Here is a 72,089-nt window from a genome sequence, read left to right on the forward strand (position 1 = left end):
TGAATGGGGGACGGATGCAGAGGCGACCTTCCAAAAGTTGAAGAAACACTTGCACTCTTTGCCAAGGCTCATCAGCCCTTTGTTAAAGGAAGTGTTATACATTTACTTGGTCGTCTCTGATCATGCTCTCAATGCGGTTCTCCTTGCTGAAAAAGATGGTTGCCAGCTCCCTGTCTATTTCATCAGCCATGTCCTGAAAAATGCTGAGTTACGGTACCCCATGGTTGAAAATTTTGGCCTGGCCCTCTTCATGGCAGTTAAGAAGCTGAAACCTTACTTCTTGGCACATCCGATCGTGGTCTACACTGATCAACCAATCAAGCGGCCACTGACAACCATGGAATCATCCGGCCGAATGATTAAATGGGAGATTGAAATGCAAAGCCTATAAATTAATTTTGAGCCAAGGAAAGCATTGAAGGGGCAGGCACTTACCGATTTCATTATTGAAATGACTAGGCCGGCTGATCTAGACAATCCTGACAAAGTCTAGAAGGTATATATGGACGGGAGCTCCGCAATGAACGGATGTGGTGCAGGCGTCATATGTCAGTCTCCTAAAGGGGACAAATATGAATATGCACTGCGTTTTAAGTTCCAGGCCTTGAACAATGAGGCAAAATATAAATCCCTACTAGCTAGAATCCACATATGTAAGGCGGCTGGGGCAAAGAAAGTAGACGCCTGTTCTGATTCACAATTGATTATTAGCCAATACCATGGTGACTATGAAGCCACACGTCAGGCTATGATCAAGTATCTACAGGCGGTCAAAGAAAAGGCTGGGACACTTGAAGAATTCCACCTAAGTCAAGTGCCTAGGTCCGAGAATAACCAGGCGGATGCCCTCTCCAAATTGGCATCATCATTTGCTCTTGTGACACACTAAGGTCTGTTTTCTGGGAAGTGATGGAAAAAAGAAGCATCGAGGAGGAACTTATTGGAGTCCTTGATCGAAGCTCAACCTGGATGGATGGAATCCGGGCATACTTAACAGACGGCACCCTGCCGAATACTTAGCCAGAAATGATCATAATGAAAAAGCGTGCGTCCAACTTTGAAATTCATAAAGGGGAACTCTTCAAGAAAGGCTATATGCAACCTCTTTTTAAAGTGTGTTACCTTAGAAAAGGGCTAAGAGGTCCTCGAAGATTTGCATTTAGGGTTCTGTGCTTCTCACATAGGCGGCAAGACCCTAGAAAAGAGAGCCAGGCGGCAAGGCTACTTCTGGCCTACCCTAGAAGCAGGCGCCATGGAGATGGTGAAAAAATGTGACAAGTGTCAAAGGTTTGGCAAGCTCATCCATCGTCCGGCCACTGACCTGACGGCTATCCATAGCCAAGTACCATTCCCCAAATGGGGCATGGACATTCTGGGTCCCTATACACCTGCTACAGGCGGACGGAGATATATTTTGGTAGCAGTCGACTACTTCACCAAGTGGGTAGAAGCGGAGGCAGCCAAGGGCATTAAAATAAAAGATGTCATCTCCTTCGTTTGGAGAAATGTCATCACTCGGTATGGGGTACCCATGTCTATGGTCTTTGACAATGGACCTCAATTTAAGATGCCTGCTCTCAAGAACTGGCTGGGAGACCAAGGGATCTCTCACTGTTTTGCATCAGTCGGCCGCCCCCAAGCAAACAGTCAGGTTAAAGCCTTTAACAAGTTAATCTCTGATGGCATCAAAAAGAAGATTGAAAGAGCTGGTGGCCTATGGGCTGACGAGCTACCGCATGTTCTATGGGCCATCAGGACGACTGAAAAAGGGGCGACTGGTGAAATATCATTTATCATGGTTTATGGGGCAGAGGTTGTTCTGCCTATTGAGCACTATGAGCCGACTCTTCGAGTCATACTTTGAGGTCCCTCGGCTTCCTTGTCCACCTTCTTCAGAGGCGCCATCTCAGCTTTGAGGTCCTTTACGGACTTCTCTAGCTCCAAGATCTTCTTCTTGGCCGCCTCTAAGTCCTTCTTAACCTGCAAAGTGGCGGACGCCTAGTAATACAGTATGTCAGTGGTCAGAATCTCGTTTTCAGCTATCTGGAACATAGCTTTATCAGAATCAGAGGCGGTCGTGGCCTTCATAGCTTTTACCTCTTTGTTCTTTTCGGAGATGGGTTTGCGAAGACCATACACTCGCAGCATAGACTACACTCGGCCAAAAAACAGTCGTCAGTTACAGGCGACCAAGCAAATGTTTAAATAAAAATAGAAAGAACTTTTTACTAAGTATACCTCAGCAAGGAGAGCCAGTATGGCTTCAAGGTTAAGGGTGCCGACTCCCTTAACAGACTCCTTGTCCTCAACAGGGAGGACCTTCAGCATGGACTTGGCCATCTGAACCAGGTCCGGCTCTTAAGGGGCATCTGCAAAGTAGACCCTGATTAATACGCGACATAAAAACAGAAAACAAGCCGCTTGATTTCAGAGGATTCGTTTGCTTGACGAAACTTTGGAGATTTGAACAAATTATACCTCTCGCCGCCTCTTTCTCTCTTGGAGGCCAGCTGCTCCCAGGAGTAGCTGGAGTTCTTCCCCCACTTTGGGGAGTCCTTCCTTGCCTTTCGGCCGCCTGGCTCTTGGCGTTGCCAGGAGTCGACACATCCCCAGTCGTCTGCTTCTTGACCTTGGGGTCCGGGTGGGAAGAGGAGGAAGGTCTGACAACGTCGCCCTACAACACAAGTCATTGAGTCACAAACAGGCGACAGATATAAAAAGAAATTGTGCTAAGTTAAAGTAACTTACCCTGGGCGCCTGTTTGGCAGGCGACTCCTCAGTGGACCGCTTGCCCAGAATGGATGTCCGGATTTGGGCGAATGATTTCTTGGAGGCCGAGATTTTGTCCATAGCTTTATCTGCAAAGTCTATCAAGACACTCTAAACAGGCGGTCCACTACCTCTCGACATCTCCTCGCTAAGGCCGCAGGCGGCCAAATATGTCCCATCGTATAACCAGTTATACTTTGGGATGTAATTTTGAGGATGAACTACCTCACCCCAGTCTCGGGGTTCGCCTGTATGTCAACTTTGAAGAGCCCTCTATCCAGGATCTCTTCTTTCGCTCTTTGAGGAACAGGCGGCAGTTTAGATCCGCCTGTTAGGTAAGGCGGATCCCTGTTCCACAAATTGAACTTCTTGTTCTTGAGCTTATCAGGGTGGGAGACTATGTAGAAGGTGTTCCTCCAATCCTTTCACTTATTCTCCTTCCCCTTGGTCATCATGTAGCCTTTGTGGCTAGACAGCTGGTACCAGTCGGTCCCACTTGTTTTTGGGGTCTGGATGAGATAGTTCATGTGAGCGAATGCTTCGAAATTAGGCTTTACTTCATGCATCTCACAGCCGGACACATAGCCTAAAATGTTGAACCATGAGTTTGGGGCCAGTTTCCAGAGACCCAACTGGTACCCATCCAAAATCCTCTATACAGCCGGATGTAGAGGAAATCTTAAACCAGCTTCATAGCCGCCTCATAGCAGCCAAAACACTTGTCCCTGTAGCTGAACTTCTCTGGCCAGACTACCGTATCCTCGGCATCCGGCACTGTAAGAATATAACCATGACCCATTACATGGTCAGCCCTAAAACTTCCAATTTTTTCAGACATGGCCTTGCGCCTGCCTTTGGGAACATGGCAAAAGTAAGGGGTATACATTTCTCTTTGAGTTGCAGTCGGCTCTGCCCATTTTCTCCCCTTTTTCCGCCTCATAGCTTTCTCTCGCTGTATGTAAACGAAAGTGCTTTTCCTTAGAGTCGTCACAGTACCAACTGGAGGTGCTAGGCTTAGAGTCATCGCTCGAGCTCTCGGGCAAAGCAGTCGCCTGCCCGGATAGATCAATGATAGGAGGGTCATTCTGTACCTCCTCCCCTGATTCTGCCAAAATAGAATCACTTAGGGTGCTTGGGACGCCTGGTGGCACGTCCGAGATCTCGCTAATGGGCGCATAAAATGAGGAGCCGTCTGAATTTGTTATCCTGGTCATTCTCTTTGTTCTGGCCATGGTGTCCTGCACAGACACATAGACATTCGGACTCTAGGCAGTTCGCAAAGGGTGGTCCAGCATGGGGCACTCGGCACTCCTAGTTCTAGATTCAGCCGTCCCCGGTGACCGGCTGATCACTAACCTAGGTCGTGTCGTGTGCTTTTGGGCTACCATTTTTTGAAATAAGAAAATCAAAGAGAAAGTACAAGAGTAGAGAAGTCTGGAACTCTTGGAAAATCGAGCAGCTGAAGAAGCAGGCAGTCTGAGATTAGGCGGTCTGAAAGCAAGCGGCAGTCGTCCAAAATGTCAGTGCAATGTCCAAAGTGTTGTCTGAAAAAATATTCTAGAATGTCCAAATAATTTGGACACCCCCTATATATAAGGGGGGAATTTCAAGGGTAAAAAAAAATAAAATAATAAAATAAAAATAAAATAAAAATAAAATAAAAAAATAAAAAAAAATTGGTAAAAACCGTTAAGGCAATCATAGTGTGACACCTGCCACAGGCGCCACGTGGCAAGCCACGTCACCCCTACGAGAGGCAAATAATTAGAGGATTTTTCCCCGCCAAGTGGACCACTCAATCTCTGCCATGTGTCATCCATGTGGACCAACCAGATTCTACCATGTGTCACCTCGTGAGAGGTCCAAGGTGGACCAATCAGGCCACGACACGTGGCAGACAGATAGCCCATCAGGAAAATGGCCTCCTACGGCCCACATTCCTAGGCAAAGCCCAGTCAGTCCTAGGATTACTAAAACCTAGTACAAGGCACATTTTCCAAAACCCTATAAAAGGGAGATGTTCCCTCAGAGGAACATCATTCAGAAACATTTAATTCACATTAACTCACAATCAGAGAAAGTCAGACACTTGACACCTCGAACTGAGCAATTTCACATTGCAGATATTCTCTTGGAATCCAAGAGAGACCTTTTACTTTCCGCACTTTACTCCTCAAACACGTTCTAACTTGATCATTGGAGGCGGAACTCCCACCACATGAGTCTCCGTTGTTTTGCAAGTACAGGCGTCCAGAGGTCGGTCTTGGAATTGTAACTCTCCCGTAGGACATCAAAAAACCCCAAAACAATATGGATCTGCCTGAAGTTGGTTCCTAATATTAATGCCTTTTGGATAGTGGAACAACACATATTATATATCTTTAATCAATCAATCAAAGCCTTAATCCCATAAGTGGGGCCGGTTACATGATCAAAAGTGATTATTCCGTGTAGTCATCGACAAAAATATTTTTCACAACTAAAGTTGTTTCAAGCAAATGTAAACACCATTTTCGGGTCAGCTAAACTAATTGAAGGATCTAGAAAGGCTTGTATAGTGCTTCCAAATGGAACAAGTTTGATAATCAATAATGTTTTATATTCGAGTAAATTTCGAAGAAATCTCATAAACTTTAAAGATGTACGCCAAAATGGCTATCATTTAGAAACAATGACAACATATCAAACGGAGTATTTAGGCCTCACGACAGAAAAATATGGCAAGAAACATATTTATGAGAAATTGCTAAAACATTCTACACATGGAAATCAATATGATATCTAACTAGAAGTTAGATGACAAACATCTGACTAATTTATGGTATGATCATTCGGGACATCCATCAATTGGGATGATGCAAAGAATTATAGCAATTTCAGTTGGACATTCAATAAAAAATGTCAAAATTCCTCGATAAGGTGAATTAATATGTTTTGCATGTTCACTTAGCAAATTAATAATAAGGTTATCTATGAACAAAATTGGTACTAAATCTCCAAAATTCATGAAAAGAATTCAGGGAGATATTTGTGGGCCATTTAATTCGACATGTAAACCCTTTCGATATTTCATGGTTTTAATTGATACTTCTACACAATGGTCACATGTTAGTTTACTTTCAAGTATAAATGTTGCTCACACACAAAATTGTCTAGTTGTATCACTAATTAAAATACTACAATTGATTACAAGACCATTATTAATGAGGTCAAAATTGACATCACTTGCTTAGGGACATGCCAAAATACATGCAACAACACTAATTAGATTTAGACCTATAACTTATCATAAATTCTCGCCACTGCAACTAGTTTTTGGTTGAGAACCAAGTATCTCACATTTAAAAATCTTTGGTTGTGTTGTATATGTTCTTATTGCTCCACCCCAACGAACAAATATGGGTCCACAAAGAAGGCTGAGAATTTATGTCGGGTTTGAATCTCCCTCTATGATTAAATTTCTTAAACCATTGACTGGTGATTTATTTACAGCTAGATATTCCGATTATCATTTCAATGAGACATTATTCCCATCCTTAGGGGGAGAAAAGGGGACTCACGCAAAAAAGAAATAGAACTCATTTGGAATGCAACACAATTATCAATTTTAGACCCACGAACTAATGCGTGTGAACAAGAAATCAAGAAAATTGTTCATTTATAAAGTGTTCCAAATCAATTGCTTGATGCCTTTGGAGACACAAACAAGGTGACAAAATTACATATACCAACAGAAAATGCCCCTGCATGTATAGAAATTCCGATTGGTAATAAGGCCATTGAAAATTGAATCTCAAGCATGCCGAAAGCGTGGGAGACAACTTGGTTCAAAAGATTCTAAGCCAAGAAAATTGAAAAGATTAGATGGAATAGAAAATGAGACAAATGATGTTCCCTTATCAAAAGGTCAAGAAATACCAAATGTGGATGGAAGTAAAGTTAACGATGATAATCCGAAGGGGAATGAACAAAAAGACAAACCGATGGGGAACGAATAGGTTGACAAAGTCATCGATAATAATGATATTTCAATGAATTATGTTTCTACCAAGATTCATTGGAATAGTAATGATGTGAAATATTTGCATAATCCATCGAGGTTGAAATTGTGTCTAATGAAAATGATGTTGAACCAAGAACAATGGAAGAATATCAACACAGGAGTGATTGGCCAAAATGGAAGGAGGCAATGCTAGCTGAGTTAAAGTTACTTGAAAAACGATAAGTTTTTGGAAAAATTATCCTTACACCAGCAGGTGTAAAACTAGTTAGATTTGTAAGAAAACGTAATGAAAAAATGAAATAATTAGATACAAGGCAAGATTAGTAGCCTAAGGATTTTCTCAAATTCCAGGAATTGATTATAAAGAAACATATTCTCCAGTAGTTGATGCAACTACATAATGATTTCTGGTAAGTTTGACAGTCTCAAAAGGACTACAAATGCGATTACTGGATGTAGTGACTACATATTTGTGTGGATCACTCGATACAGACATTTACATAAAAGTCCCCAAAGGACTTAAACTAAAAAGGTAACTTAATGGACTGAAACAATCTGGGAGGATGTGGTACAACCTTCTCAATGAGTACCTTATGAGAGAAGGGTTCAAGAACAATCAAATTAGTCCTTGCATTTTCATAAAGCAAACACAATAAAGACTTGCTATTATTGCAATTTATGTTGATGATTTGAATATCATCGAAACCTCAAATGAGCTTGAAAGAAGTGCAAAGTACTTGATGGACGAGTTTGAAATGAAAGACCTTTGAAAAACTAAATTTTGCCTTGAATTGCAAATTGATCACTTGAGTAATGGTATTTTTGTCCATCAATCAAACTATACCGAAAGAGTTTTAATAGATTTTTCATGGACAAAGCAACTCCAATCAACTCCCTAATGATTATTCGTTCTTTGAATATGAAAAAGCGACCCACTAGACCTCGAGAGAAAAATGAAGAAATTATGGGTCCATGAGTACTAAGTGCAAGTGGATCATATCCTTAATATACTTAGCTACCAACAATACACCGACATAGTTTTCTCTGTGAACTTGTTAGCAAGGTATAGCAACACACCGACATATAGACATTTGAAGGGAGTTCGATACTTCCATGTGAACTTGTTAGCCAGGTAACACACCAACATATAAACATTGGAAGGGAGTTCAATACTTACGAGGAACACAAGATCTTGGTTAATTTTACCAACCATAAAAAAGATGTTACTCTCTTTGGGTATGCAGACGCTGGATACTTATCAGATCCACGAAAAGCCAATTTACAAACTGGATATCTGTTCACTTATGGCATCACTACAACTACAATATCATGGAAATCAACAAAGTAGACATTGATCGCAATATCCTCGAATCATGCAGAGTTATGATAGCTCTTTATGAAGCAGGACGAGAATGTATATGGCTAAGGTCGATGATCAGTAATTTCCAAGAAGAATGTGGAATAAACGTAATAACAAAAAATCCAACCATCATCTTTGAAGACAATACGGCATGCATCTCTCAAGTAATTGAAGGATATATTAAGGGAGATAGAACAAAACATTTATTCCCAAAACTATTCTTCACACATGATCTGCAAAAGGAAGAGAAAATTTATGTCCAGCAAATTCAATCTTGTGATAAACTTGCCGACCTGTTCTCCAAATCCCTTCCTTCAAAGAAATTTGAGCAATTTGTTCACAAAATCAGAATGCGACATCTTCGTGACCTACGCTAAAATCAAGAAGAGTATTATATGCACTGCACTCTTTTTTCCTTCGATCAGGTTTTTATCGCACTTAATTTTTCCTGACAAGGTTTTTGACGTGGCAATTTATCAAAGCATGTAAATATTATGTCATCATACACTTTTACATCCTGATTATGATTTCCTATAGCTCATATTCTATTTCATGTGAAAAGGGGAAGTGTTGAGAAAACATTAAAAATGATGTTCACATGAACAATGTAACTAATGCAATAATTTGTAATAAAGTACAGTCATGCAAAATATTTTATTGACAAAATTTACCTATAAAGTATAAATAGGCAAGTTCACTATTGTGAACTACGCTAGAAAAAATAATCAGAGTGCTACACTACTTTCACTTCTTTCCTTTATCTCTGTTATTGTCCAATATCATTCAATCGGTAAAAGATTTTTAACAAAGGGTAGTTTTTGGGCATTTAGATTGTGGTTTGGGGTTAACTATTTTGAAAAGGGAGGGCAATTACATGCAGAAATCGGGCTAATGGTTGTTGACATTTTTTATTTTGACAAAGAGTTCATTCAACGAATCAGCATTACAACCTAGGCTAATAGACCGAAACTAACATACAAGACACCCACACTAAAACCTTATTACATGCTTTGGCTATACAACATATTTGAAGGAGGGTACACTCTCGCAAATAGTTGAATGCGAACCTACAAGACAAACATCGTTAGAACTTACCCACGGAGTTGCCACCATAAGATACCCAAGCCAAAACGCAGAAGGGGAGGAAACTGAAAAGGGGAGTAGCATAGAGGCCGAAGATACCACTGGAGCCAGTCTATATCCCTAGAAAAGAAGCCCCCTAAAGGAGCACAGACCACACGAACATAATAAAGTCAAACCGGAGCAGCAACCTAAGGGCTTGAACAAAGTAATTACTTCAATTAATCGACCAACAACCTCTTGCAGCCACGCCGTCAGAGTCCATAAACTACCATCTCCGGAGCCGGTAGTCAATTGCTTTCTTTGGAAGAAACTTGTAAAAACAAGCCCAAACCACTCCAAAACTGACCAAAAACAGAACAAAAAACTAATAAACTTACAAGGCTCGCTGGCGAGAGTAGCCATGAAGGGTAAAGCCACCCTTTGCCGGCAAGCAGAGGACGGAACTATAGGCCGTGGAAGGATAGGTTTTGGGCTTTTAGAGAAGAATTTTCTAGAGAGAGGAGTCCTGGATAGTTTATCTAATGTTGACATGTTTTTTTATTCAACACACTGGATGCAGCTTTGAAAGAGCCAGGGCCATGCCCATGCATAATATGACACAATTTTTAGATGAGAGCGAGACAGGGAGCAGGGCTATGCCATCCCTTTAGCCATAGCCACCAACAAACACTACCAAATATAGTAATGTTGCAAGTAATTAGACAATTTCCTAAAAGAAAAGAGTACTAGTAAAAACAGAGAAACTATAATGAAATAACAAAACAGCTAATTATTATTTCAGAATGTATGAAAACTTGTATATAGAGGCAATAAGATAAGCCATAAAAATTATCAAAATTGCCGGTTTTTTAATATACATATATATACAAACACAGGAAACATATTTCTATGCAAGTAATTTGTTTGACTATATAGCTAATAGAACAGAATTTTTTTAAAATAAAAATCTAACACAAGGTCTATATTCATCTAAGCACATCAAACTCCAATACCTCCTAAATATGTCCTCTTCCCTTGTGCAATATTGAGGTTAACACATGCACTAGTACATCAGTTCTCAAGCAATAGCAAGAGAATCCAGCTTTGCTTCATCCCCATTAGCTGAATTAATGATCAAAATCATGATCATTCATAAACTTCAATTTCGGGAAATTCCAAATCCCTCTATGTTACAATTGTAATTAGTATCAGGACATTGCTCAAACAACTTAACTTAAAGATCCAGCTACAATACTGTTCACATAAGAGATCTCCCTCACATTTGGGTCAAACTGAAAATGCAGATTCTTAATAAAATTTAAACACTGGACAAATCCTCAACATCGCAGGAGATGATCCGAGAAAACAAAAATTACTGACACTTGGTCTCAGTCAGCAACACAATGAGAACAGCATTCTGATTGCTTGAAATCATTTCCTGTGTCTGCGTTTTGCTTCTGCTCTCAGTCTTTTCTCATCATCCCAATCACGTTCGTACGTTCTGTCACATGCCATTAAGGTATAGAACAGTATACAGCTAAAGGATCACATAGATCAATAAAGAATAGAAAGCAATAGTACAGTTAAGACAAGCACCATCTAAAAAAATTTCATTACATTTCTTATTAAATAATGATACCAAATATTATTCGTTTCAAAAAGCAGCACGCTCAGAATTTTACTTTAACCATTCTACTAAATTGCACCACGTAGTATTTACGCTTCCCAACACACAACTTTGACAATTAATAAGTTTAATTCACAATAAGTATATACAAAATTGATATTTTGAAAAGTATAAATTCAGACAAATCTAACAATATACTTTGTACTATGCTTTTCCTTGCATATAAATCACAATAAATGGGCAAACAAGAGCATGTGAATAGTGAAAAAGTCAATATGATGCAATATCTGTAGAATGGAGGAAGTATATGGTAGCCACACCGCATAGAACTATGCTTTCACTGGTACCTACCACATACGGTCCATAATTTGCTAATATATGCATCATTGTGATATAGTCACAATGGCACAGCAGCAAAAACTTCTGACATACTCAAATCACCTACACATTTCATAATTAACTCAAATCTACAATAAATTGCAATAGGTAAACTACCTACATTATATAGTTTATACCAGTGTGAGGTTAATGCCTCATGATTTTATGGTGTAAACAAGAAGCTGCATGATGCTCACTGCCCTCAATTATTTCAGACTGGTCGTCTATCACTGCTATATTGATCTTTGATTTCTATTATTAAGGCAAACAAAATCAATGTGATAAATTTTTTAAATAAATTAAATATTGATTAAAATTACATAAATATTTTTAAATTATGCATTTTTAACATAAATGAAATATTTTTATAATTTTTTAGCAACAGAATGTAAGCATTCTTTTTCTAGTTGACCTAGAGTGGAGTTTCAGCTGAATCTCAGTTGAGTTATCAAATTTGAGACAAGCTTCATAATTTCAAGCTAGTGAGTAGAACTTGAGTTTCAGATCGCTTCATTGAAACCCCTAATCAGAACAAAAAGAATGCAGTAATTATCCATAGAAACGCAGTAATTTTTTTTATAGATTATTAGAACAAACACTAGAGCACAGTAGAACTAGAACTGGCATCCCAAACCTTCAAAGAAAAAACTAAGTTCTTCGGCAGTCAGCAAGCTTTTACAGTTCTTCAATCTTCTGATTGGGCTCTCTAGTAAATTTATAATATAATTGCAGTCATAATAGCTGCAATGAGATTAGGGCATGAAAAGAAAGAAAGATTTTGGCAATAAATTCTACTTATATAAAGGTGTACGGGTTTCTATCTTATTATTTAATTTATTTGTATAATGGCTAAAACATTTCCATCCCTAATATACTCTTTCCCTTAATGTTTTTAAGGGCTTTACTAAAATGAATTTCCAAAAAGTTACTACCTCCATTAATTATTATGTGCAACTTTGGGGTATTATTTGTGAGATATAAAATATTCCAAAGTTGAACATAATAAGTTAATAACTAACAGAGGTTGTATTAAAATTTCCAGTGAGTTCAAAAACAGTTCTATAGTTCTCACTTGACGTATTAAATCTCTCTCCCACCCCCACCCCCACCCCCCCCCCCAAAACTCTCTCTCTCTCTCTCTCTCTCTCTCTCTCTCGTACAATCTACTATTCACTTTTATTAACATTCTTAATTTCCACGTGAAGCCTTAGCATAAATAACATAAAGTGGGGATTATATTCGAAACGACTAACATGAGAGTGCACAAAGAATTACATAAAAAAATCTGGTAACATTTTTAAATCAAAGCGGAAGACTCAAAAAAAAGGATACGGGTCAACATCACGTCGTACCATCTTGCTTGGTGGTTCTTTTACAAGCAACCTCATACCTGGTTCCTCAAAGTATGCTGGACGCTGAACCATTGTACCTTTTCGATCTCCTCTTTCCCTGGCATCATACGCCTGTGGAATGCCAATGGAAATTGGGGGTGGTGGAGCAACAGGGGAATACTCACCAGGTTCCCCACCAGGAATATGCTCCCTTTTAAGTTTCCGTCTTTTTGAGGCTGCAGTTGAATCTATTTCCTCTTTCAAAAGGTTTGCTCTTTCCCTGTCCCGCTCTCTTTCTTTCTCCTTCTCCCTTTCTCTCTCCTCTACCTTCAACAGTGAAGATATTAGGTCATTTCGTAGTAAAATACAATGAGGCACACATAAAAATAACCTTGAAAAGAAAAATTAGCAGCAAAGGGACTCATTTTTCTGTCTTTTCAATGTGTCAAATGCCTTTCTACAAGGCCAGAAAAACTAAATTTGACCTAGTATTCATATGCTAATAGCTAATGGCCAAAAATACCATTATGGAATGACAATTAAACAATTAGTCATTCAACATTACCCAAATCGCCAATATGATATGACACAATAAACAAAACAGTAGATATGAAAATCCAGGAGGTAACAAAACGCAACCATCTCTTAAGTTCCCACATTAATCAATGCGTAACATTGTTATGGACTTATGGTCATTATGATTTCCTAGTAAGCTGATTTCATTTCAACAAATATTTTAGAAATCAGCAAAATCTCATGTTAAGTGAATCCATTATGTTTACCAGACATTGCACAAAAAAGAACAAATGTCATACCAAAAAAACCACAACTTGGTCATTAGCCTATTCAAGTTTGCATGGCAATGTAGAAACTAGTTAATTCAAGTGAGAATGTCAAACACCACCTTACCAGATATAGCACCTACAAAAACCCTAAATAATGAAATTAACAGATGTAGCCGAGAGAAACAGATTGAACAAGTAGGTAGCAAGATGAATTCGATAAAAATATTCCGTTTATTACTATTTTGAAAACTACTAAAGTAGAAACATAAGTCTTGTCCTGAACAACTCATTTCACATTATGTATCCAATAATTATTTCTTTACATTATGCGATAGGCTGTTTAATGACAGTCTTAATGATACACACCAAACCCATGCTATTCAATACACCAAAAGGCTCATTATTTCACACGCAAGAGAAATTGATAGGTCAATTAAAATAATCTCCTTTACTGAATAGGTCAATTAAAATGCATTGGACGGTTCTTTATGACGATTCATATTAGCTGACCCCAAATCATTTTGGGACTAAGGCTTTGTTGTAAGTAATCTAAAAGAATCCTGTGACATGGAAGTATGAAAAGGTTTGTTGATCATACGTATCTTTTATTGTTGAAATTCATTTAACTTTTTTTTTAAAGGAAACAAATTCATTTAACTTGATTTTTCCCAATTTTCTTTTAACTTTCACTCATATTTTCCCTTTTGTCACTTCTCCCTCTTAATGTAGTACTTACTACTACAAAAGATTGAAGGTAAAAAAAAAATTAAAAAAAAAAAGAAAAGAAAAATATACTTCTTTCGTTCCTTATTACTTGACTTGTATTCCTTTTTGGGAAGTTTCTTTTTACTTAACCTGTTTCCTTTTATGGCAAACATAACACTACACTTTTACTTATTTACCCTCAACCCTTTAACCTTTCCCTCTTCCTCTCTCACCTCAGTCATCCCTAATTCCCCATAGTTCATTGATATTTCATTACCACCACTACATCCTCCCTCTTTCCTCCACTTTATCCATGACAGCCACCACAGCCACCACCTCTCTTTTTTTTGGCACATCAATCACCGCCCTTATCTTTCATCTTCACCGACGATGGCCTCCACCCTTCTCCCATCACACTCTCTCTCTTCACCGTTGCACCATTACCACCACCGTGAAGTGCTCAAAGTTTACCAAAGCCCAAAATCAAGGCTACAGTGGTCGAATTTGGCCACCAAATCCAGATCTAAAACAAATACACCAAAATTCAACCATCATCCTCGGTTTTGGGTCTCAATTTCTTGAAAGTTGCTCCGGTGACAATGGTTGGAGTATGGGTATGTACGATCTATAACCACCACAACCAAATTTCGACCCTCAATCTTTCAATTTCTTAAAAAATTGCTCATGTATGTGACAGTGGTGGTTATTTTCTCTCTTCTCTTGTTCCTCTATTTTAGTGGTGGTTTTTCGCGATGGCGAAGGTGTTTTTTTTTTAATTAAAGAAGGGGGTGGTGGTGGCCTGAACAAGAGCGGGGAAGATGAGTGTTTGTGGTGAAGTACGTGGTGGTTGTGGTGCGCCGTACGCAGTTGTGGTGGTGAAGGGCATGGGCGGCTCTGGTGGTGAGTTGTAGTACACTAGTACTTTACTACTGCATGTGTGGCCTGAGTGGAGGGGAAGGGTAGGAGTGGAGGGGTAATTTGGTCTTTCACATTTTTTTCCTATACTACCTTAAAACTTGTGCCTATTTGCAATACGTCAAGCAATAAAAAACAGAGGAAGTATATAGATAAATAAAAGAAATTATGATTAATGAAAGATATAGGCAATTACACATGTGCCTTAAAATGGATTACGATAACAAAAAAAAGGAAATTTTATGGCTGTATTACAGATCAAGTAAAGCATATAATTGTGCTAAGCATGTTTTTGACACATCTCAAGTTCATTGATAGCAAGCAGCCATCCCCACTAAAAAGCAACATCAAACAGCAACACATAAAATTAAACATATAGAAAACATATAGATAGGCCACAATAGTCTAGTTTAGCAGATGATACTTCTTCTGTTCCACAATTATTGCTCCGTGTTGACTTTACACTATACACGAACTCTCTTTGACCGTATATTGTGATTTTATACATAAAGAAAAATATACACGTGGGATCTTTTTGGATTCATCTCAATTTATACTTTAATATCAACATTTTTTTACATTTACATAATGAGATTTACAAATATAAATGGTCAATGTTGAATAAAGGAAGTATTTTTTGCTGATTGTTTTGTAATCATTTTTATTAATTAGCTAAAACTCATTGCAATAATTAGTACCAACAAATGATTGATTGTCATTACATACCTTCATCGAAGAAATCTCCCGTTCTTCACGCTTTCTATCTCTGAATTCATCTTCTCTTCTACGCCTGGAATCATCTTGCACAGTCAACAAGCTTTCCTCTGACCGTCTACGTTCTTTTTCGTCATGTTTAGGGGAAAGCCTTTGGGCATGCCTAGTAGTTGCCAATCTTCTTTCAGCATCATCATCTCTTCGATTTACAGATTGCGGAACAACATGAGGTGGTAAAGGGGGTGGAGGTGGCAAATTCTGACAATGAAACCGATCATCATTATGAGATTTATCACCAGAAACTTCATTGTAACGCAATTTAACTCTATCATCCTTGCTTCTTTCATCCCTAGCTTTGTCATTAAGGCCATCAAAACCCCTTTCAATCCTCCGATCCGGTACTTTGTCGACAGAGCGCTCTCTTCCATACCGTTCCATTGATCTGTCTCTCGCCTTTTCAGAAATATCATCACCCCGGAGTTTATCACTGCGCTCAGATCTATCTCTGTAGTCCCTCTCATATTTTTCACTATTTTTCTCCTTTGTCCTATCAACATGTTTATCAGCAACCCAACCTAAAGCTGATTCCTCAGTCCCTGAGTTATCCAACTCTGATGAGTAAGATTTGTCCATTACTTTTTGCTCAACTGTTTTCTCCCGATCGGTTAACCGAACATCGACATCCGTATCTCTCACATCAGAATCACCTTTCCTCCGTTTATGTAGCCTATCTGGTTCTTCTGCAGGACTAGTTCTTTTTTGTTGTCTTTCTACAGCCCTCCCACCAGTATCATGCTTCGGAGAGTGAGCTGAACGAGCATGTGAAGGCCGAGGAAAATCAGATTGATCTGTGCCATCATCCCTCAAAGAACCCCTTAAATTAGAGGATTTTGTGGATCCAACTTCTCCCCGCAATTCACTAGCTTCTAAGTCAACTCTAGTGGAAGAAGCCAAGCCTTTAGATGAAGGAGCTGAATTACCATTTGTAACAGAGGCAGACAAAACAGCGGCTTGTCCAGTTTGCCTGCCCTCTATAAGATGGCTTCCATGATCTCTCTCACTTGCAGAAGCACCACCTGTTCTGCTAGCAATCTTGGCTGACTTTGCCTCATCTTTAAGCTCTTGTTTAAGTTGCTTTGAACCAGCTCCAGCTGAGGTACGTTTAGCAGCATTTTTTTTCTGTACAAACATAATCCAAATCAGACATTAATTTTTTCTTTTTTGATAAATTAAGGGATGACAGATCAGGATCTGTGCAGAATTTTTGAACTAAGACTTAAAGCAGACAAGAAAATCCAATGTTGAATTCCTTAATTGACCATCCTAGAAGACTTCTTAAACAGATATCTTATTAATGATCCAACCCAAATGCTCCCAAACAAAGCATGATAGTTGCGACAGGTATATATTTCCCGTAACTCAAGAAAAAAATGAATTTGCAGGCTTGCAGCCATAAGAGATTTGTTTAGGTAATAAAAAATAAGTATATGGATAAACTAAAATCTATAACTAGCATTTTTACCAAATGGATGAAAACAGACACACGTTCCAACTGCTAGTGTTCAGGACACGACTCGTAAAGGAATTCTCTGCAACAAGAGAATTTTATTTCCACCATAACAACTGCTAGTGTTCAGGACACAACATACTAACTTGTTGGATCTAGTTTAATTGTATGCCTTGCAAAGTTGTCAGAATCAGGACTATACTTCGAATTGCTAAAGCTATTTAAAATCAGAATGTAATAAGATTATATGTATTTGTTAAAAATATCATTATTCCATTGAATATTAAGTACGCATGTCTTGCCCAAAAACATTCTTTCTGTTAGTCCTATATCTTTCTTATTTCATATTTTTAGCACTGACAACATCAACTCTTTATGTTAAGGTATTAAAGGTATAGAGTAATATACATGGCTTGCTTGTACTTCATAGCTTTAAAATTTGTGACAATTAATTTTAGATCATGTAATCATACGAGAAACTAATTAGTTAATAACATGTAGACTTGATTTTATCACATGTAATAAAATCATAGGATCCTAAGATTCTACAATGTTAAAATTCTACGATACTACTTGAATCAGGATCAGGCAATTGATGCATATTTTGAGAACATAGAATCATAACATTCTAAGTTTCAAATCATGATTCTAAAAACCATGATGCCAACTAAGGCAAGCTCTAGAAACACCTCATGTATGGGAATGCTCTCATAGAAATGAGGTAATAATCTTGGCTTTCTTGGAATAAGAGACCAATTAGAAAGTGCACAACACAAAGGAAGCAAGACAATAATATGAATGGGTTCTTTTACCAAGATGCCAGGTTTTAGATGAATTTTATTTTTGAAAGATTAAGGTAACTAAGGATAAAGAAAGCCACTAAAAAAATGTTTCTGCTTCAAGGAAATACTTCATTTCCAGTTTAAATGAATACCAAGGACTGGTGTAATGATTTAGGGAGAATAAAGGCAATACCTCACTGTCGGTAGATAACTTTAACACTCCTTTTGCATTGTTTTCATCCACAGTCTTGTTTGAAGGCTCATCTACCTGCTTTTGACTATCTAGTGATCGTGATACTCCTACCTGCGCGCCTGTTGGCTGCACATCTGACCCATTCGCAATTGAACCACCTTTCTTAGCATTCCCTGAAACATTTTCAGATCTCTCTGACTTTCCATCTGCAATCTTCACTCGGAATGCTTGATCTTTCAGGGAATTCCCTGAATCCAAAGGCTGAGCTTCAGAGGAAACTCTTCCCCAGTAGGTTCACTTTGAGAAGCACCATTACCTGTGGAAGACTTTGGAGCGACAGACGGTGCAGGTTTCAGTTCAAGATATCCCATCCCAAACTCATCTTCAGTAACCCATGACGGCTGAAACCGAATGTATTTTGTATAAATTACAATTATTTAAGATAATGAGTGACTATGAGCTACTCCATTGCACTGCCCAATTTATTTACCTTTCTAGCAGCTAAAGCAGCTGCAACACCAGTGGCTAGAACCTTCAAATCCTCTCTCTCTTCACCTTTAATTTTTGCCACCTATAGAAATGGCAAGAAAAATACACTTTAAAATGTATTTGTACAAACATCAGCTTCACAAATTTAGAAATGTCCAAAGATCTTATTACTCACTCGTTTCTCAATGTTGATTCCACTTTTCCTAGTAACTGGAAATACACTTGTTATTTTTGTCAACACTATGAGTGCATTTCGAATTTCCATATATTCTGCAGATTCCAAGCACTGTATCAACAGTCGGGTGATTCTTTGACTCCATTTCCAATGCACCTTCACATAAAGAAAATGCAAGTTAGTATCCTGTCCCATTATAAAGCAAGGAAATAGTTACCATACACAACAGTTAGTGTTTTTTCATGGAAACATTAGTCAATGCCAATCGCCAAATAGAAGATGTCATAATAAAAGAATATGCTATGGATCGACATAGCTTAAACACAAATAAAAGGTGAAATGTGAAATGTGAGGATTAGAAGATGAAGCTTGATTGTTTTATATACATGGAATAAGCAATAAAAAAAATTTACAGCTCTTACATGCATTACTTACTAAATTTATTACTCTCCACAATATTCAAAATTAGAAAAATAATAAATAAATAAAACGATTTTTTCATCATATACCCTTGAGTTTTCAGTTTATTCATCATATACCTCTGAATTTTTTGAAATGCACCATATACCCCCGAATTTTCAAAAAATTGCATTATATACCCTTAATGACTATTAAGTTTCAAAAAAATCCATTATATACCCTTAATGACTATCTCGGCAAAGAGGTAATTTTTCTCGTCAATTCTAGCAATCGTTTTATTATCAATTGTTCATCGATGGTAGTTGTTAAATAAATTTTGTTTGATAGTTAGTTATCAATTATGCCACACAACCACCTCACATCCATTCCCTTACCCCCGAAACCACCCTCTCTCCCTACCTTTCCCTACCCCCGAAACTACCCTCTCCCCCTCCTTTCCCGCACCCCCGAAACCACCCAGATCTCCTTCCCCCACCTCGAAACCAATCATATTATTAAGGGAGGGGGTGCGGGAAGGAGATATACAGATGAGAGAAGGGATCTGGGGTGATTTCAAGGCATAATCAAAAAAACTCCACTCATCTTGAAGTCATTATAATTATTTCATGCATTTTTGTAAAAACTGACTACACGAAATAATCACTTTTAGTTCATGTAGCCGACCCCACTTATGGAATTAAGGCTTTGACTGATTTTTGTAAAAACTCGGGGGTATAGGGTGAATTTTAAAAAGTCCAGGGGTATAAAGAGAATAAGCTAAAAACTCGAGGGTTTGGTGAAAAAATTGTAAATAAATTTTTTTTAAAAAAAATCACTAATTCAAAACTCTCCACACTATTCAACATGATCTCTCTCTCTCTCTCTCTCCCACCCCACCCTATTTCTCCTCTATTTAAACAACTACTCAATTGTTAAGGGTGTTTTTACTTCTACTTGATTGACTCATCTAACCTTATCTAAACTTATTTTTATGCATTTGTGAGCCTTTCAGAACTTATTAAAATTATTATGTTTGACTATATCATATATACATATATTTTATCTAGGCTAAGTCACACCATATAGCCTTGTGTTTTAGGTATTTTTCTTATGTAACCCTCACACTTTCACACACACAAAACAGGTGCGGGTGAGGGAGGGGTGTTGAGGAAGACATATCCACAACTATTTCAACTAAGAAACTCAAGTGTCCTTGGCTCGTGAATACAAGTGCCTCAACATAAGCAAATTCTCTGAAGCCAAAAGCTAAGGATACTGAAATAAACAAGAACGCATCATAGCCCCAGATTGAAATTCACCTTAATGAACTGGCCATATGTAACTCGTTGACTATTGGGGTATCTATAATAAACTGCAAACCCAGGCATGTTACCACATTCACGTTCATAGACTGATTCATCACTCTGAAACCAAACAGCCAACATATTAAAATCCAAATCAGGAGCAAACAACAAAATTTTATAATTATAATAAAATAGCTACCTTCCAATGGTACGCAATTTTTAGTGTTTCAAACAAAAATCTGCCAAGTCTACCAGCCTCATAGTCAGTACAGCAGCATATCATTGGATGTAATGTTTTGCATATTAAAACATCAAGATGGTTGACTGTGTTGAAAAAAGGTGTGCCCAAGGAGTGAAGAGTATGGACAAACTTTGCGCAATAAACAGCATCTGGCATGCTGAAAATACAGCGTGGAAAAATACATCGTTGTAAAAACTCCATGTTTATCTTCAATGTATCAGGACAAGAACTTAACCAGTTATCTTTTTCATTTGCAAGCCTCCTTTGAACAGAAGCGACATTCTCTTCATGTTTTTGGAGCTCACTTGTGAGACGATCCAATGACTCTTGAATCCTTTCTTTATCTTTCTTCCTTTTGGCGATAGCAGAGCCTGAATTATCAGAGAGCTCTTCCAGAGCCTTTAGAGAAGCATGCTGTTTCGCAATCTCAGACTCATAGCGACTCCGAGGAACATAAAGGTCATACAATGTCAGACCCCAAAAAGTTGCATACAAATCTGGGGAGAGGCTGTTCCATGCTTTAGCCGGCAACATAGTTCTAACTGTATCAAGAAGAAAAGACCACCTGCAGAATTTACAATCAATTGAAGCACTGGATTTTCCAAATATACAAAACATAAGGAAAAAAAATGGCATTCTGGCGTGAGGGATCAAAGGTGTTGATCAGAACTCATAGCACTAGAGAGAGGCACAATTGTCAACAATGAGAAAAAAGACATCACACATTTAAAATGCACACCACAACTGGAAACCAAATGATACAGACAATGAGAAAGTAATACCTCACTGGATTGCATGGAGGTCCAAGATCCAAAACCAGTTCACCAGCATCACTTGGCTCATCACGATCACATAAGGGCCAAGAGACAGAGCTAATTTTACACTTGAAAAGCCTCATAACTGGTCGATAGATCAAGAAGATAACCTACAACATGTAAACACATTGTATTAATAATATATAAAACTATACATGTATAAAACAGTAATTATTGACCAATTATTGAAATTCCCGGCCCTCATCATCTTGAAGAGTGGACATACCTCTGGATCAAGATGGTATAGATGAACAAGATCATCAAGAGTAGGTACTAGTTGTGCATATGCAGTTACTGGACTGACAGCATTACATAGAAAATCCACATACTGAAGGAGTACCCCATGGCACCTGTCAAATTGCTCACTAAGCATTTTTATATAAGGTGCATCTGCATTGGTAACAACCCTGCAAAAGTAAAACATATACACCCATGTAAATCAATCATCACAAGCTTTCACATTAAAAAAATATAATTATAAAATATTAAAACAAACAAAAAAAAGATAACAATTTAGCAAGAACGTGTAAACCTTGTGCAAGATATTAATAACTAGCAGAAGGTCAAAATCCATTGAGTGCCCAACTAAAGATACATTTGGTACAGTATCGTTGCTAAAGAAATCACCAACCCAGGTACTAAAAGTAAACACTCAGCCTAACAAAGGAAAGTAAGGAAAATACTTCACTGCAGAGAAAAATGGCTTACAGAGAACGGTGTTGTGCAATTAGCACCAAAAGAGGAATAGCCAGCTTTGGTTCTTCCTTTGGAACCAAGGAATCCCTCAGTCGGTTTGTAGATTTGGCTAGTGCCTGCAAGATATGTGACCGTCACCATGAAAACACGTTAGCATCTCCAATAAGCCCCCAAGTGGCTAAAATTACCCTTTGCTAGAATAACCAGATTGATTGGTGGCACAAATAATGAGAATTACAAAGTAAAAACCATCCAAGTTAGCTCAAAAGTAAGCAATAACAAAACAACAAAACAGAATGGGAATAAAAGGGGAGACTGTCAATAGAACAGAAAGAGACTCCTAACAAATAATATCAGATGAAAAAGCACCAAATTTGCAAGACAAGTGAGTAGATCATTGATAAAGAAATTCTACAGACTGACCGCTAGAATTAAGAATATACATCCAAAGATAGGATAACATTGTAACACAAAGCCCTCTTTGGTGGAAACGAATTAAAGTTTGTCATACCATCCCCCTCCCGTGCCTGATATGAGAAACAACATAAAGTAATCATACCCATGCTTCATAGCTCTACATTTCACCACAAATATTTGTGTCTAACAATCGAACATGTATACATGTCTGACAATTCTGAATAACATGGCCAAAAACCCTTCCCCCCTATCAAAACCTATCAGGTAAACAGACAACTCTTTTCAGTACATAAATTTATTGAAAAACCACAAAGGATAAGCTGACTAGGACAAAAACCAATAAAACAATAGTTAAAAGTCAAAGAGTCAATCAGTGCACTTGGTAGTAACTTCAACAGGTCAAAATTAACATGACGGCATTAGCTTTGCAAAGAGCTTCAAGTTGAGAAAAAAAAAAAAAAAAAAAAAAAAAAAAAAAAAAAAAAAAAAAACAGAGAGAGAGAAACAAGACCCACCCAAAGATACATAAGAACATCCTATATAAATGCAAGTTATTGGTTTGTTGATCCATTACAAATTTACTGTAGGACTACAAAACATCCAGGAATTGAATTTTCTTCAAAATTCATAATTACTTTAGTTTATAACATTCTTATAAAGCAAACAGTCACTGTCTGGAATAAACAGCTCTCAAATGAACCATATCCCAAATTAAACCGTAACCAAGGTCCAGATATGGGATGCAAATGAGAATTAAACTACCTGAATAATTTGCAAAATAATGGCTCCTGAACCACCAGCTCTATGCATTATCATGGGGCAAAATTACAAAAGCACCCCCTTTCAAGTTTAGAACTATTCTTTTTTGTTCAACTACTAATTTATACGAAGTATAATAATAACATAAAATTAATCACTGCCTCAAACAAGAATTCTTAAAAACCCTTAGTATATTAAAAGTTCACATGCGTTCAGTTTTTTTCTACCAGGACAGCTTACCCTCTTAGTAATACTTTAACAGATTCTACTTCTTTTGTCTCAAATAGAAAAACCATCTCTAGAATCATCACCTTATTGTTTCGGCTAATGCCATAAGAAGTGGCCAGATATCGCAAAGTCTCTCCACCTGCCATGGAATCCAGCTGCTCCTCAGTCATGTTTTCCGTGTATTGAACATTTGCCATTTGTTGTATCAACTCCTAGAAGAGCATTATTAGATGCATGAAAAAAAGTCTCTTTCATTTGATTCATGTCCAGAGACATTCTTGTAACATTATAAAGTATACCTGCAGTAGAAGTAGTTCAATTCCTTTACCCCTTTTCAATTGATTGACAAGGTATTGAAAAAGACCTCTCAGCTCCATTGAAGGGTACTTCTTGCATCTGTAACAATCAACAAATCAGGAACAAAATTTAGGCATGAAAAAAAAAAAAAAAAAAAAAAAAAAAAAAAAAAAAAAAAACACGCTTGGTAATAACAAAGAATCAGGTCCTATAACTACAATTTGGTAGGTGTTAATGAAGTAAAAGTAAGAAAAACAAAGCAGTCTGTTAGAGAGTGCATCAAAAAAGTCCCAACAGATAGATGAGGCTGATATGACATACATATGCAGAAAACCCCAGCTATACTGTTATTAGGAAAAGTCTTTTGTTATGATAGCTTAACTTTGGTCAGTCAACAATTTAATCAAATGTTTTTCCAGTTGAATAATATACTGCATTAACAAACTCAGAAGTTTGTTCAATGACAAAAAAAAAATACTTCATTCATTCGCATAATATTACAACGAGAATCAAGCTTTCCAAAGCACATCTAACCTTAAATATATTTAATTACATAATGATAAAAATTTTAAAAAGTTGATACTCGAGAGTAATTCGACAAGACCTCGCATGACTTTGATTTTCCTTGAATGTAAATCACAATATGTAGTTAAAAGAGGACTGTAAAATATTGTCAAAAGTACAACCTTTGCAATATTTGTGTAATAGAGGATGTATTAAAAAAAAAGGGTTTCACCAAATATAGCCCAAAATAGTGTAATGGAACATGATTCAAAGAATACATCATAAGGTGTACTTTGATGCTAAATATTACCTCAGCTACATTAGTTCTTTACAGAGTTTACACTATATTTTTACACTTGCCAATGTCGAAAATAATTCTAGTAACGCATTTTAAGAATTATAAAAAGTAGATATTACAAATCTAGCGACAACTCAACAAGACCCCACATATTATCCAGTTATTTATGTCAAAAAGACACAATGTTAAGAAAGTTTCACCAGGATTTCCAAATGAAACATGGACTCCAACGTGGAAAGGGTTGTTCTCTTGCAGTCAGTGTTGAATGAACAATATATATCAACACACTTCAACAATCTAAATTTTGTTCGGTTGACAGATCCAAAAATCCCAATCCTTCCAAAAGTCAATAATAATTGCTTCCTCAAAAACACTTCGGCTACTACTTTGATGGAGTTAATCTACATGCCATGGTAAAGGAGAACAGAAGAAGAATAGTAATAATAACACAAACCAACTGGTATAGCACCTCTGTATTTCTTCTCAACCAAGAGCAACACATGCACCACACAGCCAGAACATACAACAATAGACCAACTAAGCGAAACAGACCTTAAATCTTTGACAACCAAAACCATTGGCTCTTATCACTCATTACAGATTTAGGATTTTATGCATAGCTCGTCAAACCAGCAAGTAACGGAGGATTTAATATAGAATTAGTAAAAAGATAAATTAAAGGGTCCTTTAATTACTGAACTATTTCCATTTCACTCCTTTATTCGCTTCAGAAGGACTACATGTCTATTGCAAAAGTAGGCAGATCATCTACCCCATGATTTCACTAGTCAAGCTCAAGAAGAATGTTAGGACTCATTCCTATGAGCTTCCTTCAAATGATCTAGAAACTCCGAATATGGTCAGAGGACTTTGTTGATACACCAATACATAGAAGCCTCCTGTGAAAAGCCACCCACTTTTAGAGGAAAGTTAAAAAAAGCACACCATTTCCCAAAAAGATACAAAGACAGCCAGCCAAATAAGGTGCCTTTAAATTGAAGAAATGAATACTGAACCCTTAAGAAGTAATGAATCCAAAACATACTTTCCATTCCTAGGCTGGCACACTTACAGCTGGAATACCTTAATACTTTCAGAAATGATGCAGTGAAGAACGATTATTGGAAATTACCACCATATGTAAGACATAGGATTTTAGACTTGAACAGACCAACCACTTCTCCGCATATCTAGTCTGAGTGCCACTTTTTATAGAGGAATGCCCTTAAACAAAAGCAAGTTCTCTCTTGGGACCTAACCATGAGATTTTTTTGGGGGGAAAAAGAGGCCAAAACTACAAACCACAGAAACGTGATGGAGAGAAGATGTTGGCTTTATATTGCGAGTCCACACCAAAATTGGCAAAATAAATTTACCAGCACAACTGCACCCACTTACTAAAAAAACAGCTCCATCAAGTATTTATTTCCAGCAGTGACAAATCTCAAAGTATCTACATCAACTGTATGAGGATCAACAGCCCTTTCCATATAGGCTTCATTTTTGACAAGTCAGATAAATTGCAGCAGTTCTAATCTCATTCAGCAGAAACATTACAGCTCATAAAGTCCAGAAATACTGCAATATTCCAATTCCTCAAATAGATCTGACATCTTGAAACCTGATCATAACATGGACTTAATTTTAAAAGTAGAACATTAAGAAAGTGAAGCCCAGAAATTCCATGGACCCCACCTCAGACACATAGCAGCAAGCCAAAAACACCTAGTGGGAAGTTTGAGAAGCCATAACAAGTAATAAAGAAGCTCTCTTGCCAAGCCACCAATTATCACCCTGATACCCTCTGCAAGGAAATTATTTATCAAAATTGCTATGTGCCCTTACACTTCAGATATGCCTAGAAGCAAGCATTGAAAGGATATCATCCAGGGCATTTACACGAGATTCAGGATTCTGAAACATGTTTCCAGTATAATAAAACTAAGATACCCAAAGTAACTTCCAGCTGTGTCAGTCATAGTCATGTATAAAGTCTTATGATTCATAGCGGATTAACAGGGGACAAGCTTTCATCGATAAATTATACAAATATTTCCAGCAAAAAGTATATTTGAAAAGAACTTCTATCCAACACTACTAAAAAATCTAGAATTCAGAATTTTCAGAAATACACACATATACAATATTATACTCCCTCCATTTGATATTTGACTCACGTAATAAAGACTCTTGTTTCTAGGAAATTTTTTAAAAGTGAATGGGTGTAAGAAAAAGGGAAAAAAAACTAAGAGAATTGAGGAAAAAGCAGGTGAATGTAACAAAAAAGTTGGATAAAGTGACAGTGAGTAGAAAGGGGTAAATAGTGCAGGGAAGAGAGGTAAGGTAGTAAAAGGGGTTTGAAAAAAAAAAATAAAGAAAAAGTGAGTCAAATTTACTTCAACACCCCAAAACCAAAAGCGAGTGGAATCGGAAACAGAATATATACACACACACACACACACGAAACAGAAAAGGCAAAAAGCACACATACAGATGTCCCCAAAATGAAGCCAAAGATTGAAGCCAATCTGACAAGTTAAGCCCATCGTCTTTTAGCTTTTCACGACCACTTTGTGCCAGTCTCTCTATCACAACATATTCCAGGACATCATACTCCAACTGCAAGAAAATAATTTTGAAAAGATATGAAACCAGCAGAGCAGCAGTAAATGTACAGAAATACAATTGTATCACATCAACAGGAAGAGAACCAAATATCTAACCCAACCTAAATTGTAATATATAATCCCCATGTTTTACAGACAGCAACTGCCAAGTGTCGAATCAAGAATGTCACAAAAAAAATTGAATTGGAAAGAGCATTATTCTCGTAACGGACACCCAAGTACAGATCAATCTACAGGATTTTACTTGTAAACTAGTGTTAACTATCAGCCAGGGCATTACTCGTTTTTTTAATATGCAACACTTCCCTAAGGCGGCCCTTTTTTTAATGCAAAACTGTACATTGTTCCAGTGTATCACTACTACTATGATTCCCACGAATACTTTTAAATCAACTATTAACCCACTGTCTCTTTTTTATATACTACCTCCGTTTCATATTATTTGCAACACTTGCCAAAAATTGATGTCTCATATTTATTTGCAAGATTGCAACAAATGTTTTCTTTCCCTTTTAGTTGTCATTTCTCTCTCCATTAACAATCACAAACAAATTCTGCCTACGAGTCTGTGCAACCCTCCAACGTCGCAAATAATAACATACAGAGGTAGTAATGTTTTCCCCAACAAACCCCACATATAATTAAGACAACAAATTCAACTCAACCACCCAAAACTCGCGGGGGGTGGGGAGGGGGGGGGGGGTGGGCGGTGGTTGAACTATTGCATTAAATAAAAATAAAAAGAGGAGTCCAACTTAAATTTATTCAAATCAAAAGGCCAAAGAATTGCTAAAAAGCCAGTCCAATTCACCAAAATACCCAATGCTTTTTATGAGCCTGATTAGGGCTGTAATAGATTAAATTTTAATTACAAAAAACAATTAAGAAAACAAATTAAAAAAATAAAAACCTATGCCCAGTGTTTTGCAAAGCTGATGTCACAGACCTATATTCGCAAGAGTTTGTGCTGAACAACGATCCTGTGGGCAGGTCTAGACTCCATGTCTGAGTGGAGACACCCCCTGCGCAAACTAGCGGAAAGAGGGGATATACACTGCGTGAGTGAGGACTCTGAGCAAAGCCTTCATGCACAGACCTTGGCAAGCAGCAATTTTCCAGAGTACATTTAAACTAGTTTTCCTATATCCCTATAGGGATCAACCCCCAAGTCAATTTCAAAATAATCTATCAGTTAACAGAGTTCAACACATTTTCAATCAGATAAACCCTGATTTCACAATACCTTATGTTCCTCCAAGAAAAAATTTCAAGGCTCATTCGAATGACGATTTCTAGACTAAAAACCTATGATCCATACCAAACACCACACCCCAAAACACTACAACCCTAAACACAAGCCCGAACCACAAAAAAACATCACCACCTCTACCAACCACAAAACCACAGGCGAAATAAGGCGGTTGTCGGAGAAAGAGCTTCAGCAAAAACGGGAACAGGGCCTATGATTCCAATGTGACGAGAAGTAGAACCTCAATCATCGCTGCCGACGCCGGGAATTGAGTGTTCTTCTCACTGTAGATGACGAGGAAGATTGGGACAGCTCCGGCGAATTTTCGGCAGTTGAAACTCAGATTCAAACCCTTAAACCACCCGAAGTAGAACCCACACCTACTCCCGAAGTCTCCCTGGGCTCGGTCATGGGTCTTATCTCCCCTAAGACGATGAGACTTGTTGGTATGATTGAGGGCAAGGAGGTAGTGATGATGATTGACCCAGGCGCGACGCATAATTTTATCTCCACCATAGCAGCCCACAGTTGCAGATTCCGGTAACGGAGGCAAAAAGTTTTGGAGTAACGCTGGAACAGGGGGAAGCAGTGCAAGGAGAAGGCGTCTGTCGTGGTGTTGTGCCGGATATTCGAGGGGTCACCATCGTTGAGGACTTCCTAATTCTTCCATTAGGGATACAGTGGCTTGAGAAATTGGGTGGTGAAATGGTAATGCCGAAAGGTGATCCTCACTTTGGCAGGACTTGCATTTCTTTGAAGGCCATGTTTAAATCCTTACAAAAGGAAGGCCAGCGATTCTTATTGGAATTTAACCAGGTGGAGAAAGTGGTGGGTGAAAAACCTGAGGTTCCTAAAGCACTCCAAGCTTTAATCCAGGAATTTCAGCAAGTGTTCCACATGCCAGAAGGGTTACCTCCTAGGAGGCAAATTGAACACACCATTGTTCTGAAAAACGGAGCAAATCCCATCAACGTGCGACCCTATCGTTACCCACAGTCCCAAAAATATGAGATCGAGAAACCGGTGACTGATTTGCTTCGAGCAAGTATCATACAATCCTCCACTAGTGCCTATTCTAGCCCTGTTTTACTAGTTAAAAAGGATGGTAGTTGGCGTTTTTGTGTTGATTATAGGGCATTGAATACAATACCTGATAAGTTTCCTATACCCATAATTGATGAATTGTTGGATGAACTATGTGGGTCTACAATTTTCACGAAATTGGACCTAAATTCAGGGTACCACCAGATTAGGGTGTGAGCAGAGGACGTGCCTAAAACAGCTTTCCGTACCCAAACAAGTGCTAGAAACACTGGCTACTTATCAACTCTATGCGAATTTCAAGAAGCGTGAGGTGGCAAGACAAGGGTGGCATATTTGGGGCATGTCATATCTGCAGTTGGTGTGGAAGTTGATGACTCAAAGGTACAGGCCATGGTGGATTGGCCTATGCCGAACAACATCAAGGAGCTGAGAGGATTTCTAGGTCTTATTGGTTACTACCGGAAGTTTGTTCAAGGGTATGCTATGATTGCTCTCATCAGTTGCGCAATGATTGTTTTGGGTGGTCTGATGAGGCTACAACTTCTTTTGAAACACTCAAGGCAACCATGGTTAAGGCGCCCATTTTGGCAACTCCCAACTTCACACTACCCTTCATAGTGGAAACCGATGCTTCGGGCATGGTTTAAGGGCGATTCTGCTACAAGAGAATCATTCGTTTACGTATTTCAGCAAGGTCTTAGGCTTGAGAGCTCGATCTAAGCCTATATATGAGAAAGAACTCATGGCCATTGTCTTTGCCATTGAGAAATGGAGGCACTACCTGCTATCTAGGCATTTCATTGTGCGGACTGATGAACGCAGCCTCAAATATCTCCTGGAACAGAAGGAAGTGGGTCAAGCTACTTTGGCATATCTTTGACATCCACTACAAGCCAAGCCCTACTAACAGGGTGGCTGATGCTTTGGCCGATGCTTTGTCCAGGAAGCATAGACCAGCAATCGAGTGTGCTATCTAGGTCACTTCTTGTGGGGTTCAGTGGAAGTTTGTCCTTCCTTTCATAGAGAAAGACACCACCATACAGATGCTCATTTCACAACTGAAATCTGGTGAATCAGTCCCTAAAGGGTTCATTCTTGAAAATGGGGTGCTGAAGTACAAGAATAGGGTGTTGATTCCCAAGCAAGGCGACCTCACGACGAAGTTGCTTAAGGAATACCATGATTCTCCTATTGGTGGCCATGCGGGGGACTTCAAAACATACCAAAGGCTCGCAAGTGAATGGTTTTGGGTAGGCATGCGCAAGGACGTGACAAAGTAAGTTCAGAATTGTCATGTTTGTCAGCAAAACAAGGCATCAACCTTGTCTCCCTTAGGGTTTCTCCAGCCCCTTCTGATTCCCAAAAGAGTTTGGGAAGACATTTCCATGGATTTCGTGGAAGGTCTACCTAATCACTAGGGTGAGACACCATACTTGTAGTCGTGGATAGGTTGACTAAGTATGGTCATTTCATTCTTCTCCAGGCAGCGCCCCTACACAGCTCAGAGTGTTGCTCAGACATTTGTATAGGAGGTGGTCAGGTTGCATGGTGTGCCATCATCAATTGTGTCTGATCGGGACAAAAATTTTCTCAGCATTTTTTGGAAAGAAGTGTTCAGGTTGCAAGGTACTCAACTGATGCGAAGTACAGCATACACCATCAAACGGAAGGTCAGACCGAGGTGGTGAACAAGGGGGTGGAATCGTATCTGCGTTGCTTTGTGAATGGGAAGCCTTCTAGTTGGGCAAACTGGTTGCACTGGCAGAATATTGGTACAACACGGCCTTCCATACCGCCACTCATTGTACACCTTTCAAAGCTCTCTATGGCAGGGACCCACCTCACTTGGTCAGGTTCTCTTCGGGGAGCACAGCTCTCTCTTCCTTGGAGGAACAGATGCAGGAACGGGATGCTATATTGGATGATCTGAAATACCATCTAGTGCAGGCTCAGGTTTACATGCAGCAATATGAGAATAAGTCTCGCAGGGATGGATTTTTCAGGTGGGGGATTTGGTCTACCTCAAGTTGCAGCCATATAGTCAACAATCTGTTGCGGTCTGAGAAGTTGTCACCTCGTTTCTATGGACCTTACCCTATACTTGAACGTGTTGGTAAGGCGGCCTACAAGCTGCAGCTACCTCCCTCTGCTAAAATTCACCCTGTTTTCCACATTTCTCAGTTGAAGAAGGCTGTAGGTCCAGGGCATCTACCTACCCAACTACCTGCCCAGCTCACGGCTGACTTAGTGATGGAAGAGGAGCCGGAGTCAATGGTTGGAGTGCGAAGTTCACAGGCAGCCACTGAGGTTCTGATTAAGTGGAAAAGGTTACAGGATTTTGAAGCCACCTGGGAGATCTATGATGAGATTGCTGCTCGGTTTCCTCACTTCCACCTTGAGGACAAGTTGCTTTTTTGGGTGGGAGGTATTGCAAGAGACCAGCCCAGACCATTGGTGCGCTTCACATATGCTCGGAGAAGGCCCAAACAGAAGCCTGATGATGGAATATGAGCTGGACAGATTGGCTGGAAGTTAGTTACAGGGAGGGGTAAATCAGTAATTCAGGAGAATAAGTTTGTTAGTCCTTGTTTTGAGTGCTGAGTTTGTTATCAACAGCTAGCTAGTTTGTTTTGGGTATTTAAGAAGGGAATTGTAATGGGGAGAGGTATCTAGAAAATCTTTGTGGAAGTTATTCCTTGGAGAGCATTCTTTCCTCTCGAAAGAAGGGAGTTGTATTGTGGTTTCACTGACTTGCAATACAATCTATCTTTGGTGTAGCTATTTTCTTATTTTCTGCTTGGTTTACTCTGTTTTTCTGATCCAATCTCTAACAGAATAGAGGAAGCAAAAACACAAACAATAGGCAATATTATACAAACAAATTAATGTGTGTAATATAAAAGATGATGGAAAATTACATTTTGTGTGAAAATCCCCTCAAAAGTAGTAGGCGAAAAAGCACAAACTAATAGGGGATAAAACCATCAACGATCACATATCAATTAAAATTATCAGCAACAAGCATTACAACCCATGCCACAGAAGACCACTAAGGGAGCGTTTGGTTAACCCAAGGGAAAGAGAATGAGTTAACAAAAAGATATGGAGGAGAATAGAATGTAACTCCCTTTGATATAGGATGTTGTTTGGTAATTTATTATATCTTCCTTCTCTCATCCTTGGAACACCATGTAAACATTCACTTTCACGACCACCACCCACCACCACCACACCAACCCTATTAGTCGCCACCCCTTCTTTATTGCCGCCACTCTCACCCATCCTACCATGTCGCCGCCCCCTTCTCTCTATTCAACTTACCAACACCATTGTTATATTTGGGATTATAATGGTCAAGTTTTAACCATCTAAAATCATAATTGATGATACTAAAAGGTACGCTTTCATTTTTTTATTTTGGAATTTTTAGGATTTTGCTTTTTTTAGGATGGGTGAGGGTTGCTTTCGAGTGGGTGGGTATGTTTTTCGGGGAAGGGGGTGGTTTAAGGGATGGATGAGGGTAGTTTACGGGTGAGGGAAAGTATTTGGGACGATGGGGGTGGTTTTGGGTGGGTTGGAGGGCTTGTTTCGAGATGGGTTTGGGTAGATTAGAGGCAATAGCTCTAAGGTGGGTGGTGCAGGTGGGTGATGGTGGTGGACGTGCAATCGGTGAGTAGTGGTGGTGAACGTCAGTCCAACTGTTGGTGAACAGTGGTGGTGATGATGTGAGGTGGTGTATTGATGGTGTGTAGTGGTTTAAGGGAATGGAAATACCATGGGGAGTGTAGTGAATCAAAGTAGAGGACTTTGAAGGAATGAAGTGGGTAAAGGGGAATGATTAGAATGTAAATTACAAGCAACAATAAAGGGAATTAGCCTTGTTCATTCCCTTTCCTTTTCTAATTACCCCTAACCAAACGGCCCCTAATTTAGAAGCCTAAGAGGGTTTTTAATCTCCCTTTGTTGATGTACATTAAAAAGAAAAGACCCATGATCCCTTTTTGTAGAGCATAAAGTCATATCCCTTCAACAAGTCTTATGCATTCTAAAGTCTATGGTAGATCTAGAATTCAAAGGATGTTGAGAAACTAAAAATTATCTTCCTAAATTAATTACAATTTAATACAATATAATTACATTAGTCCTAAATAAACAAACCTATGGAAACTAAATAACAAGCAAGCAAGAAATTCATCCATAAGAAAACTCATCTCCATGCCAAAGCCACATCCACACAAATGTTGGCCTCAAGTAGGTCGTGGATGGCCATGGGTAGGTCACAGAACCACTTCTTGCTCGACTACATTGCCCCTTCACAACCAAACTAAAAACATTTCCTGTTTTCGTGCTATACTAACCATGTTGCTCTTTTGATATTGCTAACTCAAACCGTTTAATGATTAATCAAAGTAGTAACTTCAAATTTAGTTTTAGTGCTAATTCTAACAAACCTAAGCAATCATGTGTTATTGCTTAAGGACTCAAAAAGAAAAATTGTATGATGTCACCACCCCTTCTCTTAGAATATTAAAACTAACTTGTTAAATTGATCTTAACTTCCAACTGTTTCAGTGTTATGTATTGGTCTTACGGTTAGGAATATAGTCATCCAAAATCAAAAGTTTAGTAGCCCCTCCACATAACCCACACAGCACAAAGCTCCAAATTCTGCTCTCAGAAAGACAATAAGAACCTTCAAGAGGGTATGCAAAAAAAAATATAAAATGGCCTTAGCTGATCAACCACACCTGTGTCAAATATTTGAATGCGTCCACAACTGGCATGATCATATCTCGGTAGGCCTCAATCTGCAAGAGCAATATGAGTGAAACTTTATATACTGTATGTAATTTAAATGAGTACATATGCTGCTAGAAAAAGATAATGAGGTACCTGTTGAACAATTGTTCGGAGAACAGTCATGGGATTGGCATGAGCAAGCTTAGCAACCATACGACCAAGCTGTTTTAAATTTTCCTTTGCAAGCCGTTTCAAGATCCTCCTTGTGTCCAGCTAGAAATACAAATAAAAACTTAAATTAGACATACATAATTGTTTTGGGTTGATATTTTCAAACATATAATTGGGCACACCTTAGCTGTTTGTCTTGCTGCCAAAATCATAGGTATCCGTTCATCATCCTTTTCCCACTCACCATAGAGACGATATCTTGCCTAATCAAAACAAAGGCATCACTTGTCTAGATAATTAAACCTTATCCATTATAAGTCAAAAAGAACGCTAAATAACCAAAAATAGCTTAGGCTACTTATATAATCCACACCTCATAAGGAAGAAGACTCATCACTTCCCAAATTGCATGCCCAATGGCAGGATTTGCAGGTACCAACTGCAACGAAGGAAGCAGACAAGATCCCAGAGCTTCCTCAATTCTTGACCTTGCTTCTCTTAGATGCAAGCGAGGATTAATATTAACATCAATAACAGATCCAGGAGCTCCATCTCCCTTGCTAATGAGTTCAAGAGCTGATAGGTAATAGCTCTTTAAAATTCTACAGATCTTCACAGAACACATATACAGCATATTGTTAGTAAGCTTTAACAACAAAGGACCTTGAAGAACAGAAGCAAACAAAACAATCACCTTCTGCAGCAATAAAGTATCACGATACAGATAAGGTCCAGCACAGGTAAGCATCTCAAAAAGCTCTTTAGGTAGCAGAATAAGAGAGCTTTTTGAAGAATCTGCATCCTCCAACAATCTCGGACCATTCATGAAGCTCTCAAGATGCATTTTGCGTACAATATCATATGCTGAGGAAATTGATTTTCCAATCAACCTAAAATACATTAAACATACAAAGTCAGTAAAAGTGACAAAAGGATTAAGACCTAAACAAATTAGCACTTTAGCAGGTTGAGTACTTAACCTTTATAAGTTACTTTCAAAAATATAAAAGATGCCTCCAAAAAACTCTTGAAACATGAACTACTCACTTATTACTACTATTACACGAAGTCCACGACTACTACTGTCATATGAGTAATATTATAATGGTGGTGCTAATGACAATGATGAGTTTAATAATTATGTAAAACATACTAAAAATACTAGCCTACCAATAACACAACTTATAGCATCATACTATCATTAAAATCTACAGATAAAAAGCCTTTTCCTTTTTGAGATGACTTAGATATCTAATGCTTCATAGACACTGCTAGGAAAAGAATAAGACTACATATAAGTGATGTATGATATTAACCTACACTAAGGCAGATTGAGAACACACTTATGAAAGTACACCAACTCATATTTTAATAATTATGTTCCATTAGCCTACATGAAGAAAATACATGGTCTTGAGATCACACCTTTATCAGTTAAAGAGCCACTAACATACAAATGATTTCTGATAAAAGTCAAAGCCTGTGATACAATATAAAACCAAAGGTCAGACTGTAGAGGGCTGACGTCAACGATAAAAGTACTCCACATTAACAGGTATGTCCAGCCCCTAGGGATCATCTTATTAAATCTCGGCCACATCACCACATCACAACCGTATTGTAATGGATTTTAAGCTCTCCGTGACCGAAATATTAGGCCGCAAAAGCCACATTCCATCAACATTGCCCGCGGAAGTGGTTATGTGACCGATACAATGATTGTGGCATGTGACCGCATCCAAGATTTAAAATCATGTTAAAGATAGACACAAGTAAAAGGAAAACAACTGGAGCAGCAAAATTAGGCTACCAAGAAGGGATATGGAAATATCCGCCACAGATCCTAACACCCAATTTCAACTAACTAGCAAATTAGAATTCAAAGAAAAAAAATTTACAGCTTTTAATTTTGGGGACAGGTTTACCAAATTTTTTAAAAAATAAATAAATAAATAATCCTAATTATACTCATACTAATACTAATACTACAAATAATAATTTAGGGGTCAGATTAACATTTAAATCCTGGTAAGATTTAACTAAAAGAAATCTTGGTGAACTATTTGTTTATAACTCCAGTCTTCTCCTCAATTGCCTGTTCACAAACAGCTTTGTGGCGCTGCGCCTTTCTCCTTGCCTGAGGTGGCTGGCTGCATTTACCAGCGCTTGTTGTAGATCAACACAACGCCCTTGCCAGGACACATTTCATTTGCGCGTGTTGACACTAAGGTGTTATTGCAAGGATCTAAGCCGTGTACTCTGAACCAGGATCTAAGTCAGCTCATGTCAAAACTGATATTTCAGCTCATGTCAAAACTGGTATGCCGGAAAATTTGCCATGTGTGCATTATGTTCGGCAATCAGTAGACTTTATGTATTCATGTCTTCTTTAGTACTAATTGCATACGACGTTATATTAAGCACAGCAACAGCAGATGGAGACAGGATATGACATTATTAAAAGTGTCCAATCTCAAACAACAGAAACAAGATACATGTCTTGTGTACCTGAACAGCTCATCACAAATCTGAGCATATGCCACTGGATTAAGAGGTGAGAGACGCTCAAACAAGATATTAGCATGATACCTGTAAAACAATAATAAAGGAACCGATGCAGTTAAGGAAGCCAGAAGTGGGTTATCTGATATGGGCTCATTCAAGCAACAAATTAAAAAAAGTTGAGAAAATTATCAGTAAGTGCTTCAATACTCATATTTTATTTGGATAGAGTTTAACTAAATAATTGGTGACATAAGAACACACTAAGAGGGTATCACCAACATAAAGAAAAGAAAATATATATGATACCCTCAAGCTACATCGTAATATATATACAATCAAGAAAACCGAAGTTCCATTCAGAAGATGATTCTTGACACACTGAAGCTAATTCTTGATACCAGATATGCAACAACCTCAAGCAAGCTCTACCAAAATATGATGGTATCTTTCCATCTCGACCCGACCCGCTTTGTGTGGGTTTTGAACAAACATTTTCGACCCAAAACCCGACTTTGCTTGAACACTTTTAACTTGTAATTTGTTGGGCAAACCCAACCTGACCTGCTGACCCGTTTTTGTGGGGTTTTTTAAAATTTATTTAAGATATACATTTATTGGAAAATGAATATCTTGTTCTTTGATTGATTTTGATCATCCATCCATCTTCCATTCTACATTCATTTCTCTCTTATCTCTCTCTTAGATCAATACCAACCGCCATCCACACGGCCACACTAACCTACCGACCTGCACAACCTGCATCCGCATAATACACGCCACGCCACCAACCACATAGCCCACACCAACCTCCACTGACCGCTATCAGATGGTATTAAGTATGAATCATGTATAGCCAACATCCTTTACATTATATCATTATTTTATATATTTAAGCTCTACATAATATGTACTACAAAGATAGTTAGTGAAGATAACATAATGCTTTAAGTTAGGTAAGAGAGATAATAACCAACTATATATGGAAATTATTTATACAATCACAAAGATTATATATACCCATATTAACAATGTCAAATATATAATTGAAGAGATAATTAAATGATATAAAGACATTATATCAAGAGATTATTCTCCACATATTTAATGTTGGCTTCTTCCTTTGGTGACGAATGACGAATCTGATGGTTTAAATTATGTAGTAGAAATGTAATAGATAAAAATGATAATGGTGAGAATGTTTGATTAACAAAATTGAAAAATATACTGCAAACATAGCTTGAAAAATCAAATATTTCTAATAATAAGCAAAAAATGAATTAAATAAAAAATTGCTCTTAAACCCATTGGGTTGACCCGAACCCGAAAACATGGTTAGGGGTAGAGCATTTCTTGAAAGAACCCAAAGTGACCCAACCAGAAATAACCCCTAACCCGATTGACAAGTCTATACCCGATTGAGCACTATTTAGCCATCCTCCACAATTCATTAATTAATAACCTCTAAGTCTGCATCCATGTCACGCGCAACATCAACCCTAAGAGATTTAAACTAATTCCTAAAAAACAAGGTGATGTACCATCTATTATTCTATACTAAATCGGAGTTATTTAAGGAGGGAATTTTCCCTCCTAAACACTACTTTCTTTTTTTTTATTATTGTAGAAGCAATAATTTGCCTAGGAAATTCATTATATTTATTATTAGGATTTTTACTTTTTTTTTTGAAGACTATTATTATAATTGACTATTATGTTATATTTCTCTAGAAATTTCTATATTTCAAATATAGATAATTTAAAAAACCGAGCATGTTCGGGAATTATCTAGTAGGGATAAAATCTGAAGACGAAAGATAAAATAAAAAAAAATAAAAAATAAAAGATCAGTACACTTCTCTCCTCTTTAAATATTATAATGGCTTGCAAGCAATCTAATACCATATATAATGTACACTGTCCAGTAGGATATTGTTAATGATACTGCTTATCAACATAAATAAATAATAGAAGCTTGAGGAGCCTTCCTATCTCTAATACCCAAGTAAATTTTCAAAAGAGAGAACATCACTTTAAACTACAGTATAATCATCTCACTATATCTATCGAGATCAAACTCCTAAAGAAAAAGTCACTCCATGCCTCGACCGACCTATATAGTAGATACAAAACCCCTTTCCATATTATTATCTAGCATATCAAGTCTTTGTTTTACATAAGCCACCTTTTATCCTTTTTCCGTGAAATCTAGTGTGTTTGCACATGCTACAATATATGTACAATGTGCCACTAGTTTCCTCACTTGACACAGTCTACAAAAGGAGAAGAAATATGACAGCCATATTGATTTGGCCCTCCATGAGAAGAGGAACAATAACAAAATGCATTATGCATAGTAAATCTCTCCTCCCAAATGCAATAGAAATAATACTTCATTAAACAATAAATCTCACCCAAATAAAGATCTTGCCGTGAGATAGGGAATATGTAACCACTATGCTATGAAGACTCGGATATGGATCCAAGTGTCTAATATAGCTTATGGCATGGGGACTATCTTATATTTGACCACGGGTACTAGGACATGGCAATTATGGTTTATAAATATAGTTATTTTTTATGCAAACCATTAATTTAATTTTTTTATATTTTCATTACCCTATTTTTAAAAGGGAGATTTGTGTAATTTTGCTAAGGGGAGAATTGATCTAATAGCAACCTGGAATAAAAAAATTACAAAAGCAAAAGGCCAATGTTTTTGGGGCTCATATGGTTAGCAAAAAGACAAATCCTAACTACCACATTAAGCTAAAACTCTAAATTGAACCATAACAATAGAGCAAACAACAAACGTAAGTTCAAGGAATAATGAAAAAAATGTCGAAGTAGGAAAACCACAAGCATGTTTCCCTCTTTCCACTGCAGAGGTAATGATAAGTCGCATACCAATCATCGACAAGAAGGAAACCAGTAAGCAAGCCTAGTGTTTGGCAGTCCTCGAGCTCTGAAACAGATTCATTGACAGCTTGATTTTCCATTTCTAAAGCGACATAAAGATCTACAGTCACATCTCCTTGCTTTTCATCATCCATAAGATCCTTTCCCGTTGCAGCTAGGTTTATTTTTCCAATCTTGTTAGCCTGTTACAATGAGCCAACACAATGAAACGCATCCTAGATAACACAGCGAAGTCTAAAAGGAAAAAATCGAAACACCTCAATTTGGAGATCATAACCAACATCTCCATTTTAAGAGTGTAAATCATCAGTGACGATAAATAAAATTTAATCCTTCCATCCCCAAGTAGAAGTCCCATTTTGACTTTTGCACAAGATTTAGGAAGGTGAATAAAAAACAAGATAGCGGGGTTTAATATAAATAACAAGATAGTGGATTTGGTTGATTAATACCTTATTCTCTTCACCTTATTCTTGCTAAGCTGAAATTATTTTTACTGAAATTACTGATTAAAACTTATTCTCTATTATATTTGTACTTTGAAATTACTGGATTTTACAGATTAAAAATTATTTTTACATACTAAAATTACTTTTATTGAACTAGACTTATTTTTACTGAACTAAAATTATCTTCAGTAAACTATAACTATTTTTACTGAATATTATTTTTTTAAGGTTAACAGATAATGGCCTAAAAGTGAACAAACTAATATTTAAGCACTCACAAAAACATTCCTTCTATAGTGTTCGCTGCAGATCATTATATGATCATTTATTTAATATCCCTTAACATATAATACAAACTATTCAGTATCATCTCACCTTTTTCCAAGATATTACTTAAACATATCAAAAATAATTTTTTAACGGCAAACAACTACAAAGGATGTTTCACAAACCATATGTGCAGCAAGTTGCTTACTTTTAAGTGGTGACTACACCAACTTCAACTAACTAATTGTGTAAGATAAGAATAACGGGTATGCCAAGGTTCATCCTATATGTCACTGTGAGACCTAGCTATACTGAAGGAAAAAACAGCAAATCAAAATCCTTTTTTTAATTCTTTCTACATTTGCTAAAATTCAAATGCTAGAGGCTTCAAAGATACATTCACATGCAATAGTGTTCATATGGACAAAGGCATCTAACACCTTACAATTTCTTTCAAGCCAAATCATTCAGGCAAGGTTTGATGCAAAAACTTAACCATAGGTAAAATTCCCTCTAAACCAATGCCTACAGATTTTGTCCTGCTTGTCCAAAAAGTATATAGTACAAAACTTATTATGTGTTTATAAAAAGGCTATTAAGAGAAAAGGCATTGCCTCTTGTTCCTATTAGATTTGTATTACCTTCATTCTTTTATGTTCAGTTAGAAAAATATTGAAATAGGTGAATGGGTGTAAGATGAAGTAGAATAAAGTAAGAGAAAAAGAATGTAAATGGTGGATGGGCGTAAGAAAAAGGTGACTAAAGTAAGAAAGAATGTGGAAAGGTAATTATTGTGGGGTAAGAGATGTGAGATAGTAAATGAAGTATGAAAAATTAAATTAAAGCAAAGTGAGTAGAACAAAAATAAAAAAAAAGGGACTATATGTCTAAGGATGAAACATACTAGAGCAATATATCCAATCTGTCAAAAACTAAAGGACAAAGGAAACCTTTCATTTGATTCGCTTCTATAATTTCCAGGAAAGTAATGTCCCTATCACATTTACAGACTTTCCTCCTTTGTTGATAACTAATAGGCAATAGACCATTACAAATTGCAGATTTAATTTCTTTTGTTGTTGTTTGGGGGGGGGGGGGGGGGGGAAGTGTTCCACTCATGATAATTATCTAAAACAAACCTCATGAAGGCGCTTGGTTGTAATGGCATTGAAAGTTTCAAATGCTTCCTCATCCTTGGGAATTAAATGTGCATATCTGCATATATTAAATTGTTGATTATACATCATCCAGCTGAACTAATTACATTATATCCAGAGTGAGAGACCTCAAAGCAGCGAACAGGGACTTGAAATAAAACAAATCTCAAAAAACCGAAAAGCAGAACATAATTACCAAAATTTATCAAAGTGATTATCCTGAGTCCCCTGGCTATCTAACAGTACCATTTTTTTAGTGATTATTGACAAAAGAGAAAGGGAGATGAGAATACAAGATACATCCATCCTAAATTAAAATCACATATTCACAATGCAGAAGAGAGAAGGACTACTACATGACTATAATTTGTCATCCCAATAATTACATACCACAGACAACCTCAACAGAAAGTAGTAGAGGAACCTAAGAGTAAGATGGATAGAGTTAATCATAAAATGTGCACATACCAACATAACAGTCTCATTACAGACAAAACTGTAAAGCAAAATTGAAATTCAATATAGGCACTAAAAAATTGTTACAAATAATTCCACACCAATCATGCTCCCAAGTCTATATTTGTTTGAGTGCAGTCTTTATAAAGTCTACAAGAGTTTGTATACTGCTGTATGCAAACTACATCATATTACTTTAATTATATCCTTAAATTTAGCTATTATTACGAAGTATAGTCAAAGTAAGCATATGCTTAGTGCAAAAGTCAAATTGTTGCAATTACTACAAAACGGGGGTAGTTTAAATAGAAATTTTGCAAGGAAAGTTTCATCCTCACCTGCTTCAAGAAAAAGTCAACAATCCATGTACAATGCATTTAGTTGGGCAACAATTGCAATCAGACATTAAAAATAACAAGAAGTTACACAATATGTTCTTTTCCTGAATAAAAGTAAGAGACACTTCTAAGTCAATTATTTTCTCCTCGTCTATACTAATAATGCCTTTTTCCCTTCTTTTTTAATCCCTATTATGCATAAAGGCCAAAAGGGCATTAGTTGCAAAAAGTACAACAGTGATCTTTTAAAACAGGAGACAAAGAAGAAAAGACTACAAGCAAACATACAAGTACCATTAGAACACTCAGCTTAGGACACAAATACTCACATGCTATCAAGATCAACAAGGTCTTCTTTGACAAGCAAAGCAGCAAGCCGATACAGTCCAAAAGGTACAGGATTTTGAACTTCCATACGCTGGTAATATTGAAATTTGAAACCTAGAATTTGAGAAGCATGTGACTGCACAAAGTTGGCAACATGATAATTCATAATTGGTAAGCCTTGACCACAAACAGCAAACCAACACTATACAACTAAAATATAATTGTCTTATTAGACACCTTAGGGAAAATTGGAATGAGATCCAAGAAAAGCTTATTGTCAGGTTGCATTTCAAAACACTCCATGACCTAAAAAGATGAACAATAAAATTAATCAAAAAATGCAAAGAATAGAAAACCATATGCATAGGCCTATTTCAGGTGATAATCAGCACCAACTTACAATATCAAAAACACGATTTGGATCCAAATCAAAGTGACCAATCAAGGACTGCAAAATTTACACAGTCAGTTCAAGCAGAAATATAATAAGACTGCCAATATCACAAAAAGGGAAAGAATTAAACCTTAATAGTGCCGATCTTTGAGGACGATGAGTTAGGATCCCCTGAACCCTCACAAAGAAGGGTTACCTACAGCATATAGCATAAGCAGCTTTGATAAACACAAATGATGAACATGCAAACTGTCATGCAACAACTTTGATAATTCAAACAACCTCACTAGGGGAAGATCATTCAGCAAATAATTGCTTCAATGCAAAACTAGAAATCACATGAAACAAACATTCAAGTATAAGGTCTTTCACACGTCTTCTCTTTCCTTCCAAATCGATGAGAATTGCAATCAATAAGGACAATGAGATAGAGGGTCCTTAATTTAAAAAAATAAAATAAAATAAAATAAAAAATCCAAGTAAAATAGTGACAAGAAGATTATGTAAATGTCTGAAGGCATGAATAAAACAAAAAGTACATTGAATCAAAAAATCAAACTCATTCACAGAACATTGCTTGGACTAATTATTATCAGAAACTCTGACCAATGAAGCCCATAATCCACATCATCACAGTTAATGTTTTTTTTCTCAAGATACATACCAGCTTGGCATAGCCCTCACTCTCTTCTCGAAGGAGGTTGAACTTTGTCTGCTGATATAACAGACGAGTATTTACTCTAACCTGAAACAACAAAAACACATTAAATAAGAGATGTTGCTGACTAAAAAAACAAAGCCTTTAATTCCAACAAGAGATATTGCTAAACAAAAAAGAGGAGAAAAAGAGAGAGGATTGAGTAATTTTTGCCAAAATCAACCTTAATGGTATAGAGTACTATAAATGAGTAACTGCCTCACCAAATACGTACTTTTGTTTTTAACATTTGAAGTATAAGCACTTTTACTGGTTGCTAATTTGAAAACTTAGTCATTTAGTCAAAAAAGAGAAACTTTGAAAACAATCACATTAGACTTCCCATAAAATTGAATTAATAATCCAATCAGCTACCCAGTGAGAAGCAAGTAAATAATGGTGGGTGGAAATTAAATTTATTGCATCTAACAAAGAGAATTGTTAAAAGAAGAGAGAGAGACGGACTTATCAAAACTAATGAACCCTAATAAGCTAAAACACTAAATAGAATAAAGGAAGGAAATTGATTTAGCAAAGCCAGTACAGATGGTTAACAACACTTCTAAAACTTTTGTTCACCAAATGCTAATTTAGTAGTCACATATGTCTAACCAGTGGAGTAACCTAGTAGTATAAGTAGATCATTTTTTCAACGGGTACTTGTACTTTGTAAAAATATTGATTTCTTAAATAATTCAAGACAAAGGTATTATTAATAAATACAAATAGTATCTCTGTTATTGAATTCTACTCACATTGTAGACTTGCAAACCAAGGTTAAATTCAAAACGATGGAGTAAGAAAAAGTAAATAAAGTAAGAGAGATGGAGAAAAAAAAAAGTAGGTGGGTGTATGAAAAAAATAGAGAGTGAAAAGGTGGAAATGGGATAAAAGGGGTAACAAACCCAACCACAACTTATCCCTTACAGCTCTTTGAGGTGATAAGTGTTCGAACTAAAGTGGAAAGAGGGAGTAACATTGTTTTAAGTTTCCTTTGGATTGCTTGGAAAACAATCAAATTTTATAATTGAGAGTTCTATGACCACAGGGCCCTAAACTGAGTAGATTTCATTGTAAATTTCATAATTACAATAATTCTCACTTTCAAATTTCATCCCCTGCTAAACCTTCATCTCTCCGTCCTCTTTTTCCCTATAGCTACATCACTTTTCTATTTCACATAATTACTGACCACCAGAGAGCAGATGTTATCCATAGTTCATATAAGTGTATGTACATTAGATAATATTATACATTGTTTGAGTTTGGGGAAAACTAAAGGATGAAGTTAAGAGAACCTGCAGATTACAAAAATCCATTCCAATATTGGGAAGTCAAGTACGATAGGTACGATAGCTTTCACACAGCCTAAAACTCTTAAAAAAAAACAGATATGTACAAAGGTATGTACAAAAATATACATGACAAGAACACAGATAGATGGCATGACAAAACTTAAAAGAATAACTCCAACTGCATACCTCTTTAGATTTTAGTTCTTGAGCCTTTATCTTGACCATTTCACACTCCCAGAGGAATTCTTCCTGAAGCGTAGGCAATATAATAGTCAAAAATTATAGCATAAAATTATTCTTCAACAAAATCAAAACAAGAAATGCAATAACAAACCTCACACCGCTCCTGAAAAAACCTCACTGGAACTAGTGAGCACTCCACGAGCCACCTTGCCTAAGCCAGAGCAAACGGACAATTACATTCAAAGTCAGATGTGTAATAAGATGAGGCCAACGATTATGCCAAAGGACTTCTCAACTTAGATAAAAATTTCATGTAACCCATCTATGTGCACCAATACAACAGAAGTTGTAACTAACAAAACATTTTAGAGGGTATTCAGGAATGTTTTGGTGTTTAGACTTTAGACTTCCATGTTTTTTTAACATTTTGGAAACAAAACATGTTCGGGAAAAGGTTGAAAGCAACAAATTCCAAGCAATTATGAAGAAACCGAAGCAAAATTCAAAAAATCACATTAAGTGGTTTGATTAGGTTTGGGTTTTTTTTTCTTTTTTTTGTTAAACCCAGCTATCGTTGCCCCTTCCTGTACTGCTACAAGTGGCCAGAAATGGTGTTTATGGTGAGGGCAATTTTGTACATGTTCTCTCCCCCTTGCAATTCTAATCTTGATGACTAAAAATGTAATACTAAAACAAAGAGAAAGATGATCTATTACAATTACATAAACCCCATAAAAATTTGCCTGTGATGTTTTGCTTCAAAACTACCTCGGACTTTCTCAACTGTAACGAATTAGTGATCCGTTGATTGAACAGAGTCATCCTTTTTCTTTAAGGATCGAATTGAAGAAACACTAAACACAGGTGAATAAGACAAAGTGCGCAGATGACGACAATCACATTCTGTCTGTAATATAACAAGCTTATGTAATTTAATTTTTGAAGGTAGCCTAAAATATACTTAATTTATATAACTGTAGTTTAGTTTTATTTTTTATTACAACTAAAATGGTTTTTACTTTTAGGAAACCAAAAGCTGGAAAATGAAAATGCTACCAAACAAGCCCTTAGTAATGCAAAATTAATAATGCAAGAATAGAACATAGTGATACAATACAGAGGGATCATGAATCTACAAAACTCCAACCAACTGGGATGTTTTATATAAGCATAGCTACACAGTACATGAGGTTACACTTGATGCAATTAGCTTAAGCATTACATAGACAACCCAAAAGCAGACGCATCAGATAGCCAACAGCAAGTTTGTAAAATAACTACAACCTCACCCCATATTATAGTGCCTGATTCTATTTTTTTTATACTGGAATTAAGGCCATAAGGGTAGTTGAGGGAGAGTATAAAATGACATTTAATAGCATAAAAATCTGGTCAAGTGCACAAATTTTGGTATAAGGGTATAGTATATGGGAAAGGTAGATAAAAGTTTATTACAGCACGAAAAATTGGGGATGCATAGTATAACCATATTGTTACCTTCTTCCATCAAGGACTAACACTTCCACTTTCAGCTATTGAACTGCATAATCCATATGAAGATCTAGCCACTCTAATAATTAGCAGATATGTTGATGTTACTTTCAAGTAAAGTCGCCCACAAACTATTTTTCCAAGTCCCTAAAAAGTCAACTCAAAATTCTTTCAACTTTTCTTTCTCTAATAAAAAACAAATGAGTTTAACAAGATGCATCATGAACTTAGGTAACCCCATAGAAAGCATAAAAGGCTTAAATGAGGAGCTATATCAAATGCCAAACTGCATGATGTTCAATGGACATGTTTAGAAGGCTTAGCAGAGGGAGCATATCATCACTAGCCCAATATTAATAAAGCAAAAACAACAAATGCACAACTAACCAATTTGATTAGGCGAGCACGAATTTCTCCGGACATGGTAAGCTGCATGAAATTACATTTGTGAATATCAGTTAAAGAAATAAAATCAAAATGATAAGAAAAAACATGAGCAATGGTACATAATGGTGCATTAACATAATCAAAAGAATATAGGAAGCTATATGAAAGTGGAAAAATTGACAACATCACCCCAAATTATAGTCATTTGACATTAGACTATCCCATCTTTCGATCAAAATATGAACAATCTCAAGTAAAAGAGTATCTTCCCAACATGGTCTCATGTGAGTTGTAAATGGCTTAATGGGGTTTTTTTTAATTTTTGAAATGACGACAGGTTAAAAAAATTTCTTCTATCTCCACTTTGTATCTTCCACATAACCATCACACACCCTTACATTCCCATGTCAATGGTGCCAAAACAATTATCAATTGTCCCTTCCGCCTTCAGCCCCTTCCTACTGCCAGTCTGCCACAACTTTTTTACGACAAGAAGAGTCTCTACCCAGATTCATGAAGCCGCCAACCTGCCCTTGTAGAAGGGCAACCAACATCAGTTCCTCCTCTCATTCTTCTCTCCTCCCCTGTCCCCTCCACGATTTATGATTTTCCTCCAACATCCCCATCAATGTTTATTTAAGACAACACTCTATTTTTCAAAATTAAAGAGCAGGTACGTCTTTCATGCTAATTCACTCCTGGTTATTTGATATTAAGAATGCGATCCGATTGCTACATCTATTCTACTACCTCCGTTAAACGTTATGTGCAACATTTACTAAAAATGGACGCTTAACATTATGTGCAATAAAAAAAAATTATTTCCTCTTTTAGTAAAAAAAAAATAAAAATAAATAAATAAACTTAACAGCTTGAACAAAATACCCTTATTTAAAAAATTAAAACACAATTTACTAAGTACAATTAGATTTTGTTCATCACTAATTCTCACCCAATTTAATTCACCCCAACCAACCAATGAACCAACCTAATCTACTTTATTTAATCTTAATCTTCAATTCAACTAACCAAAATCCATCTTCATTTGTATTCACCTTCATTCATCTTTATCTTAATCTTCCCCCATATTTTCTCTCTCCTCTTTCAATCACCTTATCTCTCTTTATCTGTTTTAGATCTTCTTTCTCTCTCTTCAAAACTTTCAAGAAATTTGTGGGTTTTGTTGGAATTGAAATCTTCTCTCTCTCTTCAACTTTCAAGAAATTAAATTTGTGGTGGGTTTTGTCAGATTTGCAAGGTCTAAGCTACGCAAGGCAAAGGTAAGGTTGAAAGTGGGTGTACGGAGATTGGCTGGAAGCGAAAGTAAGGGTGGTGGTTCAAGTGAGTTAGAAATTGAGATAGTTTGGGTTCCCGGAGGGTGGGCAGAGAGAGAGAAATGTGGATTGATAAAGAGACTTGAGAAAGAATGTACACAAAGGGGTTGAAAAATGTTTTTTAATTAGAACTGTTGAAAACATAAAATGTGGCAATTTAAACTAGTTAAAGTTAAGGATTGGTTAGTGAAATTACCATATAAGTTGGGATAATCTCTAATTAATACTTCCTCCATTCTTTTTAGTTTTAATGTTTGGAGTTTCATGCTTGTCGAACCCATATCTTACATTATTACTCCCCACATGACTACGTTTTTCGGATTTTTCTAAGGTCTGAATCATCAAAGATTATCATAGGAGTGTGTGAATAGTGTAAAATTTCAAACATTGTGATTAAAAAACATTTAGGAACATTTAAATAGTAATGACCCTAGTTATAACTGGTGTTATAAATTTCACCTGAGAAAATATATTTACTGTTCTAGGTATAACAACCAATCATGAGAGCAGGTAAAACTAAGAGATAAAATGCATACAATGAGTATTCAATATTAAAGACTTAACTTATAAACCATTTCATATGGCATGGTCAATCAATATAGAAGGGATCTTACCACCTTACAATCCCCCTCTTCTCTCTAAAAAATCAAAAGGATGGTAAACAAAAGGAGATATGGATAGTAAGTGGATACAATTTCTGGAATTCCACAAGTGGATTTGGTTGCGACTTTAAAGGGTAGTAGCCTAGTAGGCGAATACAAAACACACCCAGTATAGATAATCATTAGGTTAGTAAACATGAAATCGCACCTACCACAAATCTAGCTCAATCCGCCTCTCATTCGCCCCGCCCACTTGGCCCATAACCGCTTGCCAACCCAACAAAACCTTGTACCCACAAAAATTAGGTAAACTAATCCAAGCTTAAATATGGAAGTCAACACTCTTGACAGCTCATGAGCCCTAACCTAAAGCCTATATGATGTCAACCTCATTAATACGTAGTATTACTCATCACTCTTTAAGCCACAAAACTCAAATCTAATGTGGTTTATACTTGTAAATACTTTACACAGGTAAAGATTAATAGTAATAGGCAAGTATTTAAGGGTTTTAGATATCCAATTAGATGATGAGCAAAGGTGAGTACATGTTTATAGTTTATACTAATGGGTATGGATATTGTACATGTAATCACACATGACTAGGAGGGGGTATGCACACGTGCTCTTCACTGAGTTAGACATGGTAGTAACATAGCAGTGGTACACTTTCATGTGACAATGGTATCAACCAAATGTCCGCAAAATTATCCAGACTCTTAAAATTAAATTCTGATAGGCCATAAGCACAGGCAGACATAGTTCTAAACCAGAAGCAGGTCATAATGGAAAGTTTATACGAGCTCATACATATAATGTTTCCTCATTAAAGTATAGTCTTCCATAATCTATAAGACTTTACGATGTGAAAATACGAGTAATGGAAATCGACTACTCACATCAAGAGCCATTTGTGTAACAATATCCGCAAAATAAGAACCTAACTCTTCCTCTGAAATAACATCAGAAAACTCAACCGCATCCAACGCCGCATTACATTTCTGAAACGGCAAAGTACCATATACCTGAAAAATCAAAAAACCCACAAATTAAACTTAGAAAATAATTCAAATTTTCAAAAAATAACTCAACTCAATTCAATTGACAGAAAAGGATAGAAATAAACCATAGACGACACGAGCTCGAAAAGGAAGCGAAGAACAGGAACGGGATTTGGCAATTTCAAATTAGGGTCTCCATCTTTCAATTGACGAAGAAAATCGCCCGTCAAATACGCAAACTCAATCGAAGGAAGAGACATAATTTATCAAATCTATGATCAATTGAATAAGGTTTATCTCTCAATAGCTTCACTAATTTCCTGATTTCTGCAAAACGATTTTTGGGGTTTATCAAGAATACAGTTGTTTGGTAATAATTGGAAAATTTTGGGATTGAAAAGAATTGTTATTTCAGGGTTTGAATTGAAATTGAAGACGCCCTAATCCACCATAGCCAAACTAGTTCGTCAAGTTAAGACGGGGAAGATGGGCATAATATTTATGCCGGTTTTGCGGCAGGAATGAACATAGAGTTCGTACTTAAAAGAGGAGTCTTGATTTTACGCTTTCAGGTATCTATTCGGTTCCGTTTTTTTTTTTTTTTTTTTTTTGTTTTTTTTTTTACAAAGATCACAACAAATTAACAAAATACACATGATTTGTCACTCTAACGAGCACGCACAACCAACCAGTGAACGGGTATAACCTAATTACAAGAAACCTTATAAATCATGCAAACGAAAAATTGTGGAAGAATCTCCCTAATATCTTGAAGCAGTCAAACACAAGAAATATAATTCAAGCTACACTGATAGACTGAGAAACTAGAGTAGCATAATCCATATAAATGAGAAGGCGAAGATAACCCTTTCGGATAGCAGGCCTAAGAGCGCATAAGCAAGCCTATAGTTCCGCCTGAAGAGTAGGCGAGATTCTACCTGCCCTAGCACATCCACCGAGAACCTTATCCGAATGAGCCTACCTCAAAAAATCCAACCTACGCCTGCACTGTTGTCCTTAGAATTCCAAGCACCATCGAAAAGTAGACAACAATGAAGGGGATCAGTGCGACTTCCACGTAGACAACCAGACCAAGAAGTTCAATTCCGAGGAGGGGAAAACGATGCCTACGGGAGGAGGAAAGCTGACACTGGAAAACCAAGCCTAGGTATTTTGAGAAACCCAATCAGCTAATAAGTGAAAGATCGTGGTAGGGGACCAAACTGCTAACTTGAAAATACATTAGTTACGCGTAAGCCAAATAGCCCAGAAGAAGGAGTGATAGGTGTATTTTATATGCAATTTTATTCCCCATCCCAAGGTCATTTTTATGCGTATTTGAGCTTTACAGGGCTACTTTTGTTACTAATATGTGTTTCTAGTATTTTATAGAGTTGGTACTTACTTTGTAGGAATTTCCAGATTTTCGATGATGTCCAAGTTTTTCGAGCCACTACGAGATGTTGGAGTCAAGATCACATCAATGATCATTCTTAGTTGTAACACCCCAGGTCAACATGAGCCCACTAGTAGATATTGTCCTCTTTGGGCCCTATGTATAGACACCTAATTTTGATCCTACTACTACTACTACTACTACTACTACTACTACTACTACTACTACTACTACTACTACTACTACTACTACTACTACTACTACTACTACTACTACTACTACTACTACTACTACTACTACTACTACTACTACTACTATTATAAATATCATTATTTTTATTTTTATTTTTATTTTTATTATTATAATTGTTAGTTTTGCAACAATTATTATTTTGCTATCGTTTTATTTTATTATTATTATGAGTAATAATAATAATTTTTATTCATAATTTCCAAAATACATGTATCAATTTGTACTTCTAAACTACTAAATTACAAAATATTGAAGTACAGCTAACACCACATGCATTTTTACCCTGCTCCACCAAAGTAATGTCGGACTTCACTTGTTAATTAATAAGTAAATTAACACTACCATCAGGAGGACCACTAACCCCACAATGTACATGAAGTACACCCTTATCATTCTCATGTCTTCTTTGAAGGTTAAGATAGGTTTATCTTCTTGGTTATTTTGGAACATAGTGGCCGAATTAATGGAGATTTTTGCTTGGTTTTTTCGAGTAAGAAGGAAGATAGAAGGAGATAAGAAATGAGTGGTGAGTGGAGATTTGGATAAGGGTAATCTCCTTTTTATAGTAAAAAAATGTGTATATTTTACCGTATTATTATACGTATATGTATGACAATCGTATAGTATAAAGTACGACATCTTGTCTCGCCACGAAAATGTGTCATTTTTTTTATGGAGCTATAAGCAAGCATTGTTTGACCTTCCAAAGTGTGATAAGTGTATTAGTATTTTCTTTTAGAGTATTAGAGAATATTTTTTTTGTCTATTAATTTTTACGACCCGTGCACAATAGTCAAATTTGGTCAGTTTACTTATAAAAGTTAACTACTCCAAAGATTAATGCCCAACAAAAGTAGGGAAATAACAAACATTCCTTTTTTCCTACAATAAAGATTGTCACCCCTAAAAAAGTATTACACATCATAGTACTAAAAGGACCTCCTTTGATGTGCACCTTTTACCACTACGAGCCGCAAACTAAAATAATACTGCCTTTTCATCCCGTAGTTGATATTGGATCTGATAAATTTCAGTTCATGATCGGCTATCTCAACTAATATTTAAGAGCATTTATTGAAGCATGGATGTGAGTGATTCATGGATGGCCATGGAATGTTATGTTGTATGAATATAGTGGCAATAGTGTTCTTGTTCTCAATGGATAGCCATGGAAGGTACTTTGGCTTTTATTCTCACATAAGGATGTAGCGTGAATTAGGGATCTTGCCTCTTTATCCTTGTGAGAAATAATTTATATTCTGTTTCAAGCGATAACTAACTAGTGTAACTGTATTTCTAATAGTGAAATAATACGATCGTGATAAATATAAATTTATGCTTTATTAAAATAAGACAGGATAAAGGTTTACACTTTTTAAGGTTGTCCGATTAAGGGAATAATTTTTACCCTTGACCACGTCAACTTTATGTTGTGTGACTTTACATAGTATACTTTACCCTTGACCACGTCAACATTACGTTTTATGATCTTAAATAGTATATATAAGGTAATTCACAATACTTTATACTTCACCTTTGTCAGAAAGGGTCATTATTTTTCATTGTTTGTAATACTTTTGCTTTATAAGATTTTGTCGTATGATTGGATTTTCTTTTGTAAATTTATATGAACTATCTAATAAGGGTAAAAGTTAAGGTATAAGCCTTGAACATAATCTATCCGCTCTATTAGTATTATAACCTTATATCCTTGAGTAAATTTCAGAGCTGATATCTTAGGGAGATGTTTATTTTATAAGTATTGTTTCAGTACCTTATGAGTGTAATAAATTAAGAGGTTCATGAATAATCACTTAAGTGGTTTAGGTACTCTATCATATGTATGTCACGTGAGTATTTTTGAGTTTTGACATGACAATGTTATATATTTTTCTTTTTGTAATACCATGGCATTTTAGCACTTTTTTATTATATAATTATTAGAGTCTAATTTAGTTACGGTTTACTTTATTTTATCACTTTAAGTTTCTTAAAATAGATTAATTAGTTTGTTACATATAAAACAGAAGAATTTAATAAAAAGATTTTCATTATTACCAAAATCTAGATATTTACAATCTAAACCCTTTAATTATCCTTTATTTTTTTATTTTACAAATTAACCCATTTCTTTTCCTATAAATACCCCCCCCTAATTTTCTCATTTTAACACACCAAAAAGCCTAAAAAACCTCTCTCTAAAAATTCTCTCTAAAAAATTCTTCTCTAATCTTTTGCTTTAGTTAAATTCCCTCTAATTTAGATTTATTTTTAAGTTATTAGCTTATAAAAAAGCATCATCTAGTTAAACTACCATTTCTATTTTTATTTAAGTATTGTTATTGTCTCTAATTCCTACAAACCACAAAAAATATTTTTCTTTACGTTCAAGTATTATTGTTATTTTTTTTATCTTTGTTTAAACAAAAAAAACTAGTTTAATTGCTTAAGAATTTCTAGCCCATATTAAAAAAACCAAAAAAAAAAGTCAATTTCTTAAGATCTAGCTTTAATTTTCAAGATTTAATTCAAGTTTGTTTTCTTTAATCAAAAATCCAAAAAAGTTCATTAGCTTTATTTTCACTTGTTTCTCTTAATATCTCAAAAGTTTCAAAAATATCATTTAGCCTTCTCCTAATTCACTTTAATTAAGAAAATCTCATCTTTTTTATCTTGGTAAGCTAAAGGTGTTATCTAAAAAATAGCTAGATCTAGCTCAAAGTATTATTCTTCTTCCTTTCTCAATTTTCTTAATTATTATTGTTATTATACTAACTAACGTGTTTTTTTCCATGTGATGTTACCAATAGGAGTAATGGGGATATTAGGTGCTAAATTAGCCCTAAATATTTCATTACTCCATATTAAAAAACCAAGCCTACTGGTGAGGTGATAGGATATGGAAAAAAAGGGGGTTTAGTTGCATTTGCATATATTTTGTCTAATGTATATCTGTCTAAAATATATACTAATAATAATTTCCTTCTTATGGTGAGTTTAAAGACCTACACTATGTTATGTAATTTTAACTTATAAATTTTTATTGTTAAGTGATTTTATTTTAATTTTAACTTTATCTAAAGATGACTTTAGAAATAAGAGAAATCTTAGGGAGCTTTAATTTTATCTAAAGATGACTTTAGAAATAAAAGAGTTCTTTTTAGTACTTTAACTTTATCTTAAGATGATTTTAAAAGAGTTTTAAGAAAAATTAATTTTATTTTAAGACAACTTCAGAAATAAAAGTCTTTTATAAATTTGGTGAACACTTTATTTCAAATCCTCTTGTAACACAAGAATTAATCATAACTTTGCATGCTTGTTTAAATGATTAATGATAATTAATATAAGGTTATAGCCTCATTTCCAAACATGAGGTTAAGATTAATTATTTAGTTTTATAAGGTTGTATCAATTATCCATTTTCATAAAAATAAGCCTATATACCACTATAATTCCTCGATGGATTAATTGACAATCGGATATGATTAAATAGTTTATTGTTCCCTTTTATTTGGAAGTAAGGCCTTGACAGGTGTCGTGTTTTATTTCGCCAATTCAATCAGCCTAAACACACAACCCTTAAAACATTACAAAAGTTACCCTCGAGTGATTTTAGACCTAAAGTGAGATTATATAGTGAACCCTTATCGTTTCACTCCAAAAAATACCTTGACCCACTAAAAAAGTCGTCAATTGGGACAAATTTTTTGAATTGTCTTGTTCAAAAGGACACTTTTGGTAATCACTAATCGGGATGATTTGCATCAACCAAGGTGGTTCATTTTACTTTTATGAGTGAATCCGTCAAAGATCACTAAAATCCCACGTACCAAAAAATTAAGCTTATGTCTATCACCGAAATTAAAATCCCAATGGAATTGGTTATTTATAACAGGGCATTTGTCTGAACTACGATGGTTTTGATCCGCAAGTGGATTCAAATCCCACTATGATCGTTACGTAGTGCAACTTCAGTGCTCAAACCTACCTTATACTAATTATTATATCATTTTGTATGACTGACATGCATTAAAATTTGATTTTATTTATTATACCTATGATAAACTTTTTTGAAACAACGCAATAGTAAGAGCCCGTTCTTTATAGCGGAGAAGACGAGTTCCAGACGTTCGATTCTAAGTACTTAAATCCCGAACCCAAGATTGTGCCTTATCATTTTTTTATGGAGGTAGCAGTTAATTTTAAGTTTTATTTCTTGAAATTAACTGTTTTAAAATCCGTCCTTATTCGGGTAAAAGTAAGGTGGCGACTCTAAGTATTTTATTAAAAGTCTTATCAGACATCTAAGTGGAACCACTATAGACTAATCTATTGTCCACTAAAAAATTGGTACCACACTAAACTCCCAAGGATTTGCTTTGGTGTAGGACAAGGAGTTCTACTCAAAAGGCATCTACTACGTTGAAGTATCAACCCCCATATAAGGAAGGCTTCGTTCTCCTCAACTTCTAATGTGGGAGAACCATAGGCACTACCTTCTCCTCTCCTTTAAGGAGCCTGCATCCCGAAGGCACAACAAGACACCGAAATGGGCCCTCGGCTTTGATACTATATGTAGCCCCCCAAGTCACACATGAGCCCACTAGTAAATATTGTTTGGGCCCTATCTCGCAAGGGTTTGCTTTGGTACAGGACATAAGTCCTACCCAAAAGGCCTCTTCTAGATTGAGGTATCAATCCTCATATAAGGAAGGCTTCGTTCTCCTCAACTTGGCATAGGCACCTTCTCCCCTCCTTAAAGGAGAACGAAGCCTTCCTTATATGGGGGTTAATACCTCAATTTAGTAGAGGCCTTTTAATTAGGATTTCTGTCCTACACTAAAGCAAATCCTTGTACGCTTAGGGCCCAAAAAGGACAATATCTACTAGTGGGCTCATGTTGACTTGGGGTGTTACATTAGTAACCTAAGATCGAAGATTTCGATGATTAAGGGCTTGGTTCGTGAAAGACTGTCCAAGCTTATGGACCAAGGAAGTTAAAAGAGTTGAGCCAATTAGATATTCAAGCCTAAAGGAGGGATTTGGCCTTGAAGAAGACCGGGCCCGATCGAGCAATCATCCACCCAATCAGACGAATTCCCACCAGGCGCGGCTTTTTCCGAAGACTTCTAATTTTAGTTATTTTCTTTCTTTTTGGGATTAGTATATAAACCCTCGTTTTGGTTGTGCCAATTATGTTTTTACTTAGATTTAGTTTACATATTAAAGACTTTTAGAGAGCTTTTGGTTGAGGATTATTGTTGAACTCAAGATTTCATTAATCGCAATTTCAGTATTTTCCCTTCATTCGGTATTATTTTTAGGCTTAATTAGAAAATAACACCTGCAAAAAGACCCGATTTTGTTTATAACACCTTAACATTTCGAAATTTTATTATAACACCTACAAAAATCCCAAAATTTTGGTTTCACCACCCACTAACGGACTTTTGGATGGAAACCGTTAGTGGGGCCCGCCATGTACACGTGTCAATAAGGTATTGGTTTTAAAAAATGATAAATAAAAATAAAAAGTAAATTTCAAAGAAAAACCCCTAAACCCTAACCCAGCCACCAGAGCCACCACCGGCGGCCGTCACTCCACCGCCGGAGACCCCCACTACCGCCGAAAACCCTTTCTTCACCGGCGGAATCACCGGCCATCACCCCCACCGACATTAGTCCCCCCACAAATCCCCTTCCCCCTTCCCTCTCCCCGAAAAAATCACCCCCACCCACCACAACCCCCCCGCGAAAACCACCTAGCCCCTTCGCCCCCTCGCCGAAAACCACCCCTGGAATTACCCCTCACCTTCAAACCGGCCGAAATCGACCTTAGAAGCCCCAGATCTGTCAATTTTGCGGTGGAGGCGAACGAAATTGGCTGTTTAGGGGAATGCCGGTATTAGGGGAGGAGGTTTGGGGGTTGTCGGTGCTAGGGGAGGGGGTTTAGGGCGGTGCTGGTGTTAGGGGAGGGGATATCGGGCGGTGCCGGCGTTAAGGAAGGGGTTGTCGGTGTTAGGGGAGGAGGTTTCTGGGGCTGGCTGGGTGTTAGGAGGGTTCCGGCGGCTGGCTTGGCTGGGGCAGGTGGTGCCGGTGGTGGGGCGGGTTGGGTTAGGGGGTTAGGTTTTTTTGTTTTTTTTAATTTTTTTTTATACCAATACACAGCTGACACGTGTACATAGCGGGCCCCACTAACGGTTTCCATCCAAAAGTCCGTTAGTGGGTGGTGAAACCAAAATTTTGGGATTTTTGTAGGTGTTATAATAAAATTTCGAAATGTTAAGGTGTTATAAACAAAATCGGGTCTTTTTGCAGGTGTTATTTTCTAATTAAGCCTTATTTTTATTCTCCTTTATTGCTTTTTTTAATTAGTTATTAAATTTAATCATGTTGAATTTAATTGCTTTGATTAGTTTAGTTTTAATTATGTGAGTAGTTTAATTTTAGGTTTTTTGGGAGTCCCTGATTAACATGGGGAAATTTTGTCAACTACTACCATTTAAATGACCACTTTTGAAAACTACTACCTTTTAATTTTTTTTTAAAAGACTTATTAACACAAAACCACATAAACTTTGAGTAGAACTTCCACATTTAGTTTTTTCGGCAATAATTTTTGTTTTGGGGGCCTACTTTGTGAAATTTCCCTATAAAAAACTCATATTAAATGACCACAATGCTCTATATTAACCCCTAAATTAGGTAATAAACTTTTTTTTTTTTTACGAAAGGGAATACAATTTAATTGCCCCAAATCCCCTAATTTCGTAAAACCCCGAATTCATATTTTGACCAAGATCCCTAATAATGAGATTCAATTGAGAAATAAAAGCGACTACAATGCGAAAGTAAAGACTATTTATCTGTAATTGTGTTCAGTTATTGAATTTCCTTAATTTCTCTATCGCAATTGATTGAAATTTTATAAAGTAGGCTCCCTGAATCGGATATTCTTATTGGAAAATTGAATGTGGTAGTGCTACTCAAAGTTTTTATGTTTTTGTGGTAGTTTTTTCAAAAAAAAAAAAAAAGTTTTAAAAGGTAGTTGTTTTCAAAAGTGGTCATTTAAATAGTAGTTGTTGACAAAATTTCCTTAATATGAAATTATTATTGTTGGTTGTTGATATTGCATATTAATTTACTATTGAATTGTTTTAATTCTTTACAATTGGATTATGAATCGAGCAGATATAATTCGATTGTAATAGTTTAGCAATATTGATTTGATGAATCGAGCAGATATTATTTTAAAAATTAAAGGTTTTTTTCAATAGTAGTTTAGATCTTGTAAATGCAAGATCCTGCTAGATCTGATTATTTGATTGATAAATACGAGAGCCTGTTAATCTGATTAATTGCAATGTTAATTTATTGTTATGTATGTTTTAACATGGATTATTAATTATTGGTGAACCTATGATCCTAGGTTTTTTATTATTGATTATTTCCATAGTTTAATTTGTTCACACATCCATACTCGTTGCTTGGTAATTTAGATTTAATATTAATTAGAAATAGAAGAACATTGTTAGATTCAACCATACTTCCCTATCTATTTTAGTTAGTGGTTTTTGGAATTACTTTTGATTAGGTGATACGGCTTTAAAATGTCAAGGAGACAAACGACACAAGACCCCCTAAAATCTTAGATCGCTGGAAATCCGAGATCAAGTCCATAAACCACTAATCAAATGGTTTGGCATGCAGAAGGTTGCCATCGAGTCCTAAAGTTCCATCAACCCAAAGTAGACAAATAAAAGGACAGTCACGGAAAAGATGAGAAACTGTCTCGGAATCATTGTGACAAAAAAGGCAAACTAGATTGACTGAAAGTCCTCTTCAAACATAAAACCGCCGATAGAGGCAGTGCACCATGCAGTATTTTCCAGCAAAATATCTTCAATTAAGGAAGATGAGGCAAACCCCAAAAGTGTTTCCACCATAAGGTAGGAATTGGTTCACTAACAACTGAGTTCATAGATTGTCGAACCAGCAAGGCATATACCGACTTAGTGGAAAATCGGACATTCGCTGTAAACTTCTTGTAAACAAAATCGTCCATCGAACGCTAAGGCTGCTTAGCAGACATAATACACTAAGCTGTAGGATTATTGAAAAAACGATGGATCAGAGAAGAGTCCCATGCGCCAGAATGCGGAATGACAATAGAAGAAACGTGAGTCGGAGCCTCCGACTCAAACACATAAGACTTAAATTGCACAAGCCCTCCTAGGGCCCAAACATCTTCCGTGATACGAACCATTGAACCAGAACTAACTTTTCAGGCTATCCCTTAGCCAAAGTCGACTGACCCTCCAACAAACCTCGACAACCTTGATGTATGAGTTTTATACCATGATTTATCCCGGTTTTACAACGTATATTTGCATGGTTTTAGGCTCTTTGGATCCATTTCACGCTAACAATCTCTTCTCTAGTGTGTTCGATGTATTTTTGTGAGTTTCATAGGAATGTGGAGTTTCTTGGATGAATCGAACACGTTTTGGATGTTTATAGAAGAAGTTAGTGCATGAAGAAGAAGGTTTTCCCTATGCTTTGTTGACCCTAGCTTGCCCGGTCAAACAAGGCAAAGAAGGATGAGTAAAACACGAAGTATTTGCATAAGACCCCATGTGCCCGGTTGGGCATGTCTTGCCCAGTTGGACCGGGCACAGAGGAATTAGATGATAATTGAGATTTTCGAAGGCAGCAAGCAATATATGTAAACCGCCTCATGCGCCCGATCGGGCAGGGTACTCCCGGTTGGACCGGGCACGTGGTGGAAGATGTGCTACGAAGGAAAGCAAGTGTCGTATCCCAGCCGCCCGATCGGGTACCCCTTGCCCGGTGGGACCGGGCACTGCTTTGCGGAAGCCGATTTGCTTATTTTCACAATTCTATCTTTTTGGGTGTATAAATACCCTTTGTAATCACAATTAGAAGATACTTATTATTTTCCTTAAGTATTATTTTCTCTCTAGAACCCTAGTTTACTCTCTTTTATGCAATTTAATTCTTCCATTAGATTTGATTATTGTGATCAACAATTTGAGTTATTTCAATTGAAGCATCATTGGTATTCATTTATTTCTTTTCTCTTTCAATTATTTATGCTTTTCAATCATGTTTTCTATAATTATGAATGTTATTGCTTTCTTCAATATGTGTAAGTAGATTTCTTATCCCAAGATCTAGGGTAGCCCAATTATGATTGATGCATGATTTATTTCTATAAATTCTCTAATAACCATTGTAATTGTCTATGCTAAGTTGATTGTGATTATGCCAATGCTATATTAGAGATAATTAGTATTGTTATTATTCCATTGTTTCTATCACAACAAGAGTTGGATTTAAGGTTTAGGATTTGAATTTCAACATGAGAATAGTTGAACGGATAGTTGGGAATTGAAGTAAAGTGTTTTTTGTCTCTAATTTGCATGATACCATGAGAATAGGTTTGATTGTGGGTTAGGGAAGCCATTGATACTCGAGAGAGGTCCTTGGTATTTGCTAGGGTTTGCTTTTCCCCGTGTTAATTGGAATTGTATGTTAGGGGTAGATATATAATTGCATCGATCGTAATTGTGGTGATACTTGATCTTGGATGTTTTAGCTTATTGATTCATTATATTCTTTTGATTTATTCTAATTTTCCGTACTTTAGCTCTTAATTATTCTACCATTGATTGATTCTTGCTTGGTAATTACTTGAGTCTAGATAAATTGGGTGAACCATAGTCTCTGTGGGATCGACCCTGACTTACCCTGCTACATAATTAGGAGGAATAGTTAGGTTTTTTTTGCTAGGTGTGTGACCGCCTACCAAACCCCAAGAAGATTATCCTCTCCAAACTAAGAGAACGAAGAAAGGGATATTTTGCAAACAAGACTTTGGAGACCAAAGCTGAGGGTGGTGATGTATACGTCAACATTGTCTAGCGAGCAAGGCCGAATTAAAACTCTGCAATATGTGAAGACCTAAGCCACCCAATCTTTTAGGGAGATGTAACAAAGAGGCGGAACTAAAAGCAAAATCACGAGATGAGGAAGAGAGCGCCACCAGAAGCGGGTAAGTATATTATCAATGCAGTGACAAATCGAAAACGTGATTTTAAAAACTAACAAGGCATGATAAAAAGAAGCCACTTGAACCGAGTTGATAATGACCAATTTAGCCGCTAAAGACAACCTGAGAAAGGCAAACTGTGAAAGACGATGAGAAACCGTATCAATTAAGTGACGAAACTCCAAAACTTTGCTCTGATCAAGGTCAATAGGTAAACCCAATTAAGAACCAAGAGACGAATTGCACTTAAACACTTCATAGAAATTCTGAATAGCCGGTAGAAGGTGGTCACAAGCTGCAACCTGCATGAGAGACCTGAAAGAACAGCAGTGAGTCATTGACAAAAAACAAATGGGAAATAGAAGAAGCCCCCTTGAAATGAGAATTCCCTGGATCAGAGATTTTTCTTCGGCCACCCAACGCAACAAGGTTAAAAGAACTTCCATGGAGAGAACAAATAAATGTGAATAAAGAGGATCCTTTGACAAAGGCCATAAAGTGGCTGAAATGCTAGTGAGGGATTATCGTTTACTAAAAATTGATACGAGACAGTGGAGATACACTAGCGAATAATATGAATCCAGTATGAAGGAAACCCAAAAGCCCAAAGGATGTGCAACTAGAAATCCCATCTAATGCGATCGTATGCCTTATTCATGTCCAATTTTAGAGTTGCATAGAAATGCTTCCTGGCCATAGAAGCATTCATAAAAGATAATAACTCATGAGCAATCAACCCATTATCCGACAGTAGCGCCCATGAACAAAAGAATTCTGATAATCTAACACCAAGGATGGTAAAACTAGCCGAAGGCGACCCATAAGACACTTAGCAATGCATTTGTAAAGAACGTTGCATCAACCTAAGGCCTAAAGTGAGTAACCAATTTAGGACAATCCACCTTAGGAAGTAGAATTAGAAAAGTAAGATTCCAATCCTTAAGCATGTAACCATTAGCAAAAAAGTATTGAACCGCAGAAACGACAAACAAACCTACTTCATGCTAATGAATCTTGAAATAAGCTGAAGGAAAACCATCCGGACCAGGAGTCTTATTATTGTCAATGGCGAACATTGCATCCTATATCTCCCTTTGAGAAAAAGGGACCATTAACTATTGATTTTTAAAGGGAAGCCAACTACAATTGATCCCCACCAGGAACCGTCGAGAATAGAACAAGAACTAACAGTCTCGGTTCGATTTTAGTTAGAACAATGAGTTAAGCTAAATTTAGGTGAGGAGGAGGCACGCACCTTATATTATTCACCCGGGAGCACCATTGATTTGTAATACCCCGTAATTTTATACATATTTTAATTTAAATAAGTATTTCTTAAAGTATTTAAATGATTCGAAATGAATTATTTATGGTGTTTCATTAATTTAAAAAGAAATATTTTAATTAAAAGTTTATTTTTAATAATCTTGAAAATATTTTATTTCATGATTTGGAAACTTTGGGGCATATTATTTTATAAAAGGAAATTTTAAAGTCAATGAGGTTTTAAAGAAAATCAAAATACTAGTTTGACTAGGAAAATGATCATTAAGGGTAAAAAGGGAATTTAAGTCTAGGAGGGTTTTAGAAAGAGAGTATAAATACCCATCACATGGGAAAATTAAACTTTGCCCAAGGCGTAGAATACCCAAAGGTAACTCTCTTTCTCTCTCCTCTTATTTTCTCTTCCCCTTAATTTTTCCCCTTCCCCTTTATTTTATTTTTGTTTCAATCACCACCATACACGCCAGCCACCACCACATGCCGCCGGCCACCGTCACAGCCACCAGCAGACGCCGACGACAGCAGCAGCACCACTAGCAGGCGCGCGGCAGCAGCCCTGCTGTGGTGTCGGGCTGTGGGTGTTCCGAAAAAAAACTATTCTTTTTTATTTTAAATTAAATCTACCCTTAATCTAATTATTGTTTTTGGATTTTGTGATGATTTTATGATGTTTGATGATAAGTATTTTGTATATAAATTTTCAGATTTGGTTTTGAATTAAAAAACCCCAAATTATAAACCCTAGGTTTTTAAGTTTATGTATATTGATGGAAATTATTTATGGGTGATTTAAATTATTGAAATAAGTGTTTTAAAACACAATTACAACAATTTTAGATGATTTAATAAAGCTGATTATATATAAGCCATAATTATGTTTTTGAAAGGATTTTTTATTACCCATTAATTGGGAATAAAATTAAGGGTTTTAAATAAAATTTTAGCTTGTTTTAGAGGGTTTATGAGTGATTTTAAAGAGTGTATATATTGCTGAAAATTTGTGTGGAATAGGTATTAATGCCTCTTTGTAATTTTGGTTTGTAGGAGACTTCCAAGTGAGTGATTTTATTTAGTCGTAGCGGTTTAGAGATCATATTCAAGGTACGTTCACATACTTGGTAATTATTTGGATATGTAGATGCATGCTAGGCTTTGTTTAATTAATTCTAAGTAGCATCATGATAGGTGTTGGTTGGAATTTGTTGATTGGATTGATGTTGGTAAATGATTTGTGATGCATGAATTGGTGATTGGAATTAATTATGTTGGCACGTTGATTATGAACCACACTTTTAGTATTGGCATGATAGAGAGCATGTTTAATTAAACTAAATGTTTAATTTGGTTTGGATTATGAAAAGGAAAATTTATTATGGTTCATATAATTTTTATTGATGTTATAAGCATGAGAAAGGAGCTATTTAAGTGTCTTAGTACACAAGAATAAATTATATCGCGGTGCCTATGTGCACTTAAGGTGTTTCTAACACCGAGGGATAGGATTTGCGGCGCATTATGCGTTTAAGGTGTTATTAACACCGAGGTAGATTAAAAAGGGTTCAACAATTAAATTCATGTGGTCACTAATTATTCAAGAATTAAATTGGTATGTTGATTGTCTGAATGTATTGTAATATTTAAATGTTCTATGGTTTGAGAGTCATCACCAAGTATAATAATATGTAAACAACGTAAAGTGAAAGAGATTACGCACCAAAACTCTTGGAACGTATATACCTTGAGTATGAACATATGGGGGGAGTTATGAGATTTTATATTTAACCATAGCTTCTACTGGGAGTACAGGACGTTGTATTTTCCTTTTATTTATTTTATGCGCAGGACGTCCAATCACTTCATGTAATACTCCGTATTTTTATGTATTTTATAAAATATTTAATTAATTATAAAATATATTTTTAAAAGTACTCAAGTATTTTAATTATATATTTAAAGGGCTAAAGTATTTAATTATTGAGTTTTATAAAAGTATAATTTATTTTGGGCTAAATGTTTATTAATCGTTTGGGCTCATTTAAATAATAGTATTAAACAATTCTTACATACTTCTAGTGGACCAACCCATTTTATTTAAGTAAGCCCAATTCTTTTATTTGAACCCTTGTGGGTCAAATATTTCATAACTAAAGCTTACTTATTTATTAAGCCCAGCCCTAATATTTATTCTCTACTCTATAAACATCCCCCTAAGCCCCAAAAATTCCCCAAAAATTCTTTTCTTTTCCTTTTCTTTCTTTTCTTATTCTTTCCTTTCTTTTTTTTTCAATGTTGCTGTACGTGAGGGTTTTGGGAGAAACAAACCCCACCTCACGCCACCTTGCGCCACATCACCACCGGCGACCACAACGGCCACCTGCCACCGCCAGCCGTCGGCCACCCCTCGGTGGTTGTTTCTCTCTCCTCTTGTTTTAAAAATATTTTTATGTAGTATGTATTTTTGAGTTTTGATTTTAATTATTGAAATATGATTAGTATATTTAATAATTGTGTTTTGACAACTAAAGAGTATAAATTTCAGATATTGTATGGTTTTAAATTATGATTTTATAAAGTATTAAAAGTTAGGGTTTTAACTATTAAAGTGTTGATTTTTAGGGTTCTAATAATCAATTAAATTAGGGATTTCATTCCTATTGAATTTATAAAGATTAATTAAACATAAAAACAAATTTTCGGTAATTAAATTCCGATCTCCGTTCTTAATTATTTTTAATCACGTTTTAATCCTGCTGAGATTATAACTCGTCCGATTTTTACAAATAAATAGTGTTTTTCATGTGTAAAAAACGTTCTAATCCTAACTCATTATCTTTGGTATTGAGCACCAACCTCTCGTGGCCAAAATCAACCTTTAAATAGGGTTTTCGGACAGTTTTTAATTTTTGACGAAGGTTTAATGTTTTAAAAATAATTTTCAGATTTATTTGGGGGGTTTAAATTTTAAAAAGTGTGCTAGAATTTTTATATAAACACCCAGAATGAGTTTTTACTTTGTGGTTTTAATTACCCACTTAAAGAAAGAGTTTTAAAGGTTTTTAACCAAAATTTCAGCTTATTAGAGAAGATTTAAAGTGTTTAAAAGTTGCTAGAAATTTGTGTAATCAAGGAAGTAATTGAGTTTATGTATTTGGTATTGTAGGAGACTTTAAGTTGAGTAATTTCTAGCATTGTGGCTAGTTGGAAAGATGATTTAATTAAGGTACGTATAAGAATACGAGAAAACTTGATTTTAGGAGCATGTTTAGGGACTTGGAAAAACCTAGAATCATGCTAGGGAACTTGTGGATTGGTTGACATTGTTTGGTAATGAGTTGATTGATGATAAATGTGATGATTGCTTTAATTCATGTATGAGAAATTTGCATTGATTTTTCCTTATGAGCATTATTTATGCAATACTTTGCAAGGAGAGTTTAGAAGTAAAGCTACAAGTATACATATGGAATGAATCATTTTAATTACTTATTCATCTATATTGAAATGGAATGAGTAAAGGAAGAGTTAAATTCTTATAATACAAGAGTGTGGATATGAGGTGCCTTATGCACTTAAGGTGTTTATACACCGAGGTAGTTAAAGGATTCAATAATAAATGTTGTTTGTCACTAATAAATTAAGAATTGAATTGGAAACTTGAATGATTTGAATGATTGATGTATGATTAGTTGTGTTGTTTGCATATGAGTCATCACCAAATTTAAACTGGTAAATCACGTAAAGTGCAAGAAGGATGAGCAATAAAACTCTGGATTTGTGCACATCTAGAGTAATGACAAACATGGATTGGGGTTCACGGGGTATTAGCTGTGCACTTTTCAGAGGCCGTCTGATCTACGAGTCTCTTGTTTAAAATTCTTTTAAAATTATAATGAGTTAGATGAGATCTCATACTAGCTATGGCCACGGAGTCGCGCCCGTCTGCCATTGGATGTTTATTAATGTCTTCCGAAAAGAGGCATAGGGTTTTCTTATTTAATGTTCCGGAATGGAGCACAGGGGGACAACCCGGTCTATTGCTTAATCCAATCAATTAATGAAGTGATCAATGCTATTTAAATAAAAACTTAGTAATGAGTAACTATGGAGTCATGTGTTCGAGTCAATGATAATATTGTGAGTGTATGGAATGCTTGTTAGTATCATGCTAGAACTCTTTAATATATTTCGTAACTTGTATGTACTCAGCGTTGCTGATTGCGTTCTTTTGTGTGTTTTCTTTGGTCATGGCCTTCGCCTTCAATGACCCTGTAATGATCCAATTATTACACTTGTAAATTGGGGAGCAGATTAAACTGTCTTGCATCAGGGTGATGGGATTTGAGTGGAGGGTTGGTTAATTACTTAGCTTATTTCACTTTATAGACTGAGTTTATTTTGACTATAATTTTACTTACTTCCTATTTTATATGGATTTTGAATAAGGGCCTTTATGGTTCCAACTTGTAAGTCTAAAGCATGATTTTGGTTTTTAGTTTCAAAACTTATATCCTTTTCTTATTTTTAAAAAAAACTAAGTTAGTTTTCCGCTGCTGATTTCTGAAACTAGCCTTAACGTTTGAACACGTGGTGGTAGCACTCCAATAATTCTCTTACAGGTTTTACAGGTTATTACAGGTTATACAGGTTATTACAGGTTTTTGCAGGTTTTCTTTTAGAGAGAATTATTGGGGTGTTACACTTCATGTGACATTTGCCTACCCGGTTAGCTCTCGGTGTAGTTTACCTCAATTTATTTGGGGTAGGGATTTGGTGGGAAACCTGTTTGATGCGTAATCAAATTAAATAAGTAATTCATTTATTTATTGGCTGGTTGTTTGGTATGTTGTATGCTTGTAAACAGGTGCAACAAGGTAAGTTGTGTGATGATATGATGAAAGCATGTTAGTCTGTTTTTATTACGCTTATGTACTCAACATTGCTGATTGTGTGATGTATGTTTGTTTGGCCTTGTCTTTACCTTGGCCCTACGACAACCCATTTCTAATGGCGAGTAGTGGGGACAAGTAGAGAGAAGCCTTTTCAGGTGATGAAGCATATTCATGAAGGGCATGAGTGATGAGCGAATCATGCTTAGTTTCAATAGGAATATGATGTGTTTTGTTTGCTTTGAATATTATTTATTTTATTATGCTCGTGAGACTAACGTAAAGATTTTCTGTATTGTTTGGTTTTAGGACCTACAATGGTTCCAAGTTTTAGGTTGACTTTGTTTGACTTTACTTTCGTTTGGTTTGACTTTTGAGTTGGCTTGTTTTGAATGGTTTTAAAGATAGTCTTCCGTTGTGTGTGTCTTTGATATTTGCCTTAGCCGTTTCACGATGCGGTAATGTCTTAGATTTTCCTATTTTGTATTTTAAAAAGGCAAAATGGTATTTTAAAGGAAAAGAATTTTTAGGGTGTTACATGATAGGTCCACCTCGGGCTTGAAAAACAACATTAATTAAGTTAAACAAACATAACATGATTAAAAAAACTGATTTTTCACCAAATACCCTTGAATAATTTTCAAGGGGGAGATAAGGACCTCATCGAGAAAAAGTCGGCTGGCTCTAACAAGGAGCAGTCGGCTAAGAAGCTTCCCCATTCTAGGAGGAACAAGTCTGTCAAGGAACGAGAACCAACTCCGCATCCTAAATCAAAGGAGGGGAAGCGGCCTTGATCGATCTTACAAAGATTCGATTCCTTGAGACAGGGATAAGGAAGGCCATTTGGCACGTCCAGCCAGATGGCACGAAGAAGACTTATTCTGATACCCGGATGTTAATCCACCAAAAGAAAAGCCAACAGCTGTCTGAGTCGGCTACAACGTCGAGTTATTCAGACAGCTTTCAGAATACCTCAATGAAGTATTCACATCCAAACCGAGAGGGTTAGTCAGGCGGCCTATCCGTCCACTCTGGCCCTCAGATAATCCATTCGGCTCCGTATGTGCCTCAGCAGCCATACATGCCGTATGGACAACCTTACATGCAGCCGACCCTCTTTGGGGTATAGGCGGCACATAACATCCAACCTTTGGACTGGCAGCTCCATCTGCTATAACTTGGAGAATAACCTTCAGCGTTCTCTAAGGAAATAACCGAGGCAACACAGTCGGCCAAGGTTAAAAATGTTCTGGTAGGTACTTATGATGGTACCACCAACCCAGAAGATCACCTCATGGCCTACACCAACCTCATGTATTTACAAGGGTTAGATGATGCCGCCTGGTGTCGATGCTTCCCGGCCACATTGAAGAGCGTCGCCCAACGATGGTTCGACAACTTGCCAGCCGGATGCATCAACAGCTAGCTTCAAGATGCTTTCGTACTTGTTTGCATCCAACTTCTCTATGAACATCGCTGCTAAGAAAACAAGTCTTGACTTGGGTGCCATTCAGCAGGGAGAGAAAGAAGGGCTTCGGTCATATATCAGGCGGTTCAATCTGATGAGAATTCAGATTCAAGGGCTGTCTGATGAAGTGGCTTATACAGACTTTTTCAAAGGTTTGAAAGACGGATCGACCTTTAAGTTCGACCTCGTCAGAAAGAGGGTTGCTACCCTCCAAGAGGCACTGATGGAGGCAGATGCCTATATACAGGTGATAAAACTGTGCAACATTAGTAAGCAGTCGGACTCAAAGCGATCTAACAAAAACGAGAGTCGACCATCACCTCCGGCTAAGAAAGAAGTGAATAAAAAGATAAAAGAAGTCTAGGCGGCCGACAGCTCTGAGCAGTCGTCCCAGAAGAAAAAGAGAACAACTCTGAGCAGCCGTCCCGGATGAAAAAGAGAGAATCTAAACCATACACCCCCAAGTATGAGTTTAACAAAGATTGTTACTCCATCCTCATGGAGATCAAAGACCGGGTTACCATTGAGAAACCGACTGCAATGGAAGGTTCCGCTAAAAATCGAAACAAAAACAAGTATTATCATTTCCATGAGGACATTGGTCATGACACCAACAACTGCTGCTATAGTCTCAAGCGGTTGTTGGACCGTCTGGCTGACAAAGGAGTGCTTAAGTCTTATATTCTGAGGTCCAAGGTTACCCTGCAAACTAACCATGGGAAGTCGTCCAAAAAGAAGCCTCAATTTGCTAATAGTTCGGACACGGATGAAGAAACAATTTATACAATAGCAGGCGGCTTTGCTGGAGGCGGCCTAACCATCCGGGGTACCAAGGACTACCTCAGGCGGCTGGATGTCAGCGTAGTTGATGAGGGGCAAGTGTCCAAGGACACTTTCCCTGAAGTTATCATCACTGAGAAAGATAGGGGAAAGGTTAGGAGGCCGCATGATGACCCCATTGTCATCGAGTTCAAAGTGGCCAGACAAAAGGTAGGCTGAATCCTCATAGACACTAGTAGTTCCTCTGATCTCATCAGCCACAAGTGCTTGGCAAAGCTCAAGTTCAAGCCCTAGAGCATGCACAAGGTAGCTCATCCCTTAGTTAGTTTTGGGGGTGGAGTGGTGCATCCGGTAGGCCGAATATGTTTACCCATTTGGCTAGGGGAGAAGGGAGAAGGGCGCCACATGGTGATCCGTTTCTTAGTAGTTGAAGAGCTGACGGCCTATAACTTGATATTGGGACGTCCCACTTTGATTGAATCCAAGGCAGTTATTATTTCATCCCTTATGCTCCTAAAGTTTGAGAAAGATGATGGTTCTGTCAGCTCCTTAAATGGGGACCAGAAGACGGCCAGAGAGTGTTATCTCTCAGATGTCAAGCCCACTGTGGTCGCATCCGGCCAAGGTGATGAACCACTAGACCTTGAAGAGGTAAAAGAAGCGGCACAGCAGGCGGCAGAAAGAGAAAGGCCGACCAGTTGGTGGCCGCCAAAAAAGAAAAGCAATAGCAATCACTGACGGGGAACGGTCGGAAGAGCTCTGTCCCTAGTCAGCTGGTGAACATATTGATATCATACTAGACGACTCCCGGCTAGAACGAATTGTTAAGGTCGGGACGGTTGCTTTTGCAAGCTTGGGTGCAGATTTGCACAATTTTTTGAAAGAGTTCAAAGACATTTTTTTCCTTTGAAGTGGAAGAGATGCCAGGCATAAGTCCGGATCTCGCCATTCATCAACTTGCTGTGGATCCCAAAAAGAAGCTGGTTAGGCAAAAGAAGAGGAACCATGGTGAAGACAGAATTCAGGCGGCAGCCGCCGAAGTTAAAAAGCTGCTTGATGCTTGGTTCATTCTGTAATGTTACTTCCCAGATTGGGTTGCCAATGTTGTGCTTGTCAAGAAGCCGAATGGTACCTGGTGCATGTGTGTTGACTACACAGATTTAAACAAGACATGCCCCAAGGACAGTTATCCTCTACCAAAGATTGACAGTTTGGTCGATTCTATAGCCGGCCATGCCTTGATGAGCTTCATGGACGCCAATTCAGGTTTCCATCAGATACTCTTGTGGAAGAAAGATCAAGAGAAGACGACATTCGTCACTGATCAGGGGTTATTTTGCTATACTGTGATTCCGTTTTGTTTGAAGAATGCGCTTGCTACTTTCCAACAAATGATTAATACAGTCTTCATTAATTAAATTGGGAGAAATGTAGAGGCGTACAGTGACGACATGATAGTCAAATCCAAACTACAGGTGGATCACCTTGTTGACCTCCAAGAACCGTTCGCCGCACTCAGGCGGCACCAGGTCATGCTCAATCCCAAGAAGTGTGTCTTTGGTATT

General features: G+C 36.8%; 1 protein-coding gene across 1 annotated transcript; it reads right to left on the bottom strand.

Moving 5' to 3' along the window:
* Window positions 1–9,984: 9,984 nt before the first annotated feature.
* Window positions 9,985–51,183, bottom strand: LOC110694261 (THO complex subunit 2-like). Its single transcript, XM_021871439.1, has 33 exons — window positions 50,509–51,183; window positions 50,282–50,407; window positions 47,447–47,488; window positions 45,720–45,779; window positions 45,572–45,634; window positions 44,058–44,138; window positions 43,524–43,589; window positions 43,400–43,447; window positions 43,237–43,305; window positions 43,002–43,135; window positions 41,861–41,936; window positions 39,994–40,187; window positions 37,093–37,173; window positions 35,279–35,474; window positions 34,958–35,194; window positions 34,767–34,847; window positions 34,567–34,686; window positions 34,422–34,481; window positions 27,245–27,372; window positions 23,954–24,050; window positions 23,738–23,866; window positions 22,263–22,366; window positions 21,781–21,961; window positions 21,522–21,664; window positions 20,698–21,304; window positions 20,514–20,618; window positions 18,796–18,951; window positions 18,622–18,702; window positions 18,448–18,532; window positions 18,132–18,379; window positions 15,662–16,828; window positions 12,532–12,857; window positions 9,985–10,695 (listed from the first exon to the last, which is right to left on the bottom strand). Exons 1-33 carry the CDS (start codon window positions 50,641–50,643, stop codon window positions 10,626–10,628), a joined length of 5,496 nt encoding a protein of 1,831 aa, XP_021727131.1. The 5' UTR covers window positions 50,644–51,183; the 3' UTR covers window positions 9,985–10,625.
* Between the last annotated feature and the right edge of the window lie 20,906 nt (window positions 51,184–72,089).

The sequence above is a fragment of the Chenopodium quinoa genome, unplaced genomic scaffold, assembly GCF_001683475.1.
Source record: "Chenopodium quinoa cultivar QQ74 unplaced genomic scaffold, ASM168347v1, whole genome shotgun sequence".
Taxonomy (NCBI): domain Eukaryota; kingdom Viridiplantae; phylum Streptophyta; class Magnoliopsida; order Caryophyllales; family Amaranthaceae; genus Chenopodium; species Chenopodium quinoa.

What these genes read in the sequence shown, in the direction of transcription:
- LOC110694261 (XM_021871439.1), bottom strand. Translation starts at nt 50,643, where the DNA reads ATGTCTCTTCCTTCGATTGAGTTTGCGTATTTGACGGGCGATTTTCTT. An exon ending in TTTTTCAGGAGCGGTGTGAG is followed by an intron (nt 45,635 to 45,719) that starts GTTTGTTATTGC and finishes CCTACGCTTCAG; the next exon opens with GAAGAATTCCTCTGGGAGTG. An exon ending in CTGCTTTAGCTGCTAGAAAG is followed by an intron (nt 18,533 to 18,621) that starts GTAAATAAATTG and finishes ATTCGGTTTCAG; the next exon opens with CCGTCATGGGTTACTGAAGA.